This window comes from Hevea brasiliensis, chromosome 6, assembly GCF_030052815.1.
Source record: "Hevea brasiliensis isolate MT/VB/25A 57/8 chromosome 6, ASM3005281v1, whole genome shotgun sequence".
Classification (NCBI taxonomy): domain Eukaryota; kingdom Viridiplantae; phylum Streptophyta; class Magnoliopsida; order Malpighiales; family Euphorbiaceae; genus Hevea; species Hevea brasiliensis.
Window position 1 is genome coordinate 13070552 of NC_079498.1, and position 72089 is coordinate 13142640.

Here is a 72089-nt window from a genome sequence, read left to right on the forward strand (position 1 = left end):
AGAACCCTAATTTCTCTAAATTGCACAATTGGTGAAATTAAAGTACATAATTCATATCTACACACTTAATGGAACTTGTATACATATTTTATCAAACTAAAACACATCAATTCACACTACCACCATGGCAGCTGAATTTCATTAGGGTTCTAAGATGCTTGATTTTGTTTCATTTTCCTCAATTTTCTAAGTTAATTCAAGTATATGTGCATGAATATAAGTAGAGATTAGATGATTTGTGTTATGGAAAGTCAATCATTATATTATTTCTGTGTATATTCTGTATTCTGTATTCCTATTTAGGATTTCTTTTTTAGGATTTCTTCCTAATTAGTATAACACAATTATAGGAATCAATTGTATATAAATACCCATGTACAGATTAATTGAAATATATGAGAATCATCTCTTTCTACATGGTATCGAAAGGTGTCATCTATCTAGGGTGATTATTTGTTCTCACCACCACCAGAGAGACCTTGGCCGACTGCCGTTTCGACTTCCATCAACATTGCCAGTGTCGCCTCAATCCCCTCATTCCACCACTGTGTGCTGTTGCCTGATCCAGTACACCATTAAAGGACTTCTGAGGTTTGGCTCTCAGATCCCATTTCGGTATTTGCTTGATTTGTGATTTTGGATTATTTTGTTGCTGTCAGCACTTTGGATTAGTGTTTCGGTTAGTTTTCTTTGTCTCAACAAATGGCAGACAATAAGAATGTTATTTCTAATGTGATTCCGATGATGACTAAGATCACGGAACACAAACTTAATGGTTCGAATTATCTGGAGTAAGATCATTAGGGTCTATTTGTGTAGCATTGATAAGGATGATCACCTTACTAAAGATCCACCTACTGATGATACACAACAAACTTGGCTAAGGGAGGATGCTCGGTTGTTTTTGCAGCTTCGAAACTCGATTCACAGTGAGGTAATTAGTTTAATTAATCACTGTGAATTTGTTAAGAAATTGATGGATTACTTAGATTTTCTGTATTCTGGTAAAGGGAATATCTCCCGTATTTATGATGTTTGTAAGGCATTCTACCGTGCTGAGAAAGAGAATAAGTCTCTCACGGCTTATTTTATGGATTTTAAACGGGTATATGAGGAACTTAATGTATTGTTGCCTTTTAGTTCTGTTATGAGTTTTCTTGCAGGCCTTCCTTCAGAGTATGAGACTGCTAAATCTCAGATTCTTTCCAGTTCTGAGATTTCCTCTTTGCATGAAACATTCACACGGGTCCTTCGTACAGAGAGTACCCAATCTTCACAGCCTGCCAGTAGTGCTCTTATTAGCCGTAATCCAAATGGACAACAGGGTAATAGAAGAGGAAGTAGAGGAGGAATTATAGGCAATGTATAATCAGCGTAATGGAGAGGCTAGTTCTAATCAGGACTCAAGAGGAGTCATTTGTTATTATTGTCATGAGCCTGGCCATACAAAATATAATTGTCCGCAACTTCAGAGGAAAAATCAGCGATCACAGATGGCAAATATGGCAGCAGAGGATTCTACAGTATCTTCCTCTGAGAAAACTGTTTTGGTATCCGCAGAGGATTTTGCACAGTTTTCCCAGTATCAGGCATCTCTAAAGCCTACCAGTTCCCCTATCACTGCGATCGCTGAGTCAGGTAAATCCACTACATGCCTTGTGTCTTCCTCATCCAAATGGGTTATTGATTCTGGTGCAACAGATCACATGACAGGTAATTCTAGTCTTCTATCTACTTTTCAGTCTAATCCCACTTCCTCTACTGTTACTTTAGCTGATGGTTCTACTTCTTGTGTCATGGGTTAGGCTGAATCGCGAATCCGACTTCGTCAATTTCTTTGTCATCTATTTTGTGTCTACCAAATTTCTCTTTTAATCTACTTTCTGTTAGTAAACTTACTCGTACCTTAAATTGTTCTATTTCCTTTTTTTCTGATCAGTGTTTGTTTCAGGATCTTACGACGAAGCAGATTATTGGTAGAGGACGTGAGTCAGGTGGTCTCTACATTCTGGAAAATCATGTACCGCGGTCGCTTGTTTGCTCCAGTACCGTAACACCTCTTGAAGCTCATTGTAGATTGGGTCATCCTTCTTTGTCTACCATGAAGAAGTTGTGTCCTCGCCAGATCTTTATCGAGTACTAGAATGTGAGTCGTGTCGCTTGCAAAACATCATCGCTTGCTTTCGTGTCTAGAGTCAATAAACGGGCTTCATCCCCTTTTGAGTTAGTTCATTCGATGTTTGGGGTCCTTGTTCTCATACTTCTAAAACTGGATTTCGTTATTTTGTTACTTTTGTTGATGATTACTCTCGTGTTACTTGGTTATATTTAATGAAGAATCGTTCTGAGTTGTTTTCTATCTTTTGTGCCTTTTGTAATGAAATCAAAACTCAATTTAATATTTCTGTGCGCATATTAAGAAGTGACAATGCTAAAGAATATTTTTCAGCACAATTTCAGTCTTATATGACACAAAATGGCATTCTTCATCGATCTTCTGTGTGGATACCCCATCCCAAAATGGCGTGGCCGAAAGAAAAATCGGCATCTTCTTGAGGTAACTCCTGCTCTTCTTTTTCAGATGAAAGTTCCTAAACACTTTTGGGCGGATGCAGTTTCTACGGCATGTTTTTTGATCAATCGTATGCCTTCTTCTGTCCTTAATGGGGATATTCCTTATACTGCTTTGTTCCCTACAAAATCTTTGTTTTCCGTTGAACCCCGTATTTTTGGTTGTACTTGTTTTGTACGTGATGTTCGTCCGCAGGTTACTAAATTGGATCCAAAGTCTCTCAAATGTGTCTTCCTTGGGTACTCCCGGATCCAAAAAGGGTACCGTTGTTTCTCTCCTACTCTTAATCGTTATCTTGTTTCTGCAGATGTCACATTTTTTGAGTCCACTCCATTTTTTTCTCAATCATCTGTGTATGAGAGTCAGGGGGAGGAAGATGATATCTTAATATATACTGTCCAACCAATGTCTAGTCCTCTCTCACAGCCTATTTCTTCCGTCTCTAGACCTACTCGGCCTCCCGTTGTTCATGTTTATTCCAGGAGATTGGAGATTCCTGACTCAGATCCTCCACCAGCTACTTCGTTGGGAGATCCTCAGACTCATAATCGATCATGATTCTGATCTAGACTTACCCATTGCTCTTCGTAAAGGTAAACGTTCATGTACTTACCCTATCTCTTCTTTTGTTTCTTATAATCAATTGTCTTCTTGTTCTCAGTGTTTTGTTACTTCTTTAGACTCTATTCCCATCCCTAATACTGTTGGTGAGGCACTGTCTCATCCTGGCTGGTGTGCTGCTATGAAAGAGGAAATGGAGGCTTTAGATGCTAATGGTACATGGGAACTGTTGCCTTTGCCCACTGGTAAGAAAGCTATTGGTTGCAAATGGGTATTTACAGTAAAGGTAAATCCTGATGGTTCTGTGGCTAGATTAAAAGCACGCCTTGTAGCAAAAGGATATGCTCAGACATATGGGGTTGATTACTCTGACACTTTTTCTCCTGTAGCTAAACTTACTTCTGTTCGCTTGTTTATCTCTTTAGCAGCTACATATGATTGGCCCCTGCACCAATTGGATATCAAGAATGCCTTCCTTCATGGTGATCTTCAGGAGGAGGTGTATATGGAGCAACCACCTGGGTTTGTTGCTCAGGGGGAGTTGGGTAAAGTTTGTAGGCTTCGGAAGTCTCTTTATGGCTTGAAACAAAGTCCTAGGGCCTGGTTTGGGAGATTCAGTGAAGCAGTACAGGAATTTGGTATGCAAAAGAGTAAGTGTGATCACTCGATTTTATAAGCAACTGAGGTGGTCTAATTCTCCTGGTAGTCTATGTGGATGACATTATCATCACCGGGAGCGACTGCAGGTATTTCATCTCTTAAAACCTTCCTCCAAACCCGCTTAGGACCAAAGACTTGGGATTATTAAAGTATTTTTGGGTATTGAAGTTATGAGAAGTAAGAAGGGTATTTTCTTGTCTCAAAGAAAATATGTCCTTGATCTATTGACAGACAGAAAATTAGGTGCTAAGCCATGTAGTGCACCAATGACTCCAAATTTACAAATCATAGCGTGGGATAGTGAGTTGTTTGAAGATCTAGAGAGATACAGGAGATTGGTAGAAAATTGAACTACCTTATCACACTCGTCCGACATTGCTTATGCCGTTAGTGTGGTAAGTCGGTTTATGTCTTCCCCAACCGTTGCTCATTGGGAAGCCTTGGGACAAATCTTGTGCTATCTGAAGGAGCTCCAGAAGAGGTTTGTTATATGGTAATCATGGGCATTTAAATGTTGAATGTTTTTCGGATGCCGACTGGCCGGATCTAAGGTTGATAGGAGGTCAACTCTTTGGATATTGCGTTTTGTTGGAGGAAATTTGGTGTCTTGGAAAAGCAAGAAGCGAGTGTAGTTTCTCGATCTAGTGTGAATCCGAATACAGAGCCATGGCACAATCGATGTGAGGTAATGTGGATATTTCAATTACTAGATGAGACAGTTTTAAGACCTCCTCGCTGCGAAATTGTGGTGTGATAATCAAGTTGCTCTCCATATTGCTTCTAATCCGATTTCATGAGCGGACCAAACATATTGAGATTGATTGTCACTTTGTTCGTGAAAAGATTCAACAAATGATCATCTCAACAGACATATCAAAGCGGAGAGCGATTAGGAGATATTTTCACAAAAGCTCTGAATGGAGCTAGGATTGACTACATTTGTAACAAGTTGGGCATGATTAACATCTATGCTCCAACTTGAGGGGGAGTGTTATGGAAAGTCAATCATTATATTATTTCTGTGTATATTCTGTATTCTGTATTCCTATTTAGGATTTCTTATTTAGGATTTCTTCCTAATTAGTATAACACAATTATAGGAATCAATTGTATATAAATACCCATGTACAGATTAATTGAAATATATGAGAATCATCTCTTTCTACAATTTGAATTAAACCCTTTATGTAGGTTCTCCCTCTTCAATTTTCCACCTTCTTCTTGAATTTTTCTTTCTTCAATCTTCTTTTCAAGTTGCAAGGGTAAGGTTTAATTAAGTGAGTTGAGAAAATTAGGGTAAATTTTAGGGTTTAGAGAGCTTGAGTCAAGCTTCCATGGAGATTTCAAGAGAGAGAAATGGGAGAGAGGGAGTGCCAGCCATAGGTAGAAGAAGAAGTGAAAATTTTGCTCTTTAATTTTGTTTTTATCCCTTGTTTAACTTAGTCAAATAAATAAATTAAATGGTAATTTATTTATGAGGTCATGCTCATGTAAAGGGGTGATGTCATTAATCTTATTTTCATTTCTTTTCTTTTTCCTTTCTTTTCTTCATAATTCTTCAATTTAAATTTATGCTTCAAAATTTTAATTTCTCACATTTTATTGGACAGCTAGGCCATAAGTCACCTCTAGGGGTGAATTGACCAATTTGCCCCTCGCCAGCTGAATCTGGTTTACCAATAATTCTGTATTTCTTTCAAAACCCTGATCTAATTATTTGACCTACTTTTCAACTCTTTTCTGTGATTTTTCTCATTTTCACTAGCTTCACAATAATTCTTAGGACTGCAATATCATAATGTCCTATACGAAATTAGGGTTACAATTGACCTCGCAGTCACTTCTCGGTATGGTCACCCATCGTTGTGACCCCCGACTCATTTAACCTTTTATGCTATGTTTTTCTTAATCACTATTAATTTTTTTATTCAGGGCTTTTCTAGGTGACTTAAATATGGTTATAAGCCTCTTAATTATTCGGACTGACACCGGTCACCGAAATAGTAAAATATACAGAACTATGCATGTAGGGGTGTTACATGGAATTGTCAGGTGAGCTGGCACAGCCTCCCTCCTCCACTCAGCCGCTACAGTGACCTCGGTTAAAGTCTGTGAGTAAAATATTAATTTTAATTATAATTTTAATATTATTATATGTCCAAGCATGTCCATGCATCACTTATAAATATATATCTATGTAGTTAAACACTAGGCATGATTTGTATTGCATTCATAATTGATGAAGTGCTATGGATGTTGTCCGTGATAATTTGGAGCAGTGTGCATGCATTGGCATGCGTGTGATGTGTGGTGTTGGATATGGATAGGATGGGTAGACATGGCTCGAGAGACACTCGCTGGGACCCGGTCCTTTATGGATAAGTCAGGGTAGGCACAGCTTGAGAGACACTCGCTGGCAGAGGTTGGATTAAGAGAGCTGTATAGGGGATCAGCTCCTATATATGTATTGTTTGACATTATTGGGTGTGAGAGTGCTCCAAATTTCCTTTTTGCTATTATGATGTGACTTGTATGGATATGTTTGATGGTGTTGCATACCACTTTTTAGGATGCATTAGTTTTAGATAGCTATAGAAATTGTGGTTAAAATTGGTATTTTACTCTCTGAGTCGAATGCTCACTCCTGTTCACCTTATTTTTTCAGGCTACAGGAGGATTACTTATTGTGACTAATCTGCTCCTCTTCTTCGCAGGTTGATTATTAATACCTGATGTATTTTGTACAATTTAGTCAAATTCTAGACTCCGCATGTGTTAGTAGTAATTTAATTAATTCAGGACTGTAATATAATATTATGTCGAATTTGTAAGAACATTATATGCATGCATGGATGGAATGGATGAGGGAGCTGAGCTCCCATTGGATTTTATGATATTATGAGCATGTGGCGGGTGAGCTGAGCTCCCCATATGATTATATATTGTGATTACAGGTCGGACGAGTCAAAAACTCTCTGTTGCATAGTCCATGTTACGGCCAGACTCTGTCTGATTGAACTGGGCCTAAAATGGGCCTTAGGATTGGGTTAAGGAATAGTTAGGCTTACTACAGGCCTCGGGGGCTTTAGGCCGGCCCATAGGTTGGGTCGTAACAAATGTGGTATCAAAGCTTAGGCTCTAGATTCATGGGTAATTTGTGTCTAAAGTTTTGGAAAGAGTCTAATAGTAGTCACATGCGGAGAATAGGGTCCACATTCGTCCTTGCATTGTCATCATTGCTTCTAGTTTCTACTTTATATAATTGTGAGAAATATTAGTCTATAGAGCTGTAACATGCTGTTTTGAATTTTATGGGCTAATGCTGTTGAATTTCAGGAAAATGCGTAGAAGCAGAAGAGCTACCACTACACCAGAATGGGATGTGCTCGACGAGGTGTTGGTACAGGAAGAGGTGCCTGCCCCGAGGAAGCAGGGTAGGAGACCTAGAGCAGCTCAAGTTCAGGAACAATCTTTTGTGGCTCAGGGTCCTATGGACTCGATGGCAGCTACCCTAGCCGGATTGCAGAAAACCATCGACATGATGGCACAATATATGATTCATCCTCCATAACAGCGGTAGCCCACCACACCAAGAGGGGAACCTTACAAACAAATAATTAACTTTAAGAAGTTGGTACCAGGCACTTATGATGTGTCAAATGATGCCTATCGGTTTTTAGACTCGTGCAGACAGGTAGGGATAGAGTTACAGTTGACTGATAGGAGACTTATAGAGTGTATGCAGCATGTCATGGGGCCTACGCCTAGGTAATGGATGAATGACTACATATTACCTCGGATTGAAGGTTTGTCTTGGACCCAGTTTGTGGAACTGTTTATCAACAGGTTTGTGCCAAAAAGCTTCAGAGACCAAAACCAGTGGGCCTTTGAGGCCTTAAGACAGAATGGTAAATCCGTAGATGAATATGCTACAGAATTTCTAAAACTGAGAAAGTATGCTCCTATAGCAGTGGCTATAGAAAGTATGAAGGTAAAGAGATTCCTAAAGGGGCTGGACAGGAGGTATGCTAACCTGGCCATGATGTTTGATCAGTCTTCGATGTGGTAGTTGATCGAGCCTAACAAATTGAGATTAGCTATACAGGAGATGACAGTGGAAGGGCAAAGAAAAATAGGGCAGAGGGTTCTTCAGGTGTTCCCTACATGAGTGCTACGGATAGTGGTCCAAAGTCATTACAGAGGAAGAGGTAAAAACAACATGAAGGGTGGTTTTAAACATTGATCTTGAGGATCGCACTCAGTATGGATCCAGGTGGTCACGTCGGGTTCTGACATTTCTGGGTCTAGTTCAGGATCCTCCTTGGCACCCTGCACGCAGTGTGGAAGAGGATATTCAGGACCTTGTATGATGGGTTCAGGAGTATGTTTCCAGTGTGGCCAGCAGGGTCACTTTGCTAGAGAATGTCCCATGTTCAGTGAGCTACAGATGGGGTCACAGGGTTCTGTTGCAAATGTTCCTCGTCAATTGTATTCTGGTGCTTCCAGTATGGCAGGCAGTCAGTTCAGTGGCTAACAGGGCCGAGGATAAGGAGGACATGGATTTAGAGGCAGATTAGGGGGTAGAAGTCAACTTCAGGGTTCTATAATGTAGGGTAGGGGTCAAGCTCGGGTTTTCACCTTGACCCACAAGGATGCTCAGGCTTCCAATGCAGTTTATGGAACTGTTTATCAACAGGTTTGTGCCAAAAAGCTTTAGAGACCAAAACCAGTGGGCCTTTGAGGCCTTAAGACAGAATGGTAAATCCGTAGATGAATATGCTACAGAATTTCTAAAACTGAGAAAGTATGCTCCTATAGCAGTGGCTATAGAAAGTATGAAGGTAAAGAGATTCCTAAAGGGGCTGGACAGGAGGTATGCTAACCTGGCCATGATGTTTGATCAATCTTCGATGTGGTAGTTGATCGAGCCTAACAAATTGAGATTAGCTATACAGGAGATGACAGTGGAAGGGCAAAGAAAAATAGGGCAGAGGGTTCTTCAGGTGTTCCCTACATGAGTGCTACGGATAGTGGTCCAAAGTCATTACAGAGGAAGAGGTAAAAACAACAAGAAGGGTGGTTTTAAACATAGATCTCGAGGATTCAGACCAGGGTATGGATCCAGCGGTGGTCACAGTTCGGGTTACAGCAGTTCTGGGTCTAGTTCAGGATCCTCCTTGGCACCCTGCACGCAGTGTGGAAGAGGATATTCAGGACCTTGTATGATGGGTTCAGGAGTATGTTTCCGGTGTGGCCAGCAGGGTCACTTTGCTAGAGAATGTCCCATGTTCAGTGAGCTACAGATGTTCTGTTGCAAATGTTCCTCGTCAATTGTATTTTGGTGCTTCCAGTATGGCAGGCAGTCAGTTCAGTGGCTAACAGGGCCGAGGACAAGGAGGACGTGGATTTAGAGGCAGATTAGGGGGTAGAAGTCAACTTCAGAGTTCTATAATGTAGGGTAGGGGTCAAGCTCGGGTTTTCACCTTGACCCACAAGGATGCTCAGGCTTCCAATGCAATTGTGGCAGGTATTCTTCTAGTCTATTCCTATGAGGCTCGTGTTTTTATAGATCCTGGTGCTACGCACTCATTTGTCTCCCCCGTTTTTGCCATGAGATTAGGTAGGAACCCTACAACTTTAGAATGCCCCTTGTCTGTAGCTACCCCTCTTATTGACAACATAGATGTAGATATGGTATTTTCGAGTAGCCCAGTGGTAGTGGATGGAAGGATCCTCTCAGCAGACTTGGTTCCTCTACCGGTAATGGATTTTGATGTGATTTTGGGAATGGATTGGCTGGCAACTCATTATGCCACTTTAGACTGCAGGAACAAAAAGGTGTATTTCCACATACCTGGTGTGGAAGAGTTTAGCTTTGATGGTGATAGAAGCGTGGCTCTATATAACTTAGTGTCAGTAATTAGTGCTAGAAGGATGTTGAGGCGTGGGTGTCAAGGGTATTATTGGCCCATTTTTCAGTAAGACCAGACCTGCAAGACAATATCAGAGTTTCCCAATACAGGGACCCGTAATTAATAAAGATTATAGAAATAGTACAGCAAGGTGAAGGTTGTGAATTTGGATTTGCCAATGATGGCGCTCTTATGCAGGGTTCCAGGATATGTGTGCTCGATGTGGACAACCTCAAAAGTGAGATCATGCAAAAGGCACACTATACACCCTACAGTATCCACTCAGGCTCCACCAAGATGTACCATAATGTGAAAGATAGCTACTGGTGGAATGGCATAAAGAGAGACATAGCAAACTTTGTTGCCAAGTGCTTGACTTGTCAGAAGGTGAAGTTTGAACACCAGAGGCCATCAGGGAAGCTGCAAGAGCTCTCTATCCCAGAATGGAACTGGGAAATGATCATGATGGATTTTGTAACTGGGTTACCCCGTACCACGTGGGGATATGATTCGATATGGGTAATTATAGATCGTCTGACTAAATCAGCCCATTTCTTGCCTATGCGAATCACATATTTTGTTGTGCAATACGCCAGTCTCTATGTTCGAGAAATAGTCAGATTGCATGGAGTTCCTACTTCCATAATATTTGACAAAGGGCCCCAATTCACTTCTCAATTTTGGAGGAAGTTGCAGGAGGTACTTGGCACACAGTTAAACTTCAGTACCGCCTTCCACCCTCAGACAGATGGGTAGTCCAAAAGGACAATTCAGATGTTGGAAGATATGTTTCGTATGTGTGTCTTGGATTTTGGAGGTCAATGGGATGATCAACTACCCTTGGTGGAGTTTGCCTATAACAACAATTATCATTCCAGTATCGGGATGGCACCCTATGAGACGCTGTATGGCAAAAAGTGCAGGTCTCCTCTATGTTGGACGAAAATGGGAGAAGCGAAGGTGCATGATGTAGACCTAGTCCAATACACTTCAGAGATGGTTCCTTTAATCAAGGAATGATTGAAAATAGCTTTCAGTAGGCAAAAGAGTTATACAGATCTCAGACGAAAGGATGTAGAGTTTGCAGTAGGCGATTATGTATTCCTAAAGGTTTCTCCGATGAAGGAAGTAATGAGATTTAGAAAGAAGCGTAAGTTGGCACCTCGGTATATTGGATATTTTGAGGTTACTGATAGAGTTGGAGCAGTTGCTTATCAGTTGGAGTTACCACCCAACCTTTCTCATGTTCATCCTGTATTTTATATCTCCATGCTCAGGAAATACATACCTGATCCTTCTCATGTGTTACAACCAGATGTAGTAGAGCTGAAAGAAGATTTGACGTTTGAGGAACAACCAGTAGCCATAGTGGACTACCAAGTGAGGCAGCTAAGATCAAAACAGATCCTTGTGGTTAAGGCTTTGTGGAGGAGCCAGTCAGTGGAAGAATGCACCTGAGAATCAAAGCACGATATGCATAGCAAGTACTCTTATTTGTTTAGCGTGTAATTCTATTCTTTTATTCTGCTTTGTGTAAAATTCGAGAACGAATTTTCTGTAAGGGGGGAAGAATGTAACACCCCTAATTTTTTTAATTAATTATTTTATGGGTTGATATTAATATTTCATTTTATTTAAATTTTGAAAAATTATTTGAAATTTTTTGAATTTTTGAAATCGGGTTTGATTTTTCGAAAATATAAAATTTTAATGATTTTAAAAAATTTATTTAAAGATCACGTGGCAAAACTAAAAATATATTTAGACTCTATGAATTTTTCTGAGTTTTCTAAAATTTTTTCAAAATTTTTGAGCCTCGTTTTCGGTCCTAAGGTAGAGTAAAAATTCAATTTTGGGTATCCTAAATCGAATCGGTCGAATTGAACCGAACTGAGTCAGACCAGTCGAATTGAATCAGCCCTTCCCTTTTTCTTTTCTCCTTTCACATCGCGCTACCCTCTCTCCTTCTCTCCCTTTTTTCTCTCTCCTCCCTCCTCCCCTCGCCGGCCAACCACCGCCCCTCCCTCCCCAGCTCGCTGACGCACTTCTAGAACCCCTCCCCACTGTCGATCGACACTCCAGGCCGCCAGAAAAGTTGCGCGAAGTCTCCCCTACACACGCTTGATGCTTCAACTTCCTGGGCCGATTTTGGCCAATATGGCCAACAATTGGACCGGGTCTTGTCCCAAAACACTTCAACACGTCGAGAGCTTTCTATAAACACCAAGAACACCAAAATCCATCGAGCAGTTTGTCTAAGTTTTGTCCGAAAAGTTTTAGCCCATTTTGACTTTCGGGCTAGATTTCTTGAAAATCGTAAACCCCACCAAAAATTTGAGAGTACCAGAGTGCTCCCCTCAGCGAGAGCTTCGCGGCAATACCCATTTCAAATTTTTCTGATACCATTTTTTGGTGGGTTCCGCGGAACTTCGCAGTATTTTTTCGAGCATTAAATGAGTTTAGAAAATTTCATAAAAATTATATACTAGCTCCCATGTTGTGGGCTTCGCGTAGGTACCTTCAATTTGTGGAAATTCAACAATTGTTCGGGTCTGTAATTTTGGACCGGACAAACAGGCTATCCCACCGTTTTCAGACGTTCTGGATGCGTCCCCAAGGTCGAAATTGGCATAGGTAAACCCAAACCCTACTTTTTCTTAGTTATCCAGTGCCTGATTTCAATTAAAAATCTATAAAATATTCGTGGTAGGTTAGAAAAATATAATTCCTTTTGCATTAGCTTAATAATATTGCTAAGGAACGCGAGGCAAAGTTTTAGAATTTTTAGAGCTCATTTGGGTAGATTTTGAAAAAGGGGTAATTGTAGGGACTAAATTATAATTTTTTAAATTGTGGTTGTTGACTGTTTGGATGGGCCCAGGAGGGCCCATGTGATGTGATTGAGTTGTAGATGTGTGACTTGTGGATATAGAAGTGTGTTTTAAAACCTTTTACAGGTTGGATAGGTCATAGGTATAAGGGAGACTCTACCTAATTTTTGGCACGACTTAGGGCATCTTTGAACTTTTCTAAACTTGTATTGAGTCAAAAATATTAAACAATTATAATGGAATTGTCAGGTGAGCCGAGACAGCCTTCCTCCTCTCCCCAATCGTTGCAGTGACCTCGATTAAAATCTGTGAGTAAAATATTAAATTTAATTATAATTTCAATATTATTATATATCCAGGCATGCCCATGCATCACTTATAAATATATATCTATGTAGGTAAACACTAGGCATGATTTGTATTGTATTCTTAATTGATGAAGTGCTATGGATGTTGTCCGTGATAATTTGGAGCAGTGTGCGTGCGTTGGCGTGCGTGTGGTGTGTGGTGTTAGATATGGACAGGACGGGTAGACATGGCTCGAGAAACACTCGCTGGGACCCGATCCTTTATGGATAAGTCAAGGTAGGCACGGCTTGAGAGACACTCGCTGGCAAAGGTTGGATTAAGAGAGCTGTATAGGGGATCAGCTCCCATATATGTATTGTTTGACATTATTGGGTGTGTGAGTGCTCCAAATTGCCTTTTTATTGTTATGATATGACTTGTATGGATATGTTTGATGGTGTTGTATACCACTTTTTAGGATGCATTAGTTTTAGATAGCTATAGAAATTGTGGTTAAAATTGGTATTTTACTCTCTGAGTCGAACGCTCACTCCTGTTCACCTTATTTTTCCAGGTTACAGGAGAATTACTTATTGTGATTAACCTGCTCCTCTTCTTCGCAGGTTGATTATTAATACCTGATATATTTTGTACAATTTAGTCAAATTCTAGACTCCGCATGTGTTAGTAGTAATTTAATTAATTTGATACTGTAATATAATATTATGTCGAATTTGTAAGAACATTATATGCATACATGACTGGAATGGATGAGGAAGCTGAGCTCCCATTGGATTTTATGATATTATGAGCATGTGGAGGGTGAGCTGAGCTCCCCATATGATTATATATTGTGATTACAGGTCGAGCGAGTCAAAAACTCCCCGTTGCATAGTCCATGTTACGCCGGACTCTGTTTGGTTGAATTCCTGAACTGGGTCTAAAATGGGCCTTAGGATTAGATTAAGGAATAGTTAGGCTTACTACAGGCCTCGAGAGCTTTAGGCCGGCCTAGGCCCTAGTGCCAGTCCGGCCCATAGGTTGGGTCGTGACATTTAAAATTTTGGAACGGTAGATGTTGGCTATTTGAAATTTATTATAGCAAGGGGGTGAGCTAGTGTGAATGTATTTTTGAAGTGTTTGAGAAACTTGATGTGTTGCTAACCCCTTATGGGGATTTGTGATATTTGAATGTGATCATGGTTTGTAAATGTGATTCTTTGAATGGTTTATTTTAAAGTTGTTTTGAAATCACAGTTGGCATAACAGTCTCTTATGGTATTCCCCATTCTTAATGGCTAATTGGGGTTTAATGTGTGATTATATTACCTCCCTCATTAATAACATTTAATGAGATTGAGTTCAGATGAGTACTCATATAGCTAGCTAGCTTTTGTCCCCCTTTAGTAACGGCTATTAGGGTGAGATTGCTTTGTCGTGTTGTACAACATGATATTAATCGTGAAATTTTATATCATGGCTTAGGCTGTGTGATTGCTAGCAACACATGTGTTTTGTGAATATTGTGATAAAAATGTGATTGAAAACAATTGATTTGCTAGTGATTGAAAACAATTGATTTGCTAGCGAATCATGTAGTATTATTTTCATGATTTATGGAAAATGTGAGTTTTGTCTATAATTTCTTTATGATTTAACAATGATATTTGTAATGAGTTTTAAAATTATAGTTGTGCACTATTGAGTTCAACGCTCAGCAATAGTGTGACGCCCCTTACCCGTCTATTGTATAGCAGAGCAAGAAGTGCCACATTCGGTGCTGGAGCACCCTATCTTGTCTTGTCATGTCTATTGTAAATTTTAATGTCATTCAAATCAGGTAATTTATGTGTAGAAATTTTTTTTTTTTATGTCTTATTTCTGTGGAGACCCGGACAGATCCTCCTCTCTTTTATTAGTATCTGGCGGGTTCCATTATCACCTATTAACATATTCATAGTCATCTCACATATTTCCATATCATATTCTCTTTTATCATATCATTCATAACTATTTATGAGATTTCAAAATGAAGTGTCATCTATTGCATTCATATGGAAATTCATAAATAATAAATTATAAGTTTTCATTTCAAGTCCAAAATGAAATACATCATAAACTAGTAATTACATCATGACTAAACATAATGAACCAAAATACTAGTCTATACATGGGCCCTACAAAAATACAAAAGACTAGTGAGGTGACTCTGGACAATGGCAGATCTGATCAGAGCTCTGCTGCACTCATCGATGTCTTGCGGCTGCTGGGACTGATGCGGCTGATCTCCAGTACCTACGCGATGGAAAACCAACGCGCTAAGCATAACGCTTAGTGGTGCATAATTTATAATAACAATAATTTAATAATTTGAAACAATATATACAACTCATAATTTTTGGGTCTTTTACATTTTTATTGCTCTTTGGAAATAATTAACATTATCGGGATCTTTTATGATTACTTATTGTATTTTAAGTCTTAATTAATTTTTTTATCAGTGCCCAAGAAAACCTATAACAAATTATAAAAGCTGGATGTACGGGTGTATACTAGTTAGACAGCCATATGTCTATCCAGTATACGTCTGTCAGGCACGAGGCCAGCTGTCGGGCACGAGACCCGCTGTCAGGCTTGTAAAGCTAGAAATAAAGTAGGCACAATGGCCAGTAAGTAGGCATATAGCCTGTAGAACAATCATACCAGACATATATTGTCAGTTCATGATTTTCTCGGTAGGCAGTACTGCTATCTGAAGTCCCTAATTGGTATACCAATTTATCCAAACTAAATAAATAAGTCTAGGTATACTATGGGCAATTAAACATTTTTAATTAATTTAGCACTATTCACTGTTACTATTTTCTAGTACTGTTCATTAGTACCATTAATTTCATATTAATAGGACATTATTCCCAATTTACATATTCATATCATTTTTAATATTTAATTTTCCTTATGAGTATTTTAATTATCATATATAGCATTTTTCCCATGAACCTTTCTTTAGGTTCATGTTGATGTGTTATCTTTATCTAGGAATTTGACTAGGTTGGGATGTCTATTTAGTCACAATTCCTTCATAACAATTGCTCCTGTAACACCCTAGGCAAATCCCACATCGGCAAAACACGGGAGAGATGCTGGGTATATAAGTTGATGGTTTGTAACCCCTATTGACGCGTTTTAAAACCGTGAGGGCTTCGACCCAAAGCGGACAATATCACTAGTGGGCCAGCCCATTACAGCTCCTCTATGTTTAAACTTGAATTTCAGTTTTTGAATCACTGAGTTTGGGGTTATAGAACTCAAGTTATGATCAAAACACCAAAGGAATAGTATTTTGGGACATTTTCTGGGTTGGCAGTTTTAGTGACCCAACTTGTGCTAACAATTTGAATTGTTTAAAGGCAAAATTGGGTTAAGTGATCTTCATGAAAAGTGTAGCCCTATGTCTAAACCTTCCATGGGTAAAATTTTAGTTCATTTGGATCAGTATAGAGAGAGTTATAACCAAATGAACACGTACTGTTCATTTGGTCATTTTTTGGGTTGGCAGTTTCAGTGGCCCAACTTGTGCTACCAATTTGAATTGGTTAAAAGCAAAACTGGGTTAAGTGGTCTTCATGAAAAGTGTATCCCTATGTCTAAACTTTCCATGGGTAAAATTTTAGGTCATTTGGACCAGTACAGAGAGAGCTATGACCAAATGAACATGAACTGTTCATTTGGTCATTTTCTGGGTTGGGTTGCAGGGAAATCCGAATTTGGGCAGTATTTAGGTCAAGTTTTGGACAGAATTTGGGCATGGTTTCTTCATGGAAAATGGGCTATTTTGGGTCTAGTTTCACCTCCAATTGGCCTCATACCAATTGGGGTCACACAATTTTATTTATGGCCTAAAATGTACACTGCCCTCAACAAACACAACCTGCAGAAAATTAACACTTCCAAAACTCAATCTCCTCCAACTTCCTTACTTTAATTTGCATGCAATACACTTCTATAAGCAACAATCTCATCCCAATAGGTCAATTTCAACATTTTACACAAAGTCCTCAACATTTACACAAACCCTAGTTTTCAAAGTTTCAAATTTACACAAACACTACACAATCAAACACCCAAACATTTCAACTAATTACACATTCTCATAGAACCATTTTTCATCACTTAAAAGCAATAAACTTCAAGTTCCATGGCTGCCAAAAATTCAAGGGTTCTTTCCTCTAGATTTTCTTTTTGTTTTAATGGTATTTATGCTTAGTTAAACATGCTTTTCATGTTTAATAAAGAGAAGAAGAGGGATTAGTGCACTAACCTTACTTGAGCTTCCCAAACCTCAACTTTCTTGCTTCTTATGGGTATCTGTGGCTTCCTTATGGAGTGGGGAGTATTTTTTGTGAAGGGTGCTAAAGGTTTTGATGGGTAGAAGCTTGGGAAATCAAGCTTGGAAGCTTGACAACAATGGAGGAAATGAGGGAAAGAGAGAGAGAAGAAATGGAGGAAGAAGATGGAAGTGGGTGGGAGTTTGTCATCTAGTGCCTATTAATATACATTTTTTTTTGAATTTTCCTAAGCCTTTTTTTTTCTTTTCTTTTCTTTTCCTTTCTTTTCTTTTCTTTTCTTTTCTCTTCTCATTTTCTTAATCTATTTCATACATTTTAATTAATGTTAATTATTTTATTCTCTATTTTTTTTTTGACATTTAGGTCAAAATTCACCTTTGGGGGTGAAATGACCAAAATGCCCTTAGTAGTGCATATTGGGTTATTTTTATTATTTTTGTACCAATTTATAAATTCTCTAAATTTTATTTTTTTTTCTCTACATTTTTCCTATATTTTCTTAACATTTTTTTTCTTCAATTTATGCCTCCTCACTATAGTCTAGTTGTAGTTCCAGACATTTTAACTGTTCGAACAGACATTAGTTGTCGAAACAGTAAAATGTACGGACTACTTATGGTGAGGGCGTTACAATTCTTCCCCTCTAAATAAAGTTTCGTCCTCGAAATTTACATAGTGTAAATAATCGAGGGACCGCTATCTCCTTGCTTTTCTCCTTTTTGTGTTATAATACTTTACTTTTTCTTTAGTCTTTCTTATTAATCCTAGTTCTACAATCTTATCCTTATTTCGATTTACTATTGGAAATACGTAGCTCTACACAGTAGTCCCAAGTTGGCATCAGAATCTGCACTACAAAGACAAACATCAAGAGCATTGCATAGTCACCACGGTATAATCCCAATAGGCTAACTCTTTTTTTTTTTTTTTTCAACCAGTTCTGTACTCATCTTCTTTCATCTCATATGCAACCTCCTTCTCATTTCCATCTATTATCTTTGATACGATCTTTTTTGGTTGCTAATCTACCATAACCTTATGGTTCAAAGGGTTAGTGACAAGCATGTCATCTTCTAACCCATCTCTCGGTATCCTCTTTTTAATAGGAGATACAATGTATATATAGGGGTGAATATAATTAGGGTCTATCAATACATACTTAAAGGTATTATAATTAGGAAATGTACCTCTGATAACGTCTGGCAGATTTGGCTCCTCTCGAGCCATAGCGTACACACGGGGTGCTACTCTAGCCTCAGGCCATTCTGTAGTCTCAGAAGCCCTCTGTGATGTACCAGCTATTTCAGGTCTCACAGGTCTTCTACCCCTTTGCACTGTCGGGGCAGACCTCTCAGTCGGTGGTAGTGCAGTGGGAGCACTCCCCTATGGACAACTTCGTATGAAATGATCCGTAGACCCACATCTGAAACATCCACCACCAACGATCGACACTCCTCTGTGTATCCCGCCACAAAGGTACATTCTCGCACCGAAATTGATTCTCTTATTACTGCACTGGAACTAGCTATAGATACTCGGCATCGCCCTTCCGCCTTGTGTCCGCTCTGTGAACCCTTATGCTTCTTACTACTAGTAGCTGGTGCACTAAACTGGCCCTGTCCAGGACCTCTCTTGCGTTGCCTATCCTTTCTGGACTGCTCTTCATTTCTGACTCTCTCCACATCAAGGGCTGATGCTACCAATAGAGAGAAATCTGTGAAGTGGTGAGATGTCACTATTAACTTGATGTTGTCATTCAGTCCATCCTTAAATTTCTGCATTTATCAACCTCTGTCGGCATCAGCTCTAATGCATATCCACTAAGTCTCATGAATTCCTGCTCATATTCGGAGATCACACCGCCTCTGTCTCAAGCCGTGAATTCTCTCCTTCTGGCCTCCAAGTACACATGACTAATGTATTTCTTTTTGAATTCAGCCAGAAAGAACTCCCAGGTGATCTGTGCAGGCTGTACTACTCTAGATACTGTCACCCACCATCTATATGCATCCTCCTCAGTGCGTGTGAGCACACCCAACCGCTGCCTGGGTGCAAAGTAACCGCCGCAGCACTCTCTGTCCTCTCTAGCCAATACTCAGCTGCGGCTAGATCATCGTCCCTCTTACCTCTGAAATCAATTGCCCCATACTTTCGCAGTCTCTCTAGTGGAGATCTGTGTATAGGTTGCGGCTGTGGGGGTAGAGGTGGCTGTATAGGTGGTAGTGGTGGGGGTGGCTGTGGCTGTGGCTGTGTAGGTGGAGGTGGCTGTGGCTGTGGCTGTGGCTGTGGAGGTGGAGGTGGCTGTGGCTGGGGAATGGCTCCGATGAACTAACGGAACAACTGTGTCATCTGTTCATAGAAGGCCTGTTGTGCCCTACTCACAGTACCTCGAGATGACTCTGCTCTACTACCACTTCTCCCCCGACTAGGAGCAGGTGCATGACTCTCTACTTCCTCCTCTATCGGTCTCGGAGGTCCGTGCTCTGAAGGATCAGATGCCATCGATCTTATAAAACAGACAAAGAAACAGATCTGCATTAGTGTCACCTAAACTCTATTTAAAGGCCCATGCATGTGATGCAACTATTTCTTTCTATCTATCTAGGTCTAGGACCGCCTAAACCTCTGCTCTGATACCACTAAATGTGACGCCCCTTACCCGTCTATTGTATAGCAGAGCAAGAAGTGCCACATTCGGTGCTGGAGCACCCTATCTTGTCTTGTCATGTCTATTGTAAATTTTAATGTCATTCAAATCAGTTAATTTATGTGTAGAATTTTTTTTTTTTATATCTTATTTCTGTGGAGACCCGGACAGATCCTCCTCTGTTTTATTAGTATCTGGCGGGTTCCATTATCACCTATTAACATATTCATAGTCATATCACATATTTCCATATCATATTCTCTTTTATCATATCATTCACAACTATTTATGAGATTTCAAAATGAAGTGTCATCTATTGCATTCATATGGAAATTCATAGATAATAAATTATAAGTTTTCATTTCAAGTCCAAAATGAAATACATCATAAACTAGTAATTACATCATGACTAAACATAATGAACCAAAATATTAGTCTATACATGGGCCCTACAAAAATACAAAAGACAGGTGAGGTGACTCTGGACAATGGCAGATCTGATCAGAGCTCACGATGCACTCACGATGTCTTCTGGGACTGATGCGGCTGATCTCCAGTACCTACGCGATGGAAAACTAACGCGCTAAGCATAACGCTTAGTGGTGCATAATTTATAATAACAATAATTTAATAATTTGAAACAATATATACAACTCATAATTTTTGAGTCTTTTACATTTTTATTGCTCTTTGAAAATAATTAACATTATCGGGATCTTTTATGATTACTTATTGTATTTTAAGTCTTAATTAATTTTTTTACCAGTGCCCAAGAAAACCTATAACAAATTATAAAAGCTGGATGTACGGGTGTATACTAGTTAGACAGCCATATGTCTATCCAAGATATCGTCCTGTGCACGAGGCCACCGTCGCATGAGACTCACCACAGCTTGTAAAGCCGTAAATAAAGTAGGCACAATGGCTGCAAGTAGGCATATAGCCTGTAGAACAATCATACCGGACATATATTGTCGGTTCATGATTTTCTCGGAGGCACATCGCTATCTGAAGTCCCTAATTGGTATACCAATTTATCCAAACTAAATAAATAAGTCTAGGTATACTATGGGCAATTAAACATTTTTAATTAATTTAGCACTATTCACTGTTACTATTTTCTAGTACTGTTCATTAGTACCATTAATTTCATATTAATAGGACATTATTCCCAATTTACATATTCATATCATTTTTAATATTTAATTTTCCTTATGAGTATTTTAATTATCATATATAGCATTTTTCCCATGAACCTTTCTTTAGGTTCATGTTGATGTGTTATCTTTATCTAGGAATTTGACTAGGTTGGGATGTCTATTTAGTCACAATTCCTTCATAACAATTGCTCCTCTATGTTTAAACTTGAATTTCAGTTTTGAATCACTGAGTTTGGGGTTATAGAACTCAAGTTATGGTCAAAATACCAAAGGAATAGTATTTTGGGACATTTTCTGGGTTGGCAGTTTTAGTGACCCAACTTGTGCTAACAATTTGAATTGGTTAAAGGCAAAACTGGGTTAAGTGATCTCATGAAAAGTGTAGCCCTATGTCTAAACTTTCCATGGGTAAAATTTTAGGTCATTTGGATCAGTATAGAGAGAGTTATAACCAAATGAACACGTACTGTTCATTTGGTCATTTTCTGGGTTGGCAGTTTCAGTGGCCCAACTTGTGCTACCAATTTGAATTGGTTAAAGGCAAAACTTGGTTAAGTGGTCTTCATGAAAAGTGTATCCCTATGTCTAAACTTTCCATGGGTAAAATTTTAGGTCATTTGGACCAGTATAGAGAGAGTTATGACCAAATGAACATGTACTGTTCATTTGATCATTTTCTGGGTTGGGTTGCAGGGAAATCCAAATTTTGGCAATATTTAGGTTATGTTTTGGACAGAATTTGGGCATGATTTCTTCATGGAAAATGGGCTATTTTGGGTCTAGTTTCACCTCCAATTGGCCTCATACCAATTGGGGTCATACAATTTTATTTATGGCCTAAAATGTACACTTCCCTCAACAAACACAACCTGCAGAAAATTAACACTTCCAAAACTCAATCTCCTCCAACTTCCTTACTTCAATTTGCATACAATACACTTCTATAAGCAACAATCTCATCCCAATAGGTCAATTTCAACATTTTACACAAAGTCCTCAACATTTACACAAACCCTAGTTTTTAAAGTTTCAAATTTACACAAACACTACACAATCAAACACCCAAACATTTCAACTAATTACACATTCTCATGGAACCATTTTTCATCACTTAAAAGCAATAAACTTCAAGTTCCATGGCTGCCAAAAATTCAAGGGTTCTTTCCTCTGGATTTTCTTTTTGTTTTAATGGTATTTATGCTTAGTTAAACATGCTTTTCATGTTTAATAAAGAGAAGAAGAGGGATTAGTGCACTAACCTTACTTGAGCTTCCCAAACCTCAACTTTCTTGCTTCTTATGGGTATCTGTGGCTTCCTTATGGAGTGGGGAGTATTTTTTGTGAAGGGTGCTAAAGGTTTTGATGGGTAGAAGCTTGGGAAATCAAGCTTGGAAGCTTAACAACAATGGAGGAAATGAGGGAAAGAGAGAGAGAAGAAATGGAGGAAGAAGATGGAAGTGGGTGGGAGTTTGTCCTCTAGTGCCTATTTATATACATTTTTTTCTTTTGAATTTTCCTAAGCCTTTTCTTTTCTTTTCTTTTCTTTTCCTTTCTTTTCTTTTCTTTTCTTTTCTCTTCTCATTTTCCTAATCTATTTCATACATTTTAATTAATGTTAATTATTTTATTCTCTATTTTTTTTTTTTGACATTTAGGTCAAAATTCACCTTTGGGGGTGAAATGACCAAAATGCCCTTAGTAGTGCATATTGAGTTATTTTTATTATTTTTGTACCAATTTATAAATTCTCTAAATTTTAATTTTTTTTCTCTACATTTTTCCTATATTTTCTTAACATTTTTTTTTCTTCAATTTATGCCTCCTCACTATAGTCTAAGTGTAGTTCCAGACATTTTAACTGTCCAAACAGACATTAGTTGTAGGAACAGTAAAATATACGGACTACTTATGGTGAGGGCGTTACAGATAGCTTTTGTATGCCGTGACAGGTAAAGGAAAAGATAAGGCAGTCGATTGAGCTTCCTTGAAGCTGTATTTTGAATTTGGGTTGAATTGTCTCTGGGTATATTCTAGGTATACTCTTGTATATTTCATTTTAATGTAAATTAGTTCTATATGTATGTAAGAGATAGATGAGCAGTTGTATAAAAAGAATTGTAATAATTTTTTTTTTGTAATTTTGTAATTTGTAAGGTTGTAATTAAATACCTTTTGAGTTATAAATGAATATTTCTTTTGAAAATTAATTAATATATTTAATAAAAAATAATTTATAAACACATTTATTATTAAAATGATTAAAAAGTAATATTAAATGAGATTTATAATAAAATTTTAAAAATTAAATAAAGATAATATAATAAAATATTTAGTTAAATTAAATTTTAATTATATGACATATAAGTATCAAAACGAAAAGTTAAGTCTCTCAAATTTATTTTTTAACTAATAAATTTAATTTATAAGTTTAAAAATTATTATAAATAAATAAATTTATTTATTTTTAAAATTTAAACTTATTTAAAAACTCCAAAAAAATAGCCGATTGCTACTCATAGCGAGCAGCTCTAAAATTTTGAACCAGAAAAAAGAAAATTTGAAAATAAAATAGCTAGTCCCTACTTTGTTATGTAGCTACCACGAAGTCCTATCACACTAAAATGGGAGAATCTATTGTTTGCAATAAGAAAAAAATATTAACATTTATTTAAATGAAAATTAATAAAATAACAGAACCAAACACTCTATACAAAAGGAAATAAAATAATTAATCCTCAATTTGGACGAACAACTCCATAAAAAATAAAAAATAAAAAATAAAAAATAAAACCTTACTAAGAGAAACATATGACTCAAGATCTATTTACAAGTGTATGTTTGAGTACATATATGTACTCAAAATATATTACAAAAGATATGGATCTAAGAATTATTTAAAAAAATAAAAAAAAATATATAAAAAAGAAAACACAAAGAAATATGGGTGGAGGGGGTAACCATTGGTGAGAAAACTCACGGTGGCCATTAGGAAGAAATTAAAAAGGGAGGAAGAGAAGAGGGATTTAAAAAAATGAGAGAAAAAAGATAGATTTTTTTCAAAAATGAGAGCCTCTCTCCCTAGAACTTTCACATGTGTCCACAACTCGAAAATTGGAGTTAATTTGCAATAGTATAAAAAAAATGAAAATTAGCAGCCATGTTATATGTAAATGCAAAATCAATCAATAAAGCGACACAATTTGAAAACTATTACATGCTTCTATATCCTTCCTTCGAAAAACCAACAGCATCATATTTGCAGGTATTATTGCACTTTACTATATATATATATATATATATATATATATCAGACCTGAAATATATTCCTATGCTGTTATCAAGGTGGAATTAGGCCGAAGAGCTTATGGAACTGTGCTCAAAGGAAAGTTCTACGTCAAAATTATGAAAGCTGTTAAGGTCCTCAACAATTCCACCATTTTGACATGAATCCATGTAATATCTTTCCAGACCACAACTTCAATCTTAAAATCTCTGATTTTGGCCTGGCTAAGTTGTGTTCAAACGGTCTAATTAAGTGCATTGTCCATGACAATAGCTAGAGGAACCATTGGCTAAATTGCTCATGAAGCGTTATTAAGGAAGTTGGGGAATGTTTCCTGCAAGCCACATGTTTGTAGTTTTGGAATGTTGGGGTGCTAGATATGATTGGAGGAAGGAAGACCGTTGATGTTAAACAAGGAAATGCTGATCAAATATACTTCCCATAATGGATTTATAATCTTTTGGAGGAAGCAGACGATCTAAGGTTCCAGATTGATGCATAGGAAGAGGAAGATGCAAAAATTGCAAAGGAACTTGCAATTATGGGGGACTGGTGCATTTAGCAGATTCCAGGGGATCGTCCTTCCATGAAAATGGTTGCTCAAATGCTGTATGGGGAAGGAGACGGTCTATCAATACCTGCTAATCCTTTCAGCTTTTCTAATCCTACAAGAATGAATGCAAGAATCCCAAGAAGAAAACTTCACCATGAGTTACAAGAATGAATGCAAGAATCCCAAGAAGAAAACTTCACCATGAGTTGAAGGCCATCACAGAAGCAGGGTAAATCTTAATTAGAGCTGGTCTGTAATAATCAATCAAGTAGTAATCATATAGCAATCATATAGCAAAGGATCGTCCAGTAGTTCCATAGACAAGCATGAGAAAAATATTACTAAGCAGAAAGCACTGGGTTAATTGGTTCATTTCGGTTTAAATAGTTACTTCTCTGAGTTCTGATGGTCCGTTAATTTGCCAAGTACAATAACTCCCTCAAATAATTTTAAGATGCATTTTCAATCAAACTAGATGATTCTGAAAAGTCAATTGACATGGATGGGGACTCTTCTCCATCTTCCAATATACTTTCTTGTGGACATAGAGAAAGCCTTGAAGGCAATTGTAGACCTTCAAGATCTCCTTCAAGCATCTCTATGACTTTGTTCATTGGTGGACGATCATTCGGTCTCATTTGTATACACCACAGGCCTACCACAACCATCAACTTAGCTATTTTAGTTATCTCCTCCATGTCATCACTTATTTCTACAACCTTTGAACTAGAGACCTCATCATAAACCCAAAATGGAAAATAAGTTTCGCTTGAGTTTTCTATCAATGCATTCAAATTCTTCCTCTTACCTGCCATTTCTAGCAACAACATTCCAAAGCTATAAACATCAGCTTTGTGTGACACACGTCCAATGTTTCTATAGAATAACTCGGGTGCCATGTATCCTATTGTTCCTCTTGCTGCAGTGAGAGTGTTAATGCTATCATTTGTTGCATATAATTTTGCAAGCCCAAAGTCAGAAATCTTTGGGATGAAATTCTCATCAAGAAGAATATTATGTGGCTTGATATCAAAATGTAGGATTTGCATGTCACAACCTCGATGTAAATATCCAATGCCACGAGCCACTCCAAGCGAAATTTCATATAATTTATCCCAACTTAAGGATATAGATCCTTCACGAGAAGATAAATACTTATCAAGAGATCCATTAGGCATGAAATCATATATAAGAGCATACTTTGATCCCTCAGCACAAAAGCCAATTAGTTGAACAACATTTGTATGGTGAATCCTTCCAATTGTAGCAACTTCATTAATAAAATCTTGTCCATCAGTTTTAGACTTGCTCAACATCTTTACTGCTGCAATATGGCCACTGCGAAGTTTTCCTTTATACACACAACCAAAACCTCCTTCACCCAACTTTTCCTTAAAGCCTCCTGTCATTTTCTTAATGTCTGAGTATGAATATCTTATTGGTTTCATATTCTGTTGATTTTGTAGAAATTCTTCAATTGTTTCATATCCCGATAAATGCCTCCTTCGCCATTTATAGACCAAAAACACAACTACAAATGGAGTTCCACATAATGTTCTTGTGGCAATAAACAGTCCTGCATGAACAACATACATTCAAAGGATGGAATATTAACTGTTATGTAGTAAAATTATCCATAGAGGAATTATATATGATCTTCTTGATTACTTGAGGTCCTTCTTATGAATTCATCTCTAAATCCAGATTTAATCTTATAGATTTAAGATTCATAATTTGAAGAAAAAGGCCTAGAACTTACCAAGATAAGCAAGTATAGCTGGCAATGACCCTGAAGAAGATGTGAACGTAAATTACTTAATGACAAAGGCTGCCATATAATCTTGATTGGAAAGAAATGTTAGCATCAATAGGATGGAGATATAGAGACCACTCACTTTTAATTTTGTAGGATAGGCCGTGTGAGATAGACGCTTCATTAAACACATGAACAATAAAAATCAGCATCAAGAAATATAATATAACTTGATATAACTAGAGCAGAAAGCTTCATTGCAAGATGTGTATATATATATAATTTCTCCATAATGAGTAATTTCTAGATATAGAAATAATTTTGAATTAGAGTCAAAATTCTGATCGAGTCAAAATCTGTTATGTATAGGAACCATAAATGTTAATACCTAACCATTTATTCTCGTTTATATACCAATTTGTTTCTTAGGGGAAAAGATTACTCTGGCTGCTCAACTTTTAAAGAAAGCATAATTCTATCCACAAACAAAATTTTAGTCTAATTAGATCTTTTAGTTTCATTTTGATTCAATTTGACCCTAATTTAACTGATTCTATTAATTTTCATTAACTGTTAGTATATAGAGCCCACATAATTAATAAAATGTTATCCTAATAACTTTTAATTATTAAAATCTCAAAAAAAAAAAAAAGTAGTTTATTCTTCTTCGGTTCACCTATTCACTTTCGACAAACCCAGTAAAATCACTCAACTAGAAATGGAAACTCAAACTAAATCAGTAATCACAAACTAGAAATGGAAGGGCAACACCACATGCACAATTCCTCCTCTATCTGTATTTTCATATTCAGTCTAATTAACATATCACTTATTAATCACTAGTACAAGCACCAAGAAGCAGCATGAGCAGATTCTTCCCCTTCCCATTTCTTTTCCCTAATGCCTCACCGATTTTCCTATAGTTTTCTTTCACAGCCTCCAGCCTGCTAAACAGGAAGCTCAAACCGGATTGACCAAGGTTGGAACCTGTCAAATTACAATGGAAAATTGGTGTGCCCAGTCTGCAAGAATATTGAAATCTGTGACAGTGGAATGGATAATGGCTACCTTAATTTTGAAACTCCAAAATCCACTTCTCCAATCAAATGTAAACTCAATAAAATCAAATTGTTCTTCTTCAATTAGCAATTGTGATGAAGACGATAAATAGAAGCCAAGAAAGGCAAAGTCAACGTGGTCTTTCCCTTCATCCTTTCCAAGATCAAAGCTGAGGCAAATTTTAGTACAGTAGTGGTGGGGATAGAGACGGTGCCATGCTGTTTGTTGAGAGCATTGAGATTTTTCCTAGATACTTAGGAGCTTAGTTCTTGTGATTTTGTTTATTTTGCTGTAAACTAGTTGGCATGCTAACCAACTGTGTTAGGTTCAAATCTACTCCTTAAATTAGAAAATGTAACCATGCTTCACCCATGTCTTTGTTACTTTAGAGGTTAGAGCAGGTCTGATTATGTACTAACAATAGTGTAAGAGTTTTGTTTTATATGAAAATCAATGGAAATCTCTCTTATGCAAGTTGCTAAGAGAAGTTTATTAGAAGAAAAAATTGCTTCTCTGTTTTTCAGTCCAGCAATGCAACAAATAGTATCAGAACTATTTATAATAATTAGGGGACTATAAAGGAGAGAAAATTAGTAAGAATTTCATGCACCGAAAAACCTTAAAAATTAGAGTTGAGAGTGATGGTTTTGAGCGGATTACTCTATCTGGCCTATGAGGATGATGAAAGCTTATCTTAAAGCCTTTGACCTGGGGGAAGTAACTGAAATTGGTAGGCAATTAGATCCCCCAAGGGAAGATCCCACTCTTGCTCAATTGAAAGCACATATTGCGGAGTGTGCTAAAGGATTCAAGGCTTTGTCTTGCATACGTGCTGCTGTCTCTGACATAATTTTCACAAGAATTATGGCTTGTGAAAGTGCAAAGCAAGCTTGGGACAGATTTAAAGAGGAGTTCTGTGGAAATGAAAGCTCAAAGCAAATTTGAGGAGGGAATTTGAGGTTCTAAGGATGAAAAGAATCTGAAACTCCAAAAGAGTAGGCTGTTGAGTAAAGATTTCCAACTTGTAGAAAAACTAGTCATCTAGAGAAGGATTGTTGGCAGAAGAATAGTGTCAAGCCTATGCAATGTCACTTTTGCAAAAGTATATGGCTATATTTCAAAAGATTGTAGGATCAAGCAAATTATAGCTTAGAAACCATAGTAGGTTAAGCATGCAAATTTTACTGATAATCAACCAAAGTACTAGAAAAATCATTTGTTTATGCTTTCTTAGTCATGTAAAGTAGTTGACAAGCTCGCTTGGTTCATTGATAGTGGTTGTACAAGTCACATAGCCAGAGATGACAGTCTTTTTACTTGTCTAGACAAATCATGAGAACTAAAGTGATGCTAGGAAATTGATCAACGATTCAGGTTGAGGGTAAAGGTACCATTGCTATGCAGACTAGAAAAGGTACCAAATACATTTATCATGTTCTCTTCATCCCATGTGTAGATCAAAATCTATTGAGTGTGGCACAAATGTAGATAAATGTCTGTGGTCAACAAGATCAGGCTGTTGGGTGAAGATTTCCAACTTGTAAAAAACCTAACCATCTAAAGAAAAATTGTTGGCAAAAGAATGGTGAAAAGTCTATGCAATGTCACTTCGGTTAAAATATATGGCCACATTTCAAAAGATCGAAGAATCAAGCAAAATATATCTTAGAAACCATAGCAAGGTAAGCATGCAAATTTTACTGATAATCGACCAAAGTAACAGGAAGATCATTTGTATTAGATTTGTGACTCAAAATCTTAGTGCAATTTAGAAAGATATCTTTTCCTAATTTGAGTTGAAGAAATATTCATCAATAGTATGGAGGAATATTTCCTATATAGGATAAAACTCCTATTAGTGTTATATCTAAATTTAGTGGAATTTCTAATTAGATTGGGATTGAGGAGATTAATACTATAATAGGAGTATGGTGAAAAGGTTATTTAACTTTCAGCCCATTGAGTGAGTGGCTTTGTTAATTACTGAGGAGCACCTTTTCCCATTGATGAAGTGCTCCTACTCATTGCAATTCATGGAGGGAAAGACAGTTCAACCTAACGAAAAGAAAGAACATAAAATTAAAGAAGAAGGAATTCTTGTCAAATTGGTGAGAGGGCTTTTGTCCATGAAGTTAAAGACACCCTTTGTGATGTAGTTGTTAAAGTAGTAAATATATTGAGTTATGTCTAGTGGAGACTAAGAGGGACTAATTAATATATTTACTATAAGCAATTCGATATAAAGTTCTATTAGGTGTAATTGGGATGATAGGTAGTATAGCTTAGAGCTTGTAATGTTAATTTATTATTATTATTGATAGTAGAAGATGGTATACCCATGGATGTAGCCCTATGTTGAGAAGGTGAACCACGTAAATATTATTATTTATATGTTTACTTTGTTTCTTTATAGTTTACATTCTTCTTTGGTGCACAACAATTTACTTATGCTTTCTTAGTTACGTAAAGCAACTGAAAAGCTCACTTGGTTCATTGATAATGGCTATACAAGTCACATGGCCAAAGATGACAGTCTTCTTACTTCTCTTGACAGATCAGCAAGAACTAAAGTGATGCTAGGAAATCGATAGATGGTTCAGGTTGAGGGTAAAGGTACCATTGCTATGCAGACTGGAAAAGGTACCAAATACATTTATGATGTTCTCTTCATCCCATTTTAGATCAAAATCTATTGAATGTGGCACAAATTTAGATTAATGACCATGGTCTTACATTAGGCTTTTGGGTGAAGATTTCTAACTTGTAAAAAAACTAACCATCCAAAGAAAATTTGTTGGTAGAAGAATGGTGAAAATCTTATGCAATGTCACTTTTGCAAAAATATATGGCCACATTTCAAAAAATTGCAGAATCAAGTAAAGTATAGCTTAGAAACCATAGCAGGGTAAGCATGCAAATTTTACTAATAATCAACTAAAGTACTTGGAAGATCATTTGTGTTAGATTTGTTACTCAAAATCCTTAATGGGAATTTGAGAGATGTCTTCTTTTTTTTTAAAAAAAAATTGAGTGGAAAAAATATTCCTTAATAGGATAGAGGAATATTTCTATATAGAGTAGAAATCATATTTTAGTGTTATTTTTAAATTGAGTGGGATTTCCAAATAGATTCGAAATGAGGAAATTAACACTATTAATAGGAGTATGGTGAAAAGGTTATTTGGCTTTTAGCTCATGGAGTGAGTGGCTTTATTAATTGCCAAGAAGTAACTTTGCCTATTGATGAAGGGCTCCTGTCCATTGCAATCCCATGGAAGGAAAGAGGCTTTGGCCTAAGGTGGAGATAGGACAAAAAATTCAAGAAGTAGGAATTCTTATCCATTGGTAAGAGAGCTTTTGCCTACGTAGTTGAAGACACAGTTTGTGATATAATAATTAAAATAGTAAATATATTGAATTACGTCTAGAGGAGACTGAGAGGGACTAAAATATTTACTATAAGCATTTTGATATAAGAGTTCTCATAGGTATAATTAGGATGATGGGTAATATAGCTTGAAACTTGTAATTGGTGATTATTATTATTGATAATAGAAGATGGCATGCCTGTAGATGCAGCCCTATTGAGAGGATGAACCACACAAATATTATTATCTTGTGTGTTTACTTTATTTTTTTATAGTTTACACACTTTTATGCTACACAACAATTTGTTTATGGTTTCTCAATCATGCAAAGCGGCAGACAAACTCACTTGGTTCATTGATAATGGTTATGCAAAGTCACATGGCCAAAGATGACAATCTTTTTACTTCTCTAGATAGATTAGTGAGAACTAAAGTGATGCTAGGAAATTGATAGATGGTTCAGGTTAAGAGTAAAGGTAACATTGATATGCATACTAGAAAAGGTACCAAATACATTTACGACATTCTCCTCATCCCATGTTAGATTAGAATCTATTGACTGTGGCACAAATGTAGAAAAAAGGAATACTCACTTCTATTTAAAAATTATAAAAATTATTATTTTGTCTCCCTACTTTAATCAAGATAACTATTTGATTCTCCTATTTTGAAAAATGCATTAGTTAGTCTTTGTATTTTTGTTTTATTTACTCTTTACCTCTTCCAATAATTTTAGGAGCTAGTTTTTATTTTATTAAGTCTATCTAATTTGAAAAATATAACTATACAATTCCTCTATTTTTTAATCTTGATCTATTTAGTCTTCATAATTTCTCTCTCCTTTAAATATATTACCTAACCAAAAACTTGATGTAAACTATATGAAAGGACTAAAGGGTAAACAGAACAAAAATACATAAATTAATTAATTTATTTTTCAAAGTAAAAGAATCAAGTAGTTAGTTTAATTAAAATAAAGAGATTAAATAGTAATTTTCCCTTAAAAATCTCTATTGTCATATTCATGATTATGAAAATTGTGAAGTTGCTAAGATTAAAATGGCTGAACATAGTTTTTCATTAGTATTTGAAAGCTTCAATCAGCATGTTTATAGTTTTAAGGTAGATGAAACTTGGTCGTTGCCTAAGAGATATGAGGACTTCAATCTTGCTTCTATGAAATTTATGCTAACTCTTAATATGGTGAGAGACATACAAACTATAAGTGTTAATGGTGAGATTTGTGACAATTGTTATTATAGTAAGCTTTATAAGCAGTATTTTCCAAGTGATTCAGTGTGGAGAGCTAAAGAGAAATTAGAGCTAGTGCATATTGATGTTTGTGGTCTTATGAGTGGGCGCTCTCTGAGCGAAAAAAAAAGTAGAGAAAATTACAATTTAGCCCATCTATTTTAATGAAACTAACTACATGGTCCTTCTATTTTGAAAAATATATAAGTTAGTCTTTATATTTTTATTCCGTTTACTCTTTAATCCCTCCGTCCAATTTAAATCAATTTTCCTGCTAGTAAATGTATTCAAAGCCAAGGAGAGAAATTACCTTTACATGGAATAAATAATTCAAGAATTAGAAAATAGAGGTACAATATAATAGTGTTTTTCAAATTAGAAGGATTAAATGAAATTCACATTAACACCTAAAATGACTAGAGAGACTAAAGAATAAACGAAACAAAAATACAAGGATTAACAAATGTATTTTGCATAATAGAAGGACCTAATAGTTAGTTTCATTAAATAGATAAACTAATAGTAATTTTTCTAAATAAGTATTTCATCTTGTTTATAGATGATTTAACTCGGATGACTCAGGTATATTTTATTAGTAGTGTTATAAGAAGTCAATCCTATAATTACGTATATAATATTCTTTTTTAATTAGTTAGCTAATTAATTAGCATAATTATTGGGATATCTTCCCAATTAGAATACTTAATTATAAGATCCTTTGTATATAATTTCATTCAATAAAATACACGGAAAAATATTCACTTTATGGTATCAGAGCCTTGTTAGAGAAGAAATTATTTTCTGTTTGAGAAAACCATCGAAATCATTACTGTGGAGTTAGGTCACCGTCTCAAGGTGACATTTAAGTCTCACTGCCCACCCATGAAGGAAGACCTCTCACCAGCGACCTCACCCAGAAAATCCTGTCACCAGAAGGCTAGCGAGTGAGTCTCACGCGCCGGTACAAGTTCCTACCGCCGTCCAACTTGCCAGCGCGTGAAGGTGCATCCGCCATCCTCTGCATCTCCGATTGCTCTCGCCGACGTCGCTTTCGGTGTATACTGCATCCCTGTTAGCTGTTTTGTCATAGGGTGCTCTTGTAGAGTTGATTTGCTTGGTCCACCTACTGTTGGGTATGTTTCTGGCTTCTGTTATACTGAACTACTTTAAAGTTGTGTCTTGAGGTGTGTTTATTTTGTGTTTATTAGTTTGGGAAAGGAAATTTCTGTGACTTACTGCTGTGAAATTTTTTTAATGGTGGAAAGTAAAAGTAAAAGTGTAATATTCGATGTGATTCTTGTGATGACTAAAATCACGGAATACAAACTTAATGGTTCTAATTATCTAGATTAGAGTAAGACTATTCGGGTTTGTTTATAGAGTATCGATAAGAATGATCATCTCACCCAAGATCTACCTATTGATGATACAAAGCAAACTTGGATGAGGGAAGATGCTCGTTTGTTCTTGCGAATTCGAAATTTCATTAACAGTGAGGTAATTAGCTTAATTAATCACTGTGAGTTTGCTAAAGAATTGATGGATTATTTAAAATTTTTATATTCGGGTAAAGGAAATATCTCTCGTATTTATGAAGTATATAAGGCATTTTATCATGCAGAAAAACAAGATAGGTCCCTCATAGCCTATTTTATGAATTTTAAAAGAATCTATGAGAAACTTAATGTCTTAATGTCGTTTAATCCTGATGTGAAAGTTCAACAAACTCAACGAGAACAAATGGCTGTCATGAGTTTTTTGGCAGGTCTCCCCTCAGATTTTGAGATTGCTAAATCTCAAATTCTTTATGATTCTGAAATTTTATCTCTGTATGATACTTTCTCAAGAGTACTCCGTACTGAAGCTCAACAATTTTCCTAACCTACTAATAGTGCTCTTGTTAGTGGTATTGATAGTGGAAGGCAAAGTCATAGAGAAGGCAGTAAAGGAGGGTATAGTGGCAATAGGGGTAATCAGCGTAATGGGGAGGTTGCCCCTAATCACCAGCATGGTGGGGAGGTTGCCCCTAATCGTGACTCAGGAGGAATTGAATGATATTATTGCCATGAGCCAGGTCATACAAGAAGATATTGTCTGAAACTTCAGAATAAGAACCACGATCTCAAATGGCCAATATGGTAGTTGATGACTCTTCAGGAGCTCTTTCTAAGAAAGCAGTTTTGGTGTCAGCTAAAGAATATGCATAGCTCTCCCAGTATCATGCATATTTAAAGTCTTCTAGTTACCCAGTCACTGCAATAGCTGAGTTAGGTAAATGCACTACATGCCTTGTCTCCCCCAAATGGGTCATTGATTCTGGTGCTACAAACCACATGACAGGTAATTCTAGCCTTTTGTCTAACTTTCAACCTCATCATCCTTCATCCTCTGTTGTTTGGGCCAATGGGTCCAAGTCTTGTGTCATTGGTTCTGGCATTACAAATCTCACACCATTCATTTATGTGTCATCTATTTTGTGTCTATCCAAATTTGCCTTTAATTTACTCTCTGTTAATAAACTTACTCAAGTCTTAAATTATAGTGTCTCATTTTTTCCTAATCATTGTTTGTTCCAGGATTTTATAACAAAGCGGATTATTGATAGAGGATATGAGTCTAGAGGCCTTTATGTCCTTGACAAACAGGTGCCAAGATCTCTTGTGTATTCCAGTAATTTAACTCCTATTAAAGTCCATTGTCGATTGGGACATTCGTCTTTATCTGTCTTGAAGAAGTTATGTCCATAGTTTCAGTTTGTCAGTTTTAAATTGTGAGTCATGTCAATTTACCAAACATCATCGTTTGCCTAAAGTGTCTTGACTTAATAAATGGGTTTCGTCCCCTTTTGAGTTAGTTCATTCTGCTGTATGGTGTCTATGGCCAGTTATTTCAAACTTGGGATTCAAGTATTTTGTTACAGTTGTTGTAGAAAGAGATTATTCTCCTTAATTTCAATTAATCTGTACATTGGTATATATATACAATTGATTCCTATAATTGTGTTCTACTAATTAGGAAGAAATCCTAAATAAGAAATCCTAAATAGAAATACAGAATACAGAATATACATAGTGATTGACTTTCCATAACACTCTCCCTCAAGTTGGAGCATAGATGTTAATCATGCCCAACTTGTTACAAATGTAGTCAATCCTAGCTCCATTCAGAGCTTTTGTAAAAATATCTCCTAACTGCTCTCCAGTTTTGATGTGTCCTGTTGAGATGATTTGTTGTTGAATCTTTTCACGAACAAAATGACAATCAATCTCAATATGTTTGGTCCGCTCATGAAACACCGGATTAGAAGCAATATGGAGAGCAGCTTGATTATCACACCACAATTTCGCAGGCAGAGAGGTCTTAAAATCTGTCTCATCTAGTAATTGAAGTATCCACATTACCTCACATACTGATTGTGCCATGGCTCTGTATTCGGATTCAGCACTAGATCGAGAAACTATACTCTGCTTCTTACTTCTCCAAGACACCAATTTCCTCCAACAAAAACGCAATATCCAATAGTTGACCTCCTATCAACCTTAGATCCAGCCCAGTCGGCATCTGAAAAACATTCAACATTCAAATGCCCATGATTACCATATAACAAACCTCTTCCTGGAGTGCCCTTCAGATAACACGAGATTTGTCCCAAGGCTTCCCAATGAGCAACAGTTGGGAAAGACATAAACTGACTTACTACACTAACGGCATAAGCAATGTCAGGACGAGTGATTGTAAGGTAGTTCAATTTTCCTACCAATCTCCTGTATCTCTCTGGATCTTCAAACAACTCACTATCCCCTGCTAACAGTTGTAAATTTGGAGTTATTAGTGCACTACAAGGCTTAGCACCTAATTTTTCTGTCTCTGTCAATAAATCGGGGATATATTTTCTTTGAGACAAGAAAATACCCTTCTTACTTCTCATAACTTCAATACCCAAGAAATACTTTAACAATTCCAAATCTTTGGTCTAAAACTGGGTTTGGAGGAAGGTTTTAAGAGATGAAATACCTGCAAAGTCACTCCCAGTGATGACAATGTCATCCACAGACTATTAGGAGAATTAGACCAGCCTCAGATTGCCTATAAAATACCGAGTGATCACACTTACTCTTTTGCATAGCAAATTCCTGTACTACTTCACTGAATCTCCCAAACCAGGCCCTAGGACTTTGTTTCAAGCCGTAAAGAGACTTCCGAAGTCTACAAACTTTATCCAACTCCCCCTAAGCAACAAACCCAGGCGGTTGCTCCATATACACCTCCTCCTGAAGATCACCATGAAAAAAAGCATTCTTGATATCCAATTGGTGCAGGGGCCAATCATATGTAGCTGCTAAAGAGATAAACAAGCGAACAAAAGTAATTTTAACTACAGGAGAAAAAGTGTCAGAGTAATCAACCCCATATGTCTGCGCATATCCTTTTGCTACATTAAGTTCCTCATATACCCGTTTAAAATTCATAAAATAAGCCGTGAGAGACTTATCTTCTTTCTCAGCACGGTAGAATGCCTTACAAACATCATAAATACGGGAGATATTCCCTTTACCAGAATACAGAAAATCTAAATAATCCATCAATTCCTTAACAAATTCACAGTGATTAATTAAACTAATTACCTCACTGTGAATCGAGTTCCGAAGCTGCAAAAACAACTGAGCATCCTCCCTTAGCCAAGCTTGCCGTGTATCATCCGTAGGTGGATCTTTAATAAGGTGATCATCTTTATCAATACTACGCAAATAGACCCTAATAGTCTTACTCCACTCCAGGTAATTCGAACCATTAAGTTTGTGTTCCGTCATCTTAGTCATCACCGGAATGACATCAGAAATAACATTCTTATTGTCTGTCATTTGTTGAGACAAAGAAAACTAACCGAAACGCTAATCCAAAGTGCTTATAGCAGCAAAATAACCCAAAATTACAAATCAAGCAAATACCGAAATAGGATCTGAGAGCCAAACCTCAGAAGTCCTTTAATGGTGTACTGGATCAAGCAACAGCACACAGTGGTGGAATGAGGGGGTTCAGGCGATGCTGGCGATGTTGATCGAAGTCGAAACAGCCGATCAGCGGCCAAGGTCTCTCCTGAGCTGGGTGGTGAGAACAAATAGTCACCCTAGATAGATGACCTACTATGATACCATGTAGAAAGAGATGATTCTCCTTAATTTCAATTAATCTGTACATGGGTATATATATACAATTGATTCCTATAATTGTGTTCTACTAATTAGGAAGAAATCCTAAATAAAAAATCCTAAATAGGAATACAGAATACAGAATATACAGAGAAATAATATAGTGATTGACTTTCCATAACATTTGTTAATGATTATTCCCATGTTACTTGGTTATTTTTAATGAAGTATCGTTCAAAATTGTTTTCTATTTTTTATGTTGAGATTCAAACTCAATTTAATACCCCTGTGTGTATATTGAGAAGTGATAATGCTAAGGAATATCTTTCTGGCAATTTCCAAACCTATATATCACAAAATAGCATTCTTCATTAGACATCTTATGTTGATACTCCATCCCAGAATGGGATTGCTGAAAGAAAAAATAGACATCTTCTTGAGATAGCACAAGCACTCCTTTTTCAAATGAATGTCCCTAAACAGTTTTAGGCTGATGCAGTTTCTATAGCTTGTTTCCTAATTAATCGTACATCATCATCTGTCCTTAATGGTGACATTCCTTATACCATTTTGTTTTCTTCTAAATCTTTGTTTCCAATTGAACCTCGTATCTTTGGTAGTATTTGTTTTGTGCGAGATGTTCATCCATAGGTTACTAAATTGAATCTTAAGTATCTTAGGTGTCTCTTCCTTGGATATTCTCGACTTCAAAAAGGATACAGATATTTTTCTCCAACCCTTAATAATTATATTTTGTCTACTGATGTTACTTTTTTTAAATATACTCCATTCATTCCTCCCTCACCTATTTATGAGAGTTAGGGGGAGGAAGATGATCTCTTAGTCTATTATGTCCATCCAGTGTCAAGTCCTCAGAATTCTCCTGCACCAGCATTTGCTTGACCCCTCGCCCACCTGTTGTTCATATTTGTTCCAGAAGATTTGAGACTCTTAACTCAGATCTTCCACCAGCTTCTTCATCAGAAGATCCAATTCCATCCATTGCTCCCAAGTTTGACTTAGATCTTCCCATTGCTCTTCGCAAATGTAAGCATAAATATACTTATCCTATCTCTTCCTTTGTATGTTATGATCACTTATCTCCTTCATCTCGTTGTTTTGTCAGTTCTCTAGACACTATTTTTATTCCTAAAACTATTGTTAAGGCATTGTCCCATCCTAACTGGCGTGCTACAATGGAAGAGAATATGGTAGCTTTAGATACTAATGGTACTTAGGAATTGGTGCATCTGCCTCCTGATAAGAAAGCTATTGGATGTAAATGGGTTTTTACAGTTTAAAGTGAATCCCGATGGTACTGTGGCTCGTCTCAGGGCTCGCTTTGTTGTTAAAGGATATACTCAGACTTATGGGACTGATTGCTCTGACAATTTCTCTCCTATTGCTAAACTAACTTCTGTTCACTTGTTTGTTTCCTTAGCAGCTAGATATGATTGGCCTTTACATCAGTTAGATATCAAAAATACTTTCCTTCATGGTGATCTCCAGCAGAAAGTTTATATGGAGCAACCATCAAGTTTTATTGCTCAAGGAAAGTTAGGCAAAGTTTGCAGGCTTCGAAAATCCCTTTATGGCTTGAAACAGAGTCCTCGAGCTTGGTTTGGCAGAATCAGTGAGGTAGTTTAGCAGTTTGGTATGCAGAAAAGCAAGTCTGCTCATTCAATGTTTTATAGACATTTTAAAGCTAGACTAATCTTACTTATAGTATATGTTGATATTTTCATTACTGAAAATGACTTTGCAGGCATTTCATCACTTAAGTCATTCCTTCATACTCAATTTCAAACAAAAGATTTGGGGGTTTGTTGAAATATTTTTTAGGCATTAAAGTTTTAAGATATAAGAAAAGGCATCTTCTTATCTCAGAGGAAGTATTTCCTTGATTTATTGACAGAAATAGGAAAATTAGGTATCAAACCATGCAGTGCACCAATGACTACCAATCTTTAACTCACAGTAGGAGATGGTGAACTATTTGAGGACCCTAAGATGTATAGGAGATTAGTTGGCAAACTTAATTATCTCACAGTGACTCATCCAGATATTGCACATTCAGTTAGTGTTGTAAGTCAATTTATGTCCTCTCCTACTATTAACCATTGAAAAGCTTTGGGGCAAATTTTATGTTACTTGAAAGATGCTCCAAGCCGTGATCTTTTATATAGCAATCATGAGCACTTAAATATTGAGTGTTTTTTCAGATGTAGATTGGACAAATTCAAATATTGATAAGAGATCCATTACAGGATATTGTATCTTTGTTGGAGAAAACTTAGTATCTTGGAGAAGTAAAAAACAAACTGCAGTTTCTCGTTCGAGTGCTGAATCAGAATATTGAGCCATGGCCCAAACTGTGTATGAAGTAATGTGAACACATCAGTTATTAGAAGAAGTGGGTCTTAAGACCTCATCTCTTGCCAAACTATAGTGTGACAATCAAGTCACTCTTCATGTCGCCTCAAATCTAGTGTTTCATGAGCACACTAAGCATATTGAAATTGATTGTCACTTCTTTTGCAAAAATATTCAACAGAAGATCATCTCAACATGGCATATCAAAACCAGGGAGTAGTTAGGAGATATCTTCACAAAGCCTCTGAATAGGGCTCGAGTTGACTACATTTTGTAATAAGTTTGACATGATTAATATCTATGCTCTAACTTAAGGGGGAGTGTTATAGGAAGTCAATCCTATAATTATATAAATAATATTCTTTCTTAATTAGTTAGCTAATTAGTTGGCATAATTATTAGGATATCTTCCCAATTAGAATACTTAATTATAGGATCCTTTGTAAATAAATACCTTGTATCTCATTCAATAAAATACACAGAAAAATATTCACTTCAAGTAATAAAGTACAAGTGTTCAATATGTTCAAAAAGTTCAAAGCTTTAGTTGAAAAGAAAAGTGGATGTACAAGTAAGACTTTGAGGTTAGATAATGGCAAAGAATATACCTCTACTGAATTTGAGAAATTTTGTGAAGAGTTTAGAATAGTTCACCATTTGATTGTATTTTACTCACCATAGCAAAAAGGTGTTTCAGAGAGGAAAAATATAACCATTGTTGAAACTGCCAGGTGTATGTTGAAGGAGAAATCCAAAAGAGATTTAGACTGAGGTTGTTTATACATTAACTTATTTATTGAACAAGCTACCCGCAAGGTCGGTTAATGGAATGAAACCAATAAAAACTTGGTTTGGATCAAAATATTAAGCTAAACATCTAAAAGTATTTGGTTCAATAGGTCATATGCATGTTCTCAATGTTAAAAGAAGTAAACTTGATGAGAAGGTGGAGTTAGGCATTTTCTTGCGGTATGCAGCTCAATACAAAGGTTACAGACTTTATATAGCAAAAAAGTAAAAAGTAGCAAAAACGTAAAGATGTTCAATTTGATGAGGATGCCCTTTGTAACTAGAATGAGCAAAAGATTATGAAGAAGCATGTCTTAATTCATAAGGCAAGCTGTTTTAGCAATATACATGGGAGGCCAGTTGATGGAAAATCAACAAGAACAACAAAATCCTAGGAATGTTCGTGAGATGATTGAAGATGCAATTGTACAAGAAACTCAATTCACAAGGATTAGAGTTAAGAAGATGCAAGAATTGATTGAGGAAGCAATTGCACAATAAGCTAAATATGGAGATACAATCAATAAATTGGGCTTACAAGAAAATGGGAAGTGGCTTAATTTGATCCAAGTTTGTGTGTGAGATGATCAAGAAATAGTTAGACAGAATTAATGAATTTTTATGCAAATTTAGTGTGTGTTTTTTATTTAGGACAAATCTAAATAATTTTATTTAATTATTTTTTGTCAGATATATGCTTTGGGCCTTATTTACGTGTTTTTTATCCTTAAGTAGTAGTGTAGCCCACTCTAGCTTTTTTATTAGTTTTTAGGATTTTATTTTATTTTATTTTACCTTGGAAAGGAGAAGGGTGAATATTGCTTGCATTCAGGAGACTAAATGGGTAGGAGAGAAAAGTAAGGAAGTGGGTAATTCAGGGTACAAATTGTGGTTTACCGGAAAGGAGAGAAACAAGAACGGAGTGGGTATAATCATAGACAGGACATTGAAAGACGCAAGTAGTGTGAAAAGAGTAGGAGATAGAATTATACTAGTAAAGCTAGTACTAGACGGAGAAACAATAAATATAGTTAGTGCTTATGCCCCACAAATAGGACTAGACAGTGAGAGTAAACAAAGGTTTTGGGAAGATATGGATGATTTAATGCAAAGCATACCGAATGAAGAGAATGTTTTCATTGGTGGAGATTTGAATGGACATGTAGGAAGTGATAGGCAAGGTTATGAGAATGTTCATGGAGGTTTTGGTTTTGGCAATCGAAATGAGGAGGGAAAAAGCATCCTGGATTTTGCTATGGCATACGACCTAATACTAGCAAATACCTATTTTATAAAAAGAGAGTCACATTTAGTTACTTTCAAAAGTAGGCAACATAGAAGCCAAATCGACTTCCTCTTAACCAGGAAGACAAATAGAGCTCTATGCAAGGATTGCAAGGTCATTCCAGGAGAGGCTTTAACAAGTCAACATAGGTTGGTGGTCTTGGATGTCAAGTTTAGGAACAATTCAAGTAAGGTCAGAAGAAATAGTGTAGCTCGAACAAAGTGGTGGGAGTTCAAAGGAGTAAAGCAAGTGAAGTTCAAAAATGAGCTTCTTGAGTCCAAGTATGGAAGCTAGATATGGAGGCCAATGATATGTGAATACAGATGGCATCAAAGATTAGAGAAGTAGCTAGAAAAGTACTTGGGGAGTCTAAAGGACATGGACCACCCTCAAAAGAGAGATGGTGGTGGAATGAGGAAGTACAAAAGGCAGTGAAGAGAAAAAGGGAATGGTATAAGAAATTACCTAAATGTGATAATAATGAGGCATATGAACAGTACAAGATAGCAAAGAAAGAGGCAAAAAAGGCAGTTAGCCAAGCAAGAGCACAGGCCTTTGAAAAGTTATATGAGAAACTTGGAACTAAAGAAGGGGAGAAAGATATTTATAGATTAGCAAGGAGTAGAGAAAGGAAATGTCAAGATCTCAATCAAGTTAGGTGCATTAAGGATAAAGAAGGAAAAGTGTTGGTGAAAGATGAGGACATTAAAGAAAGATGGAGAAATTATTTTAATGATCTCTTTAATAATAGTCAAAATGGAAATAGCGTGAATATAGATTATAGAACAATAGAAAATAATGTAAATTATACTAGAAGGATTAGATCTTTAGAAGTAAAGGAAGCACTTAAGAGAATGAAAGTAGTTAAAGCACATGGACCCGATGAAATACCAATTGAAGTGTGGAAGTATTTGGGAGATATGGGAGTGGCATGGTTAACTAAATTATTTAATAAGATTCTAAACTCAAAGAAAATGCACGATGAATGGAGGAAGAGTATTTTAGTACCTATTTTTAAAAATAAGGAGACATACTGAGTTGCTCAAACTATAGAGGAATTAAACTCATGAGCCATACTATGAAGTTGTGGGAGAGAGTTGTGGAGCATCGACTACGTCATGATACTTCTATCTCTCTCAATCAATTTGGTTTCATGCCCAGTCGCTCAACTATGGAAGCGATCTTTCTCATTAGAAGCTTGATGGAGAAATATAGAGATGGGAAGAAAGATCTACACATGGTTTTTATTGATTTGGAGAAGGCTTATGATAGTGTTCCAAGAGAGGTCTTATGGAATGCGTTAGAACAAAGAGGGTATCTATTAGGTATATACAAGTATTGAAAGATATGTATGAAGGAGCAACTACTATTGTGCGCAGTGGGAGGGGACACAAGAGATTTTCCGATCTCAATTGGATTACACCAAGGATCAGCCATAAGCCCTTACCTTTTACATTAGTTTTAGATGAACTGAAACATATACAAGAGAGTATTCCTTGGTGCATGATGTTTTGCGGATGATATTGTTCGATAGATGAGACACGAGAAGGAGTCAATAGGAAGCTAGAACTTTGGAGAAGTACTCTAGAGTCAAAGGGTTTTAAGTTAAGTAGAACGAAGATGAATACATGCATTGCAAGTTCGGTGAAGGCCAAAGCGGTGATAGGGAAGGAGTTAGTTTGAATGGAGTGGCACATCCCAAAGTAATCACTTTAAATATCTAGGCTCATCCTTCAAGTAGATGGGGATGTGAGGAGGATGTTAGTCATAGGATTAAAGCCGGATGGTTGAAGTGGAGACGTGCCACGGGAGTTTTATGTGATCGTAAGATTCCCAATAAATTAAAAGGAAAATTTTACCGTCATGACCATACGACCTGCTATGCTATATGGTAGTGAGTGTTGGGCACTGAAAGAGTCGTATGCATCTAAGATAAGAGTTGCAGAGATGAGAATGTTAAGGTGGATGAGTGGCCATACTAGACTAGATAAAGTCCGTAATGAAAGTATTAGAGAAAAGGTAGGAGTGGTGCCAATTAAAGATAAGTTGAGAGAAGGGAGATTGAGGTGGTTTGGTCATGTGAAGCGTAGACATACGGAGGCTCCAGTTAGACAAGTAGAGCACATTAGGCTAGAGGATAGAAAGAAAAAAAGGGGTAGACCTAAATTGACTTGGAGGAGAGTAGTACAGCATGACTTAGAAGCATTACACATTTCTGAGGATTTAACCCAAAATCGTTCAGAGTGGAAAAAGCGAATCCATATAGCCGACCCCAAATTTTTGGGATAAAGGCTTAGTTGAGTTGAGTTGAGTTGTATTTTATTTTATTTAGTTTGGGGAATTAGGGTTTCAACTGCATATATAAGACTAACCTAATACTTTTTCAAAGAACATTACTTTTAATTAAATTAATACAAGAGAGGGATTTTCCCTAAGTTCTTTTTTGAATTAAACTAAATTCTTCAAGAGTGATTAATCTTGTAGGATTTAACAATCTTGATATTCTTGATTCTTGTTTAATTATAAACTTTGGGTAAAGAATTTTTAATTCTACCTTTGAATTATCTTGGTTTTCAATTCTCTGTAATTGATAGGTCAAGATATTTCTTGATGTTTGAACTTGATTTTGGCTTTCTTAGGATTATAAACCAAACCTGTTTGTAGGTTTCAAGGCATCGTTCTTGAGGTTCGCATCAATTTGATATCATAGCTTTGGCTCCAAATCGGGTTCCATCTATCATTTTTGTGTTTTCTTTTTTTTATTTGTTCATCGTACTATTACGTTTTATGACTTGTTCATCGATTTCCTTATTTTTTGTCTTGCGTTTTCTTCGGTGATTCTTAATCTGAATTTTTTTTTTCTTTCTTCCGTTTCTTTTGTCTCTCTTCTTTTCCCAAAAAAAAAAAATTGAATTGCGACGGCCTTAAAAAAAGAAGAACTGCAGAATTTTAGATCTGCCACTAGGAAAAAAAAAAAAAGAACTGCAGAATTTTCTTTGGCAGAATTTCAATTCTGCCACTAGAATAAAAAAATGCAAAATTTTTTTCTATAGAATTTCAAATCTGCCACTTGAGTGAGAAAAAATGAATTGTAGCAGGTTAAAAAAACTGCAGATTTATTTTGTACAGAATTTCAAAATCTGCTACTAGAGTGGGAAAAAAAACTGCAGAAATTTTTTCTGCAGAATTTTAGGTGTATTACTAGCCAAAAAAAAAAAGAAAAAGAGGCAGATTTGGTATGGCACAATTAGGGCTCACTGCACACCCTCAATTGTTGAATTCTTATCTAGACTTTTGCTTTTTTACTATTTCATTTGTTTCAGCTTCTAATAATTTGATATCTTATTCTTTTTCTTTGAATTCTAGAGTCCTTTATCATTTTATCTTTGTGTTCATTTTTTTGTTACTTGTCTTTATTTCGTGTCTTCAGTCTTGTCTTGAATTTTAATTTTGTTGAGTATAACAAGTTGATTACTTTGAGTGAGTTGGTTATTTCCTTAAAAAGCTAAAAGGAAAAATTAAAGAGTGAAAAAAGGTAAGAGCGTGTAAGCATATAAGAGGGTAAAAGTCTAAATTGTATGAAACACAAGTAGAGTGACATTGATTGAGTGTAAACACGTGAGGGAGTGTTGTAAAGATATTTGTTAACATTCTTTTTCAGGTTTTACAATTATGTCACACAAAAATAGTGAAGAAGAGAAATTAGATCAATTCTTCATAATGCAAGCTATTCAACAACAATATGAGCAATGGACTTTAATGATTGAAGACATGAGGAATCAAATAGAAAGGCAAGAGGCTAGACTAAATAGACAAGAAGCTACTATAGGTAACTTGCAAACGGAGAGGCCTAATGCTAGGAGGCAAGCTAAACACAATAACAATAACCCTCTCCCTAAAGAGTTCAAAGATGAGCAGGATGAGGAAGATGAGAATAATGATGATCAGGCTTTGATCATAAATGAGGGCAGATTTTATCAAAGGAGAGAAAGGCATGAAAGGAGGCCAAAGAGAGATGACATGGGCAGAGATGGTGTTGATTGAAACATTGGGAGCATCAAAATGAAAATTCTATGTTTCCAAGGGAAGAATGATCCAGATATTTATCTTGAGTAGAAACGCAAAGTTGAGCTAGTTTTTTTATTGTCACAACTATTCAAAAAAGAAAAAGGTAAAACTTTCTGTAGTTGAATTTACTGACTATGCTCTTGTATGGTGGGATTAAATGATTTTAAGCAGGAGAAGAAACAGAGAGAGGCCTACTAACACCTGGGAAGAGATGAAAGCTGTCATGAGAAGAAGATTTGTCTCTAACCATTATTACAGAGAATTGCATCAAAGGCTGCAAAGAATCACACAAGGGACAGAGTGTGGAAGAATACCATAAGGAGATGGAGATGGCTATGATTCGGGCAAATGTTGAGGAGGACAGAGAAGCCACAATGGCTAAATTCTTATGTGATTTGAATAAAGAAATAGTTGATTTAGTTGAGTTGCAGCATTATGTAAAGCTAGAGGACATGGTGCATATAGCCATGAAAATTGAAAAGCAACTCACGAGGAAAGGGATGCCAAGGTATGGGAGTATCACAAGTTCAGTTCCTAAGAGCTCATGAAAATTGAACTGGACCAAGAAGGAGGATAAGGCTGTTTCTAAGCCTAAGCATGAAGAAAGTAAGAGTAAGCCTCAAGATAAAACTATGAACTCTTCCCAATCTCAAAGAAATAGGGATATAAAGTGTTTTAGATGTTTGGGAACAGGTTATATTGCTTTACAATGCCCCAATAAAACGGCAATGATCTTAAGGTATAATGGGGATATAGAAACTGAGAGTGATGAAGATAGTGATTCTATGCCTCTATTAGAAGATGTTACTGATATGGAGTATGCTGTAGAGGGGAGTACATTAGTCACTAGGAGAGTATTGAATATGCAAGTGAAGGAAGAGATTGGTGAAAAGAAGCAAAGGGAAAATATATTTCATACTAGATGCCTCATTCAAGATAAAGCATGTAGTATGATAATAGATGGAGATAGTTGTACCAATGTAGCTAGTACACTATTGGTTGAGAAATTGAAGTTGCCTACTTTGAATCATCCTAGGCCATACAAGCTACAATGGTTGAATCAATGTGGAGAAGTTAAGGTGACTAAGCAAACACTAGTTGCTCTTTCCACTGGTAGATATCCTGATGAGGTTATATGTGATGTTGTGCCTATGCATGATGGTCATCTGTTGCTTAGTAGACCATGGCAGTTTGATAGGCGAGTCGTACATGATGGTTACAAAAATTGGTATTCTTTTAAAAAGGATGGCCGAAAGATAACATTGGCTCCATTAACTACTAAACAAGTATATGAGGATCAAGTGAAATTGAGGAGGTCAATTGAGAAAGAAAAAACCAATGAGGCTGATGAAATTAGAGGGAATTGAAGAATTTCTATATGTATTTCCATATATCAACTGATTTTACAATGATTCAAATTTATACAAAAAGACTAAAACCTTAACAGGAAAAAAATAAAAGTTAATAAATACAAATATCCCTAATATCACTAATTTATATTATAATTTATAGCTAATGCACTAATTAAGGGATTTTAACACTCCCCCTCAAGTTGGTTCATATTGCAAACTAGGGTATAAAACACCTTACAACTTAACCCCTTAGTGAACACATCAGCTAACTAATCTTTCAAACCTACGTAAGAGATACTTAAGGAATCATCCACAATTTTTTCTTTTATGAAGTGTCTGTCAATCTCTATATGCTTGGTCCGATCATGCTGAATTGGATTATAAACTATACTGATTGCAGCTTTGTTATCACAAAAAAAAAACAAATCATTAGCTTCAAACAGTTTTTATTCCACCGTCAACTTCCGTAACCACAATAACTCACAAATGCCTCGAGCCCTTGCCCTGAATTCGGCCTCGGCACTGGATCTATCTGTCACATTTTGCTTCTTACTTCTCCAAGTGACTAAATTATCACCAACAAAAGTACAGTATCATTATCGTGAAGTCGATCTCCTATCATCAAGAGACCTAGCCCAATCTGCATCTGTAAAGGCTTTAATCTGAAGGTGACCATGCTTTGAGAAAAGAAGTCATTTCCCAGATGTAGATTTTAAGTATCGCAAAATGTGAAAAATAGCCTCCAAATGAGATTCACGAGGATCATGCATATACTATGTTTGGTCTAATGTACAACTCAACTCAACTCAACTCAACTAAGCCTTTATCCCAAAAATTTGGGGTCGGCTATATGGATTCGCTTTTTCCACTCTGAACGATTTTGGGTTAAATCCTCAGAAATGTGTAATGCTTCTAAGTCATGTTGTACTACTCTCCTCCAAGTCAATTTAGGTCTACCCCTTTTTTTCTTTCTATCCTCTAGCCTAATGTGCTCTACTTGTCTAACTGGAGCCTCCGTATGTCTACGCTTCACATGACCAAACCACCTCAATCTCCCTTCTCTCAACTTATCTTCAATTGGCACCACACCAACTCGTATGCATCTAAGATACGACTCTTTCAGTGCCCAACACTCACTACCATATAGCATAGCCGGTCGTATGGCTGTACGGTAGAATTTTCCTTTTAATTTATTGGGAATCTTACGATCACATAAAACTCCCGTGGCACGTCTCCACTTCAACCATCCGGCTTTAATCCTATGACTAACATCCTCCTCACATCCCCCATCTACTTGAAGGACTGAGCCTAGATATTTAAAGTGATTACTTTGGGACAGTGCCACTCCATTCAAACTAACTCCTTCCCTATCACCAGTTTGGCCTTCACTGAACTTGCAATGCATGTATTTTGTCTTCGTTCTACTTAACTTAAAACCCTTTGACTCTAGAGTACTTCTCCAAAGTTCTAGCTTCCTATTGACTCCTTCTCGTGTCTCATCTATCAGAACAATATCATCCGCAAACATCATGCACCAAGGAATACTCTCTTGTATATGTTTCGTCAGTTCATCTAAAACTAATGTAAAAAGGTAAGGGCTTATGGCTGATCCTTGGTGTAATCCAATTGAGATAGGAAAATCTCTTGTGTCACAATAGTATTTGCTCATTCATACATATCTTTCAATACTTGTATGTACCTAATAGATACCCTCTTTTGTTCTAACGCATTCCATAAGACCTCTCTTGGAACACTATCATAAGCCTTCTCCAAATCAATAAAAACCATGTGTAGATCTTTCTTCCCATCTCTATATTTCTCCATCAAGCTTCTAATGAGAAAGATCGCTTCCATAGTTGAACGACCAGGCATGAAACCAAATTGATTGAGAGAGATAGAAGTATCATGACGTAGTCGATGCTCCACAACTCTCTCCCACAACTTCATAGTATGGCTCATGAGTTTAATTCCCCTATAGTTTGAGCAACTCTGTATGTCTACCTTATTTTTAAAAATAGGTACTAAAATACTCTTCCTCTATTCATCATGCATTTTCTTTGAGTTTAGAATCTTATTAAATAATTTAGTTAACCATGCCACTCCCATATCTCCCATATACTTCCACACTTCAATTGGTATTTCATCGGGTCCACAGTCTTTACCTACTTTCATTCTCTTAAGTGCTTCCTTTACTTCTAAAGATCTAATCCTTCTAGTATAATTTACATTCTTTTCTATTGTTCTGTAATCTATATTCACGCTATTTCCATTTTGACTATTATTAAAGAGATCATTAAAATAATTTCTCCATCTTTCTTTAATGTCCTCATCTTTCACCAACACTTTTCCTTCTTTATCCTTAATGCACCTAACTTGATTGAGATCTTGACATTTCCTTTCTCTACTCCTTGCTAATCTATAAATATCTTTCTCCCCTTCTTTAGTTCCAAGTTTCTCATATAACTTTTCAAAGGCCTGTGCTCTTGCTTTGCTAACTGCCTTTTTTGCCTCTTTCTTTGCTATCTTGTACTGTTCATATGCCTCATTATTATCACATTTAGATAATTTCTTATACCATTCCCTTTTTTCTTCACGCTTTTGTACTTCCTCATTCCACCACCATCTCTCTTTTGAGGGTGGTCCATGTCCTTTAGACTCCCCAAGTACTTTTCTAGCTACTTCTCTAATCTTTGATGCCATCTGTATCCACATATCATTGGCCTCCATATCTAGCTTCCATACTTCGAACTCAAGAAGCTCATTTTTGAACTTCACTTGCTTTACTCCTTTGAACTCCCACCACTTTGTTCGAGCTACACTATTTCTTCTGACCTTACTTGAATTGTTCCTAAACTTGACATCCAAGACCACCAACCTATGTTGATTTGTTAAAGCCTCTCCTGGAATGACCTTGCAATCCTTGCATAGAGCTCTATTTGTCTTCCTGGTTAAGAGGAAGTCGATTTGGCTTCTATGTTGCCCACTTTTGAAAGTCACTAAATGTGACTCTCTTTTTATAAAGTAGGTATTTGCTAGTATTAGGTCGTATGCCATAGCAAAATCCAGGATGCTTTTTCCCTCCTCATTTCGACTGCCAAAACCAAAACCTCCATGAACATTCTCATAACCTTGCCTATCACTTCCTACATGTCCATTCAAATCTCCACCAATGAAAACATTCTCTTCATTCGGTATGCTTTGCATTAAATCATCCATATCTTCCCAAAACCTTTGTTTACTCTCACTGTCTAGTCCTATTTGTGGGGCATAAGCACTAACTATATTTATTGTTTCTCCGTCTAGTACTAGCTTTACTAGTATAATTCTATCTCTTACTCTTTTCACAGCTACTACTGCGTCTTTCAATGTCCTGTCTATGATTATACCCACTCCGTTCTTGTTTCTCTCCTTTCCGGTAAACCACAATTTGTACCCTGAATTACCCACTTCCTTACTTTTCTCTCCTACCCATTTAGTCTCCTAAATGCAAGCAATATTCACCCTTCTCCTTTCCAAGGTATCCACAAGCTCCATTAATTTTCCTGTAAGTGATCCAACATTCCAAGTACCAACCCTGATCCTGCTCCTTCCTAATTGGTCTCATTCTATGATATCTTCTATTATTTTCTATGTCTATCTTGTGTTCTGTTCCACTATTTGTTCTATTATCTGTCCTATGGACTAACTTCTTTACCAACACCCGTCCATGATGTGGGAACCCTTGCTCACTTAACACCACACCCGGGCGCCGGCATGGCGCATCGCTTTCGGTGAACGCCCTACACCCTTGCATATTTATCACTACACCGGATGTAGTGCGTCGTTAGTAGAGGACGCCCAACGCGTTTATATCATTTGAATCCATATCATAGGGTGTGACGAAATTTTTACGCTGGTTGTCACCTACCGCAACCCTCCTCCTTTATCCGGGCTTGGGACCGGCTAAGCGCAAACTACTTAGGCGGAGTTTATGTTTGGTCTAATGTGCAAAAGATAAATTAATATGTCAACCAACCTCTGATATCTCCCTAAATCCACTGATTTTCCAACTTCAGCTTGCAATTTATGTGTACCTTATTCGCAGAATAATCAATACTCTAAAAATAAATCAAGCGAGAGTCTTTTAAAAATGACAAGGAAAAATCAATGCACCACCACTCAGTACACACACTTTATGCTTCTGTATGTAATTTTCTTGTTAATATTCTTATGTATCTAATGAAACAAAAGTTTAACTATTTATAAAGTCATAGTGCCTTTTGGCTAATAGTTGTATCACTTCATATATATACTAGTAAGAAGAGTTGCATCTCTTCATGTAGTTATATATTTTAATCAATCTACATAAGTTTTGAATTTTAAATCTAGTAGATCCGGGTTGACCCACATTGGCGACCTAATCCATATTTCCAACAATGTAATAACACAATAAGACTTTTCTTATATATGAACATCGATGGAAATCTCTCTCATCTAAGTTGTTGGGAGAAAATTATTAAAAGAAAAACATCCTTCTCTTTTTTCCGGTCCAGCAATTACAACACTGATTAAGAGCATGAATAGAAGTAAAGATTTTGAAGAGAAAATGATCTTATGTCTTCGATTTTTATTTTAGGGTGTGTTTTATATTTTATATTTTTAAATTTTATTATTTATATTTTAAATAATTAAATATTTTAAAATATTATTTTATTAATTTTATGGGTAATTTATAAATAAGTCCTTGATATATCAAAAACCACAGTTTAATCCCTGATTTTTTTTTTTAGTAATGATATGGTCCTCAAATTAAAGTTCCATTAACAAATTAATTAGTCTTTGAAACTTTGTTTTATTAACAAAATGATGCATGTATCTAAATTTTATATTTAAGCAATTATCTATTTTATATTCAAATAATTTTATATTTTGTGAAGAATAATTAAAACTTTATGGCATTTTAAAATTTAATTTTTATTTATTTTTTAACAATAAAATACTTTGTGTTCAACGATTACCGACTACAAAATTCATGTCGGTACAATTTTTATGGTATTTGAAATTTTTATTTTTATTTACTTTTTATTTTTAATATACCAAATACGATGTGTTTAGTATATTACCGACCACCAAAAATTACGTACCATTATAGAAGGAGCACTGCGCTACATGTATGAAAAGAGAGGGACTGAGGTAGCAAACTTCCTTCAAATAACCTGGAAAGAAATTAAAAAAGGAAAGGAATTGTAGGTATTAAAATTTTCACTTGAGAATTGAATGAATTTTGTTGGAAGTTTGCTAATAAAAGTTTTCTAATAATAATAATAGTACTTCATAGCCTAAGAAAAGTTTGTTATTAACACGAATGGAAAAAAAGATTTGTTAGAATTACATGATTGTAAGTCAGTTAACAAAAGAAACTCTAAGAGTAATTTTATCGAACATATAGATGGCAAGAAAAAACGAAAACTTGATCCTATTCAACCCGCATGAACTAGCCTTTTAGAACAGAGCTGTATGAAACTTTCAGGTATGAAAAACTACTGTACTAATTCTCTCTAATTAATTTCCTAAAAATCTGCCACCAGTACTCCATCATACCAAGTCTATTTAACCAACACAAAAGAATCCTTGCTTTTGGTTTACAGATCTTATATTTTGGGTGGATAGTAAACGGGTTTAGACAATAATTTCCCTTGACTACAAACAACTCAACACTAGAAGTAAACAAGTAATAATTTCTAAATTAATCATTAACAAGATTATGATGAAATCAAATCAATCAAAGGATGAGGACTACGCACCCGGCATATCCTCAAAGCAATGAATCCGGTTTTCACTTTCATTGAATAAGCACTGCTTGGATTCGCATCTTTCGCAGTACAGATTCAGCCATGAAATTTCGAACCCGTAAGCCAGCTCTTTGTGAACTTCAACGAAGGACATGTTCGTATAATCCCTTTCAGCAGGCAACAAGGCTGCCGTTACTATGGTGCACGTGCTCATCCATTCCATTCCTGACATGCCGCCGAACTTGTCAATTTTCACAAAAGAATACTTCGCTCCATTATTAATGCAAGAAGTAGCGTTCACGTAAAAAGGATAATTTACTGGGTCGACACAGTTCACGAAAATAATTTCTGCTGAAAATGTGGTCAACTCGGAAGCCGATAAGTACTTATTCGGTGTATATGGACCTCCATCAGGGAAGTCAGGACGAGTTAAAGGAAAAAGAGGCATGGAGGAGCAATCATCTTTAACAACACCAGGATCCAACAGTCGGATTGTGTAGTTGTTGTAGTTAATTGCCTGAACGAAGTATTTTCTTGAGTACAGATGCAATACTGTAGTATTGTTCTCACAGGACAGTGAATATCTAGAGTCACCAAAGTGTTTCGGATCAGTCTGTAGTCGGAAAGGGTAAGTAATGTTGAGGATATTCCCACATGAAGAAGGGTTACAAGTATTATCCTTACCATGGCAAATTTGGAGAAGTAGAAGGAGAAGAAAGGCTATTTGGCCACCAAAGGGAAGACTCCTCTCAAACATGAAACCGATAGCGTTTCGGGTAAAAAACAGCACAGACATAGGGAAAGAATAATATTTAACCAAAGTCCCAACTTATACGGCGTTGAAATTATAAGCTCGAGCGTATGGTTTAAATTTTTATATATCGAGACATATGTACTCGTTATACATATTTATATATAAATATTTAATTTAATAATTATTAAATTTATTTAATATGAACAGAGGAAGCACGTTCGAATAATTGAATGTCTGTATCATTGGATTAGCTTTTTAATAATTGGGAGCAGGGGGAGTTCGCATAAATGAATGTCTGTACCATTAGATTAGCTTTTTAATAATTTGTGCGGTTTGGGGAGGGGTGGGGGCGGGCCGGGCAAGACACGTTCGCATAAATGAGAGTCTGTACCATTAGATTAGCTTTTTAATAATTTGGGGGGGTGGGCGGGGCCAGACACGTTCGCATAAATGAAAGTCTGTACCATTATATTAGCTTTTTAATAATTTTTTTTGGGGGGGGGGCGCGGGCGGCGGGCCAGAAGAAGCACGTTCGCATAAACGAATGTCTGTATCATTGGATTAGCTTTTTAATAATTTTGGGGGGAGGGGGGCGCCGCCAGAAGAAGCATAAATGAATGTCCGTACCATTGGATTAGCTTTTTAATAGAGATCTGTGCTGCTTTTCTTAATGGTATAATTTAGCTTCATTTGTCATTATAATCCATCTTCATTTGTCATTTCAATCACAATGGAATCATCCTGGTAAGTATATAATTTCTCCTTCTCGGATAGGAAAGAAAGGATATAAATGGAGTGAGAGAGACTTACCAAATTAATAATAAAATAAAGACATTAAATTATTATGAAAATTTAAAGTTATATAAAAAAAATTAATATAAAGATTCCTTTCGCCATTACCCAGAAATTGCGATTCCTTTTTTACTTTAAGAAGATTTTAAGGATGTCACATGGGCTTTACAAATTGAATAATGGTAGGGTCAAAAAATGAAGGCCATTATCCCTCCTTTTATAGGTTGTTTGTCAAAAAGGAGCTTTTTTCCAAGCAGTGTTTTTCAAAAATTAGAACACTTCAACGGGAATGAATTTGAAACATTTATCATGTCGCTATTCCCCACAAATCGCTAGGCCTTAATGTATATTTTATGAATTTCACATTGGCTTTACATATTGAATAATGCTGAGTCAAAAAAATGAAGGCCACTATACGTATAGGTCATGTTTAGTACTCCAACTATAGATTTAATAACTTCATTCAAGAGAAAATAGTAGGGTAAAAAACAAGGAAATAGATTTATATTATAGCCTTCCAAATCATCATATACAGCTGATATATGAGATATAATTAGATGTTTCCAATGCATGTGCACTCGCTTTTTTAAAAAATGTGAGTTTTAACTTTTTAAAATTAAAAATAATTAATTAATTATATATATATATATATATAAGAGTATTATTTTTTAGTGTTTCTTATGTATCTAATAATTAACTATAACCCTAATATGTTGAGGTTCCAATTTTTTAACAGGATTTGTCGATGCAATATTGATGATCCATTTTTATTTATTATTTTTTTATTTTTATGTGACTTGAATTTTAGATATATTTTTAATAAATCCGAATCATAAATCAACCTGAAAGTTTCACACTATGATTCGATTGGATAGTTTTAATCACACACTCTCTCTTTACTACCGTCAAATCTCATTATTATTTGATACTCAATAGTTAACAAAATTAAATTATATCAAAATTAAATTATGAAATAGTTGATGAATGTGATATCGTTGGATTTTCAATAGTAACTATGAACAAGTCAAAAAAATAAAGTTTAAAATTTAATTGACAAAAATTAAATAACTTTTAAAAATTTAGCTGATTTTGTCAAAATTAAAAAAATTATATTTAAAATTATCAAAACTTGATAAGGGTTGGCATTTGTCAATATGCTATTATATTACTTTATATTTACCCTTTTATTTTTACATTAAAACATTGATTAACTAAATGTTGAAATATCACTTACCTATTTGATATTAGATTTCATATTTTTATATATTATTAAATTTATGCATGATTAAAAGTAGGAAAAATTCTATAATTGCTTGGTTTCATACAAAATATAATTATTTTGTCATGGAGAATAAATAATTTCGCTTAAATTTACTAGTTATCTTGTTAGATTTTCATAAAATGATTCATTTTTCCGTAAATTGGTTAATTATGAAAATTTTATTAACTTAACAAGAAAAATAAAGTTTTTTCAAATAAAAAAGTATATATAATATTTTTTAAAGAAAATCTAAGAGTTGAATTATATATGGTAAAAAAAATTTTAAAAAGGTTATAGAAACAAGTTTAGGTTTATTAAATTTTTAAAAAATATTATATTTGTTTTTTTATGTGAAGAAAATTTTTCTTTTGTTAAGTTAATTAAATTTCTGTAATTAATTATTTTATGAAAAACTAAGTAATCATAGAAAGCACTTTAAAATTAACATGTAAATTTCATATTATATGTTATTTTTAAAATATTAAAAATATTAAATTGTATCAAAATGCATCGAACGTGTTGTGTTGAATCATGCTTTTGAATAAAACAAGTTATATTAAATTAGTCAAATCTTATTAAATTAATTCAATACTATTTTAAGGGAAATTCTATACTCACTTAGTTCTATATAATTATTTTGTTATGAAAAATAAAAAAAATTTACATAAATTATCACTCATCTTATTAGATTTTTCGTAAAATAATTCTTTTTTTCTGTAAATTGATTAATTACAAATTTTATCGATTTAAAAAAATAAAATTTCCTTAAAAAAAAGCATATACAATAATTTAAAAAAAATTATAAGAGATGAATTATTTATGTTAAAATTTGTTAAAAATTATAGGAACAAGTCTAGGTTTATTAAATATTATTTATTAATTTAAAAAAATGTTTTTTTACATGAAAAATCTTTATTTTTTTGGTGAAGTTAATAAAATTTCTATAATTAGCTATTTTATGGAAAAAAAAATCATTTTACAAAAATTTTAATTTATATGAAATTACCTTATTTTTTGCAACAAAATAATGGTACTTTATATGAAATAAAACAATAATAGAAGACACTCTATTTTAATAATAATCCTATTATGCATGTTATATAATCTATATAATTAATAAAAGGGTAATATTTATATTTAAATTTTGATATAATTTATTAATCGTGTTATTTTAATATCAACTTAATATTACTCGTATTACAAACACGATCTATCAATTCAAATCGGGAATCCATGGTATATGATATCAATTAAATAAACAATGCTTAAATTGTTGACGAGCCATTTTTTTTTAAGACAGCTTTTGAATATAAATCTTTATTTTAAACAACAAGAAATTTAGTTAATTGTTATGAAAATTATTGACCAAAATAAAATATCTTCATTAATAATTGAGATTACCATTGATCTACCGATCAAAATTAGGTCGTCAGGTATTTAAGTCGTAATTCCAATCATTTATTACATAGTTAATAATTTTATCATTAAAAATTTATCGGTAAAATAATGATATTTTAGCTGATATTTTCAATAGAAAATGATAAGTTATGATGAAATTAACGATAAAAATATAGATATTAAATTGTAGAAAATTTTAAATTTTAGAAGAACCGTCAAAAACCTTTTTATTGATAAATTATTTTGATTTTCGGTAATTAATTTACAGATACAATAATTGTTATCAGTAATTTTTTCAATAATATACTCAGCCTCGGTAGTAGAATCTGCAGTCGTACTCTGTTTGAAACTCTTCCAACACCTCCATTATAAATGAACACATATCCAGAGGTAGACTTTCTATCATCGATATCTGATTGGAAATCAAAATCAGTATAACCATCCAATTGCAAGTCTCCACCTCCATATATCAAGAATAAATCCTTAGTTCTTCTCAAGTATTTAAGAATATTCTTGACAGCTATCCAGTGTTCCAAACCTGGATTGGATTGATACCTGCTAGTCAAACTAACAGCATATGCGATATCCGGCCTAATACACAACATTGCATACATTAAACTTCCAATAGCCGAAACATATGGAATCCTGACCATTTTATCTCTTTCTTCAGGTGTCTTTGGAGACATCTCTTTAGAAAGATGGATACTATGTCTAACTGGTAACAATCCTCTCTTGGAATCAAGCATGTTAAACCTCTTTAACACCTTTTCCAAGTATAGACATTGAGATAAACCAATTATTCTTTTCGCTCTATCTCTATAGATGCGAATCCCAAGAATATAGGTTGTCTCCCCTAAGTCTTTCATGGAGAATGTATTTAACAACCATACCTTTACAGTTGTCAACATACCTGTGTCATTACCTATCAACAGTATGTCATCCACATATAAGACAAGGAAAGTGATAGCACTATCACTAACCTTCTTATATACACATGGTTCATCCTCATTTTTGATAAAACCAAATGACTTAATGGCTTCATCAAAATGGATGTTCCAACTCCTCGAAGCTTGTTTCAACCCATATATAGGTCGCTTTAGCTTGCATACCTTGGAACCATCTTGGGATTCAAAACCCCTAGGTTGTTCCATGAAAATATTTTCTTCAATGTATCCATTGAGAAAAGCTATTTTGACATCCATCTACCAAATCTCATAATCATAGTATGCAGCTATTGCTAATAGAATCCTAATTGATTTAAGCATGGTAACAGGCGAGAAAGTCTCCTCATAGTGGATTCCTTGCCTTTGGCGAAACCCTTTCGCTACTAGCCTTGCCTTATAGGCCTCTACCTTTCCATCAGAACCAATTTTCTTCTTGAAAATCCAGTTGTTCCCTATAGGTACAATACCTTTGCATGGGTCAACAAGATCCCAAACTTGATTCTTATACATGGAATCAATCTCGGATTTTATAGCATCAATCCATTTTGAAGAGTCTATATCTGATATAGCTTCTTCATAGGCAAGTGGATCATCTCCAGGATCTACTTCTTCATGAGTAGACAACTCTTGTTCTTCTTTATGAAGGAAACCATATCTCACTGGCAGGTGAAATACCCCAGTTGTTCTACGAGGAACAACTGTAGATGTTTCATCAATAGGTGTAGGTTGACTAGATGGATCTATATCCATTTGATTTGTTGGTTGGTCAGAATTCTCCAATTCTAACTCTATTTGCCTTTTTTGCCTCCTTCTTGAACAAACTGTTGTTCAAGAAATGTGGCATCTCTACTTATCACAACCTTTTATGAAGTAGGCAAATAAAAATAATATCTAAAACTATCTTTTAGATATCCAACAAATCGACCCTTTTCTGATCTGGTTTCCAATTTATCAGTGTTCAGCTTTTTGATATAAGCTGGACAACCCAAAATCTTAACATGCTTAAGACTTGGTTTTCTTCCATGCCATATCTCATAAGGTGTAGAAGAAACTGTTTTTGATGGAATCCTATTCAGAATATACAAAGCTGATTCTAATGCAAATCCCCAAAAGGAGATTAGCATATCAGTATAGCTCATCATACTACGTACCATATCTAATAGGGTACGATTTCTCCTTTCAGATACACCATTCAATTGTGGTGTTCCTTGAGGAGTCAGTTGGGAAACAAATGCCATGCTCTCTCAAGTATTCATCAAATTCAATACTCAAATATTCTCCTCCATGATCTGATCGAAGAGTTTTAATACTCTTTCCTATTTGATTTTCTACTTCAGATTTAAATTCTTTAAACTTTTCAAAGGATTCATGTTTGTATTTCATCAAATACAAATACCCAAACCTTGATTTATTATCAGTAAAGGTAATAAAGTAATAAAAACCACCTCTAGCCATTTCTTTAAATGGACCACATACATCACTATGTATTAGCTCCAAAATATTTTCAGCTCTTAGCCCTTGTCCAACAAAGGGTGATCTAGTTATTTTGCCCTGAAGGCAAGATTCACAAGTTGGAGTAGGCTCAGAGCCCAATGAGGATAGAATCCCCATTTTCTCCAATTTTGCAATCCTATCTTCTGTAACATGACATAACCTTAAGTGCCAAATATATTTTGAACTTGAGTTGGTTTTCACCATGGCATTGCATTCTTTTAGATCACTTGTATTCATTTTGTGTTTGTCATTATTATCCAAATAATAAAGACCATCATTCATATAACCTGAACCAATATATTTATTTCCAAAATAAATATTACAAACATCATCTGTGAACTGAAATTCATAGCCATTTCTAGTCAAACTAGATATAGAAATGATGTTCTTAAAAGCATCAGGTACATATAAAATATTATCCAAACACAAAACATATCCAGACATGTAAAAAAATTTAGATCCTATGGCTAAAGCTTCAACAGTTGAGCTATCGCCAATCCGGAGTCTAACATCTCGAGAATGCAAGCTGCTACTATTTGCTAGTTCCTGCATATCATAAGAAATGTGAGAACTTGCACCAGTATCTAAAACCCAAGCTGTAGATGAACTATGAGTTTCATCAGAATCTAAATAACAAGATATGGACATACCTTCCGAAGGTGTATCCTTCTTGTCCTTCAGAGAAGCAAGATACTCTGGGCAGTTCCTTTTCCAGTGCCCATCCTTTTGACAGTGGAAACACTTTCCTTTGCCTCCATCAGCTTTAGTCTTCCCTTTCTGTTTAGCTATTTTCTTGGAAGAACCAGGAATCTGAAGTTTTTTTTTTTTTCTTATTGCCCTTCTTCTTGTTGGACCTTTCAACAGAAGAAGATGCAATTAAAGCTACCACTTTTTCTTTATTGCCCGGTATATTCTTTTGGGCAATAACCAGCATGTTGAGTAAACCAGCTAAGGTGCATTCCTGCTTAGTCATATGGAAATCTGTCACAAAATTTTCAAATGACTCAGGAAGAGACTGAAGGATCAAATCCATTTGCAATTCGAAATCCATGTTAAAGTCAAGATGTTCCAACTACTCAATCAGCCGAATCACCTTGTGAACATAATCCCCAACATTCTGTCCCTTAGACATCCTCATGTGGAACAGCTGTCTAGATATCTCATATCTAGCACTCCTGCTGTACTCACCGTATAACTCTTGTAGGTGAAAGAGGATCTCACTCGCACTCTGCATGTTCTCATGCTGCTTCTGTAACTCATTACTCATCGAAGCAAGCATGTAATATTTGGCTCTCATATCATGCTCCTTTCACTTGTCCAAAGTTTTATGTTCTTCTTGTGTGGCCTCTGAAAGTAAGGGACCAGGAACATTTGAGTCTAGAACATATCCTATATGTTCAAGGTTCAGGACAATTTTTCAAATTTCTTAGCCAATCAGATAGATTAGGTCCTATCACCTATTGCGATCAAGTATGCTTGCAAGGATATTGGATGGTGGTAGTTGTTCTGTGCTCATTATTATCAGAAAATTAACTGCAGAAAATAACCAGATTAATTAGTAAATATATTATGTAATTAACCAAAATGATTACGGTCTTTTAATCAAATTGGTCCTCCCACTAACTTAGCGAATCCTACACTTCCAAAGTAGAAAACGGAAATTCTAGTTGGATGGATTTCTAGTGGGTGATTGAATTCTTATAATTCTATTGATCATCCTCAGGTACATCCATTATTGGAATTACAATAAACTATAAGTGAGCAACTCCTTGCCCATCACATCTCATGTGAGGTTCAATCCTTTACCTAGCCCCTAATGCTCAAAATCTCAGGTACATCCATCATTGATTTATCTTGCATTAGTTAAGTTGATCCCATTGAGTCAGTAATTATGCAAATAATTTTAATGTCATCAGGTACATCCAATATTGGCCACCAAACCATTTACATATTTACAACATCTCATGCTTGATAATTATTCTTAAGAAAATCTCTTAAATTAATTGTATCTTATGCAACTATTTAAAATTTCTTAAAATAATTGCCCCAATGGAGAGCCCATATTATAATTACTTTAATTATAGCATATCCAACTTAATCATTTATTTGGAAGATTTTATGGTCATCCTAATTACTATTAAGGTCTCACTTTGCACATTATCCATTTAGCATGCAAATATCATATACTTGCATACATTCCCATATATCTCATGCATTCATAGATAAACAGTAAATATGGTATGATCATGAACTTTCTAACGAATTCAATTCTGAGCCACCAAGAATTGAATCAGGGCATTCCTAGATGCATTTCATTCATTCATATTACAAAAGTTGTTGAAGGAGTACATAATCAACACTTGATATTGAATTCCTCCCACTGGTCCCACCAATGCTCTTGACCTCCTTGAACTTCTTGCAATCCAATATTACATAGTAATCCTTGGCATACCAATGCGAATTTACAAGAATTAAATAAATGAAATTACAACCCAAAAATTATTACAACCTTAATAATACATGCCCAAAATAAATTAAAATAAATTAATTAATTTACAATCCTAAAGAAATATAAAAGAAATAAATATAATCACATTGGTCTTTTATAGTCTATGATCATCCATCATGCATATCATTATTTAACAATTAAATAAAACATACATACTTAAATTAAATTGAATATCTCATATTCAACTTAAAAATCCAGATTTGAATATGATTCAAACAAATTTAAAAATTCATATTTGAATCTCATTCAAACAAATTTAAAAATTCAGATTTGAATCACATTCAAACAACCTTAAAAATTCATATTTGAATCGCATTCAAACAATTTTTAAAAATCAGATTTGAATCACATTCAAACCATTTTTTAAAAATTCAGATTTGAATATTGTTCAAACAACTTTAAAAATTCAGATTTGAATATGATTCAAACAACTTTTAAAATTCAGATTTGAATCACATTCAAACAACTTTTAAAATTCAGATTTGAATCACATTCAAACAATTTTTAAAATTCTGATTTGAATCAAAATTTAATTGTGATTAAAACTACTAATTAAACACTTTAATTAGTTGTGAGATAGGCTTTAGATCATACAACAATTGCAGAATTTAAAACCAAACCTTGTGCCACCATTAGAGGAACATTGTTGGCCCACCTATGGTGGCTTCACCATGTATGCCGTCGCCACACATCCTTTGCAACCAGCAATGGATCAATCATCTCATGATCAAATCACATAATTAAATCATCTAATCAACAATCTAAATGGCAAATATAGTGGCTCTGATACCAATTGAAGGAGCGGAAGCATGAAAAACACAAGTTTATACCATTGAATTCAAAAATTTTTCACCTAGGGTCACATGCATCATACAAGATTTATTTTTATCTATTTGATTTCAATGATAAACAACATATTAAAACTCTTTTAATATGTTTTTGGATCTGTATTTACCATTTAAGATTTTTAGAATTAATCAGATTAATTTTAGAACCCTAGATTAGATGAAAAACAAATACACTAACCTCTTGATACACTGCAGTGTATTTGCACCTTTGGAATGCGTCTTTAGGACACCAGATGTTGTCCCTCTAGCTTTTCCACACCAAGAACACCTATGGCAGCCTTTTGAACAGTTTCTAAAGCTTTTTCTATTATTTAGAAAATCAAGTTCTGCCTTTTAAGAGATTAAAGATATAAACAGAATACTAGAAACGATTTCTAGTATTTTAAATTCAAGAGATTGTTTGCTAATCTCTTAGAATAGATGAGAGAAGAAGATGAAGAGAAGGGAGAGCTTCTTGGGTGGCGGCACAAAGGAGGCAGCAGCTGATTGTTATTTTTTTCTTTTCATAACAACACTTATATAGCTAGGTCAACACATAAAACCCTTGCCACATGTCACCCTCTGATTGCTTCTATGTTTAATTGACCCAATCACATTGTGCCAAGTGTCAAACCTATATTTAATCTTAATTTTAATCATCTTACATGATTAAAAGACATCTGGCAAGCTTATGTGTAGTGTCATGTGTCACCATTTCATGGTGCCACATGTCACCTTGTGAAATGACCAAAATACCCATGTGTCTTAATTTTGAGTTCTCAACCCAAAATAATTATTTCTCTTCTTCTAATCAATTTATATCAAATATAAATCAATTAATTAATCTTTATTAATTAATTTCTCATTAATTAAATTCATATTTAAACACTTTAAATATAAATTTAACTTGTACTATACATCCAATAATCTAGATTTGGTTTTAAGTCATGTTAGGGACTTTGCAATCTAATTGCAAACCAAACCTATTTAATTAATCAATTAAACTCTTTAATTAATTAATTAATTAATTAATAAATAAATATTTAATTTGGTGATTACTTGTGTATGTGTGTGACTTACTAGGCTCATCACTAATTGGCAATGAAATATGACATCAACTCTTAATATCATCAGAACTCTTTCTTACCATAAATGATTTCTCTAAATCATTTATGCACCTCATAGACCATGGTTAATACCTAACATAGCATGCCATGGCCACCCAATCAGTAATAAGGTTTACCTCAAATGAACCTATAATCATATGTTACTATGCACTAGAATCTCTCTGTTATAAAATTCCAATTCGAGCTGGAGTCATGGTTTATGTCAAACCCCATTTGTTATGAATATTATGTTCTCTTTTAATTCCAGTTCTTGATTAAAAGATTTTCTCATCAGAAACTCTTTTTTGATTAAATCTATCTGTCCTGGCTAATAACTTGAAACATTAAGAACAATTAAATAAATATAGGATTTTATTCCTATTTACTTAGAGGAACAGATTCCATCTTGATCAACACCTACCTCCATATATAACTAGTAGGAGCCAACACATGCCCATATACCCATACACAGTACAAATATGAAAGCAGTATCAAACTCAAACCACCTATATACAAGATAACTGTGCTATCTCAGGTCTAAAAATTATATGCACTGATATGATTTATGACAATATATTGACAAGAGTAAACTCCATGTGCTTGTCATAAGTGTCACTGGTTCAGCCTACTTATCATGTATAAGTGCCTATCATGTTTGTTATATGGCATGAGACTCACAATTCCATCTTATTTATATCTCATATAAATAACTTGGGAACAAACATGAATACAATCTTTTTGGATAAGTCATGTCCTTATTATGAAGTATCCTCGATTGTGAACCTATTTATGATATTTTGTACTAGAAATACTGTCACTCATATTCTTAACAACTTAAGAATAAAATTTCTAACAAAATATCAATGGACCTTTTCTATTACACATAAATATATTATGTAAACGGAAAAGTGAAAATGCCATTTATTAATAAAAATATATACAAGATACATAGTAAATGATATGCTCTAGGGCACACTACTAACACATTCCTGCTTAGTCATATGGAAATTTGTCACAAAATTTTCAAATGACTCAGGAAGGGACTGAAGGATCAAATCCGTTTGCAGTTGGAAATCCATGTTAAAGTCAAGATGTTCCAACTGCTCAATTAGCCGAATCACCTTGTGGACATGATCTCCAACATTCTGTCCCTCAGACATCCTCACACAGAATAGCTGTCTAGATATCTCATACCTAGCATTCCTGCTGTGCTTATCATACAACTCTTGTAGGTGAAGGAGGATCTCACTCGCACTCTACATGTTCTCATGTTGCTTCTGTAACTCATTACTCATGGAAGCAAGCATGTAACACTTAGCTCTCATATCATACTCCTTCCACTTGTCCAAAGTTTTATGTTCTTCTTGTGTGGCCTCTGAAATTAAGGGACCAGGAACATTTGAGTCTATAACATATCCTATATGTTCAAGGTTCAGGAAAATTTTTCAAATTTCTTAGCCAATCAGATAGATTAGGTCCTATCACCTATTGCGATCAAGTATGCTTGCAAGGATATTGGATGGTGGTAGTTGTTCTGTGCTCATTATTATCAGAAAATTAACTGCAGAAAATAACCAGATTAATTAGTAAATGTATCATGTAATTAACCAAAATGATTATAGTCTTTTAATCAAATTGGTCCTCCCACTGACTTAGTGAATCCTACACTTCCAAAGTAGAAAACGAAAATCATAGTTGGATGGATTTCTAGTGGGTGATTGAATTCTTATAATTTTATTGATCATCCTTAGGTACATCCATTATTGGAATTACAATAAACTATAAGTGAGCAACTCCTTGCCCATCACATCTCATGTGAGATTCAATCCTTTACCTAACCCCTAATGCTCAAAATCTCAGGTACATCCATTATTGACTTATCTTGCATTAGTTAAGTTGATCCCATTGAGCCAGTAATTATGCAAATAATTTTAATGTCCTCAGGTGCATCCAATATTGGCCACCAAACCATTTACATATTTACAACATCTCATGCTTAACAATTATTCTTAAGAAAATCTCTTATATTAATTGCATTTCATACAAGTATTTAAAATTTCTTAAAATAATTGCCTCAATGGAGGGCCCATGTTATAATTACTTTAATTATAGCATTTCTAACTTAATCATTTGTTTGGAAGATTTTGTGGTCATCCTAATTACTATTATGGTCTACTTTGCACATTATCCATTTAGCATGCATGTATCATATACTTGCATACAATCCCATACATCTCATGCATTCATGGATAAATAGTAAATATGTTATGATCATGGACTTTCTAAGGGATTCAATTCTGAGCCACCAAGAATTGAATCGGGATATTCCTAGGTGCATTTCATTCATTCATTTTACAAGAGTTGCTGAAGGAGTACATAATCAACACTTGATCTTGAATTCCTCCCACTGGTGCCACCAATGCTCTTGACCTCCTTGATCTTCTTGCAATCTAATTACATAGTAATCCTTGGCATATCAAGGCGAATTAATAAGAACTAAATAAATAAAATTACAACCCAAAATTATTGCAACCTTAATAATACATGCCCAAAAATAAATTAAAATAAATTAATTAATTTACAACCCAAAGAAACATAAAAGAAATAAATCCAATCACATTGGTCTTTTATAGTCCATGATCATCCATCTTGCATATCACTATTAAACAATTAAATAAAATATGCATACTTAAATTAAATTGAATATCTCATATTCAATTTAAAAATCCAGATTTGAATATTATTCAAACAAATTTAAAAATTCAGATTTGAATATCATTCAAATAAATTTAAAAATTCAGATTTGAATCACATTCAAACAACTTTTAAAAATTCAGATTTGAATCACATTCAAATAACTTTAAAAAAATTCAGATTTGAATCACATTCAAATAATTTTAAAAATTCAGATTTGAATCACATTCAAATAACTTTTAAAATTCAAATTTAAATCACATTCAAACAATTTTAAAAATTTAGATTTGAATCACATTCAAACAACTTTTAAAATTCAGATTTGAATCAAAATTTAATTGTGTGATTAAAACTCTAATTAAATAATTTAATTAGACATAAAATGGGCATATTTATGAGCATTAGATCATACAACAATTGCACAAGTATTGCCCAAAACCATGCGCACCATTAGGAATTAACAAACCTTGCGCACACATGTACTCCAATCCTAGCCGCCACCTTTTTCTCATTGCAACCAGCAATGATCAATCATCTCATGATCAAATCACACAATAAAATTATATAATCAACAATCTAAATGGCAAATATAGTGGCCCTGATATCAATTGAAGGAGTGGAAGCATGAAAAACACAAGTTTAGATCATTGAAATTCAAAATTTTTCATATAGGGTCACATGCATCATGCAAGATTTATTTTTATCTATTTGATTTTAATGATAAACATCATATTAAAACTCTTTTAATATATTTTTGGTTCTACATTTGTCATTTTAAATTTTAGAATTAATCAGATTAATTATTAGAACCCTAGATTAGATCAAGAACAAATGCACTAACCTTTTGATGCACTGCAGTGTGTTTGGCACCTTTGGGATGCGTCTTTAGGACACCAGATGTTGTCCCTCTAGCTTGTCCACACCAAGATCACCTATGGAAGCCCTTGAACAGCTTTAAAGCTTTTTCTATGAATTAGAAAATCAAGTTTTGCTTTTTGAGAGATTACAAATGTAAACATGACACTATAAACAATTTTTGGTATTTTTAATTCAAAAGATTGTTTGCTAATCTCTTTGAATTGATGAGAGATGAAGAAGAAGAGAGGGGGGATGTTCTTTGGGTGGCGGCACCAAAGAAGAACAGTAGCCCACATGTTTTACTCTTTCATAACAACACTTATATAGCTAGGTCATCACTTAAAACCTTTGTCACATGTCACCTTTTGATTAACTCTAGGTTTAATTGACCAAATCACATTGTGCCAAGTGTTAAACCTATATTTAATCTTGACTTTAATCATTTTATATGTTTAAAAGACATTTGGTAAGCTTATGTGTAGTGCCATGTGTCACTATCTCATGGTGCCACATATCACTATGTGAAATGACCAAAATACCCTTGTGTCTTAATTTTGAGTTCTCAACCCAAAATAATTATTTTTCTTTTTCTAATCAATTTATATCAAATATAAATTAATTAATTAATCTCTATTAATTAATTTGTCATTAATTAAATTCATATTTAAACACTTTAAATATAAATTTAACTTATACTTATACATTTAATAACTTAAATTTGGTTTCAAGCCATGCTAGGGACTTTGCAATCTAATTGCAAACCAAACCTATTTAATTAATTAATTAAACTCTTTAATTAATTAATTAAATCATATTTAATTTGGTGATTACTTGTGCATGTGTGTGACTTACTAAGCTCATCACTAATTGACAATGAGACATGATATCAACTCTTGATATCATCAAAACTCTTTTTTACCATAAATGATTTCTCTAAACCATTTTATTCACCTCATAGAATATGGTTAACACCTAGCATAGCATGCCATGACCACCCAATCAGTAATAAGGTTTACCTTAAATGAACCTATAATCATATGTTACCATGCACTAGAATTTCTCTGTTACAAAATTCCAATTCGAGCTGAAGTCATGATTTATGTCAAACCCCATTTGTTATGAATATTATGTTCTCTTTTAATTCTAGTTCTTGATTAAAAGATTTTTCTTATCAGAAACTCTTTTCTGAATAAATCTATCTGTCCTGGTCAGAAACTTGAAACATCAAGAACAATTAAATGAACATAAGATTTTATCCCTATTTACTTAGAGGAATAGATTCCATCTTGATCAACACCTACCTCCATATATAACTAGTAAGAGCCAACACATGCCCATATACCCATATACAGTACAAGTATGAAAGCAGTATCAAACTCAAACCACCTATATACAAGATAACTGTGCTATCTCAAGTCTAAAGATTATATGCACTGATATGATTTATGACAAGAGTAAACTCCATGTGTTTGTCATAAATATTACTGGTTCGGCCTATTTATCATGTATAGTGTCTATCATGTTTGTTATATGGTATGAAACTCACCATTCTATCTTATTTACATCTCATATAAATAACTTGGGAACAAACATGATTATAATCTTTCTGGATAATTCATGTCCTTATTGTGAAGTATCCTCAATTGTGAATCTATTTATGATATTTTATGCTAGAAATACTGTTATTCATATTAACAACTTAAGAATAGAATTTCTAACAAAATATCAATTGACCTTTGTTATTACACATAAATATATTATGTAAACAGAAAAGTGAAAATATCTTTTATTAATAAAATATATACAAGATACATATTAAATTATATGCTTTATGGCATACTATTAATACCTCACACACTTTCTCTAGAGACTCTATAATAAAAAAATTTATTTGAGATTTAAATTTAAATTTAAATTTTGTATATATATGTATATATACACACAAACATACACCCACATCTTGATTGGGCACTTTAATATTTAATTTTATGATTACCAAACGTAACATTTACTTTAAAATCTAAAATTTTATAAAATTTTAATTTTAGTACTTTTTTATTAAATCTTTCAACGGTGTCCTTGAAATTGGATTATTATTGCTTCATAAGTCCTTTAATTTCTTCTTCTTCTTCTTCTTTTTTTTAAAAGAAACTTATCTATAATCTTGGATCCGATCCAAAGGCTTGAGCCAGTTATTCTGCCCTGGAGCCTAGTAAAGATTTGCATACGGTATCATAGCAGGCAACGCAGAGGTAGAGTCCTGCAACCATATACACTACAGATAACGGAAGCCCATAATGAATTTATTCTTCAGAATGTTTTCCATCTGCTTCATGCTAATTGTTCTTGTAGACGATGGATTAGGCATTTTTGAGAATGAGTGCAAGGAATCCAAATGTGGGAGCCATGGTCCAGCCGTTCGATTCCCGTTCCGAATCAAAGGCCGCCAACCTGACCACTGTGGCTATCCTGAAGATGGGTTTCATCTTTCATGCTCCGAGAGGAAGGAGACAGTACTGGAGTTGCCAAATTCAGTGAAACTCTCGATCAATAAGATAGATTATTTTTCTCAAGTGATTTCTGCAAGTGATCCACAAGGTTGTTTTCCAAAACAGCTTCCCAAAATCAATTTATCTGTCTCTTCCTTTCGGTTTCATTATCAATTTGATTACTGGGAGAACAATTGCACAATTTTTCACTGTTTACAGAGAACACAATGGTCTTCGGCAACACTGATTTCTTGCCAAAGTTCTCCCAACTCCTATGTTTATTCCAATCCATCAAATTCGGGAGGCGATGTCAATAAAATATATAATTGTACCAAGATGTATGAAATTATTAATTTTCCATTTCTACTATGTGACTTGGATATTAGGGTTGTCCGTTTGAGCTGGTCATTTCCGAGGTGTAACTCTTGTGAAGCACATTACAAATATTGCAGATTGAAGCCTAACAGCACTCAACCTGCTATTGAATGCTATGGCAAGCTCCAAAAAAAGGGTAAGTTTTCTGTTAATGTAGCACTTTTAAAATATAGCTTTAAAATCATGGAATCAGTAATCTTTTCTACACATGATTTGGGTAGAGTTCCTCTTTCAGCACATAGATTGCTCGTTTATTAGCATCATCACATATAATTTAGCAGATAACTATTTGATTATGTAATACAAGATACAAGGAATATCTTCAAGTTGTAGAACTTATGGTCAAGATTTTCTAAATTTCTAAGGTTTATTTGATATTTTTAAATTTCCTGGACATTACAACCTAATAGTAATATGAAAACGTTTTGCAGGGGCACTAAATAAGTTTGTGGCGACAGGTTAGTCTCCTCTAAATTAAATTCCCAAGGTTATTTTTGGACATGGGATTTCTTGACTTGAAATGTTCCATTTGCAGGCATAGCTTTGGCCCTGCTTCTTCTAGCGGTATCAGTGACTGCACTTTTCTATGTGTATGGCTTCAACAAAAAAGAAAAAGAATATCAGTCCAAGATTGAAAAGTTTTTGGATGACTACAAAACTTTCAAACCTTCAAGATATTCCTATACTGATATTAAGAGGATCACAAATCAATTCAAGGAAGAACTAGGCCAAGGAGCTTATGGAACTGTCTATAAAGGGAAGCTTTCTGAAGAAATTATGGTAGCCGTTAAGGTCCTCAACAATTCCAAGGGTAATGGAGAGGAATTTGTAAATGAAGTTGGAATAATAGGAAAGATCCACCATGTCAATGTCGTTCGTTTGATTGGCTTTTGTGCTGATGGATTCAGGCGAGCTCTACTTTATGAGTACTTACCAAATGAATCACTAGCAAAATTTATATCTTCAGCAGATGCCAAGAACCATTTTCTTGGATGGAAAAGGCTGCAAGATATTGCTCTTGGAGTTGCCAAAGGAATTGAATATCTCCACCAGGGATGCAATCAAAGAATCCTCCATTTTGACATAAATCCACATAATATCCTGCTTGACCACAATTTCAATCCCAAAATCTCTGATTTTGGCCAGGCTAAGTTGTGTTCTAGGGATCAAAGTGCAGTGTCCTTGACAACAGCCAGAGGAACCATTGGCTACATCGCTCCTGAAGTCTTTTCAAGGAACTTTGGGAATGTTTCCTGTAAATCAGATGTTTATAGTTTTGGAATGTTGGTGTTAGAAATGGTTGGAGGAAGGAAGAATGTTGATGCTAAACAAGGAAATGAAGATCAAATTTACTACCCGGAATGGATTTATAATCTTTTGGAAGGAGGAGAAGATCTAAGGTTCGAGATTGATGCAGAGGAGGATGCCAAAATTGCAAAGAAACTTGCAATTGTGGGACTCTGGTGCATTCAGTGGAATCCAGTGGATCGTCCTTCCATGAAAACTGCTGTCCAAATGTTAGAAGGGGAAGGAGACAATCTATCAATACCCGC

General features: G+C 35.0%; 3 protein-coding genes across 3 annotated transcripts in view; 1 reads left to right on the forward strand and 2 right to left on the reverse strand.

Moving 5' to 3' along the window:
• Window positions 1-25068: 25068 nt before the first annotated feature.
• Window positions 25069-53194, reverse strand: LOC131168890 (rust resistance kinase Lr10-like). The gene is made up of 5 exons (XM_058148408.1): window positions 53048-53194; window positions 52388-52459; window positions 26712-27556; window positions 26576-26605; window positions 25069-26392 (listed from the first exon to the last, which is right to left on the reverse strand). The coding sequence occupies exons 3-5, from the start codon at window positions 26779-26781 to the stop codon at window positions 25266-25268; spliced, it is 1227 nt and encodes a 408-aa protein (XP_058004391.1). The 5' UTR covers window positions 26782-27556; window positions 52388-52459; window positions 53048-53194; the 3' UTR covers window positions 25069-25265.
• On the reverse strand, window positions 53040-53831 carry LOC110644630 (LEAF RUST 10 DISEASE-RESISTANCE LOCUS RECEPTOR-LIKE PROTEIN KINASE-like 1.2). The gene has a single exon (XM_058147928.1). The coding sequence runs from the start codon at window positions 53829-53831 to the stop codon at window positions 53040-53042; it is 792 nt and encodes a 263-aa protein (XP_058003911.1).
• Window positions 53832-69764: 15933 nt separating this feature from the next.
• Window positions 69765-72089, forward strand: part of LOC110664260 (rust resistance kinase Lr10-like) — a 2558-nt gene continuing 233 nt past the window's right edge. Inside the window, exons 1-3 of the mRNA XM_021823873.2 lie at window positions 69765-70672; window positions 70968-70994; window positions 71072-72089. The exon at window positions 71072-72089 is cut by the window's right edge and continues 233 nt beyond it. Coding sequence (XP_021679565.2) covers window positions 69970-70672; window positions 70968-70994; window positions 71072-72089 — 1748 coding nt within the window. The 5' untranslated portion in view covers window positions 69765-69969. The remainder of the gene's footprint in view (window positions 70673-70967; window positions 70995-71071) is intronic.

What these genes read in the sequence shown, in the direction of transcription:
- LOC131168890 (XM_058148408.1), bottom strand. Translation starts at nt 26,781, where the DNA reads ATGCTGATTTTTATTGTTCATGTGTTTAATGAAGCGTCTATCTCACAC. An exon ending in CCTATCCTACAAAATTAAAA is followed by an intron (nt 26,606 to 26,711) that starts GTGAGTGGTCTC and finishes CATCTTCTTCAG; the next exon opens with GGTCATTGCCAGCTATACTT. An exon ending in AGCTATACTTGCTTATCTTG is followed by an intron (nt 26,393 to 26,575) that starts GTAAGTTCTAGG and finishes TTGTTCATGCAG; the next exon opens with GACTGTTTATTGCCACAAGA.
- LOC110644630 (XM_058147928.1), bottom strand. Translation starts at nt 53,831, where the DNA reads ATGTCTGTGCTGTTTTTTACCCGAAACGCTATCGGTTTCATGTTTGAG.